Source organism: Tachypleus tridentatus, unplaced genomic scaffold (genome assembly GCF_004210375.1).
Source record: "Tachypleus tridentatus isolate NWPU-2018 unplaced genomic scaffold, ASM421037v1 Hic_cluster_2, whole genome shotgun sequence".
NCBI classification, from domain to species: Eukaryota; Metazoa; Arthropoda; class Merostomata; order Xiphosura; family Limulidae; genus Tachypleus; species Tachypleus tridentatus.
Genome location: NW_027467782.1, coordinates 2,221,383 through 2,293,471, shown reverse-complemented (window position 1 = coordinate 2,293,471; position 72,089 = coordinate 2,221,383). Strand labels below are relative to the sequence as shown.

Sequence of the window (72,089 nt, the reverse complement as noted above, 5' to 3'; positions counted from 1 at the left end):
TACAAAGATTTATTTTTATTATTCAGAAGGCCATGTGAAAACAATAATACTTAAGTTTACGATGTTTAAATGGATAATATTAAACCAAGTAGCCCAATAATTCCGTAAGCTAAAGAAAAACGTTTAAATGTATGAAGATTTTAAACGAAATACGAAAAATCATTTTTCATTAAAGGGGATAAATTGTACTCATTATTAGGTTTAATTCTTTCACTGAAATTTTAAATTTATTATTATCATATTTAAGTTATTTCTTCGAATAAACGGTACTGTTTGGCTTAGAGTTCCATAGCTAGAGTTTACATGATGCATCAGTTCCTAAAAGGCCTGGCATGGCCAAGCGCGTTAAGTCGTGCGCTTCGTAATCTGAGGGTCGCAGATTCGCATCCCGGTCGCGCCAAACATGCTCGCCCTTTCAGCTGTGGGGGCGTTATAATGTCACGGTCAATCACACTATTTGTTGGTAAAAGAGTAGCCCAAGAGTTGGCGGTGGGTAGTGATGACTAGCTGCCTTCCCTCTAGTCTTATACTGCTAAATTAGGGACGGCTAGCGCAGATAGCCCTCGAGCACCTTTGTGCGAAATTCCAAAAACAAACAATCATAATTATTTTATTTTATGTTACATTTACATAATGATATTGCGTCTGTTTTGGCACGGCATGGCCAAGCGTGTTTAGGCGTGCGACTCGTAATCTGAGGGTCGCGGATTTGCATCCCGGTCGCGCCAAACATGCTCGCCCTTTCAGCCGTGGGGGCGTTATAATGTCACGGTCAATCACACTATTTGTTGGTAAAAGAGTAGCCCAAGAGTTGGCGGTGGGTAGTGATGACTAGCTGCCTTCCCTCTAGTCTTATACTGCTAAATTAGAGACGGCTACCGCAGATAGCCCTCGAGCACCTTTGTGCGAAATTCCAAAAACAAACAATCATAATTATTTTATTTTATGTTACATTTACGTAATGATATTGCGTCTGTTTTGGCACGGCATGGCCAAGCGTGTTTAGGCGTGCGACTCGTAATCTGAGGGTCGCAGATTCGCATCCCGGTCGCGCCAAACATGCTCGCCCTTTCAGCCGTGGGGGCGTTATAATGTCACGGTCAATCACACTATTTGTTGGTAAAAGAGTAGCCCAAGAGTTGGCGGTGGGTAGTGATGACTAGCTGTCTTCCCTCTGGTCTTACATTGTTAAATTAGGGACGGCTAGCGCAGATAGCCCTCGAGCACCTTTGTGCGAAATTCCAAAAACAAACAATCATAATTATTTTATTTTATGTTACATTTACATAATGATATTGCGTCTGTTTTGGCACGGCATGGCCAAGCGTGTTTAGGCGTGCGACTCGTAATCTGAGGGTCGCAGATTCGCATCCCGGTCGCGCCAAACATGCTCGCCCTTTCAGCCGTGGGGCGTTATAATGTCACGGTCAATCACACTATTTGTTGGTAAAAGAGTAGCCCAAGAGTTGGCGGTGGGTAGTGATGACTAGCTGTCTTCCCTCTGGTCTTACACTGTTAAATTAGGGACGGCTAGCGCAGATAGCCCTCGAGCACCTTTGTGCGAAATTCCAAAAACAAACAATCATAATTATTTTATTTTATGTTACATTTACATAATGATATTGCGTCTGTTTTGGCACGGCATGGCCAAGCGTGTTTAGGCGTGCGACTCGTAATCTGAGGGTCGCGGATTTGCATCCCGGTCGCGCCAAACATGCTCGCCCTTTCAGCCGTGGGGCGTTATAATGTCACGGTCAATCACACTATTTGTTGGTAAAAGAGTAGCCCAAGAGTTGGCGGTGGGTAGTGATGACTAGCTGCCTTCCCTCTAGTCTTATACTGCTAAATTAGGGACGGCTAGCGCAGATAGCCCTCGAGCACCTTTGTGCGAAATTCCAAAAACAAACAATCATAATTATTTTATTTTATGTTACATTTACATAATGATATTGCGTCTGTTTTGGCACGGCATGGCCAAGCGTGTTTAGGCGTGCGACTCGTAATCTGAGGGTCGCAGATTTGCATCCCGGTCGCGCCAAACATGCTCGCCCTTTCAGCCGTGGGGGCGTTATAATGTCACGGTCAATCACACTATTTGTTGGTAAAAGAGTAGCCCAAGAGTTGGCGGTGGGTAGTGATGACTAGCTGCCTTCCCTCTAGTCTTATACTGCTAAATTAGGGACGGCTAGCGCAGATAGCCCTCGAGCACCTTTGTGCGAAATTCCAAAAACAAACAATCATAATTATTTTATTTTATGTTACATTTACATAATGATATTGCGTCTGTTTTGGCACGGCATGGCCAAGCGTGTTTAGGCGTGCGACTCGTAATCTGAGGGTCGCAGATTCGCATCCCGGTCGCGCCAAACATGCTCGCCCTTTCAGCCGTGGGGCGTTATAATGTCACGGTCAATCACACTATTTGTTGGTAAAAGAGTAGCCCAAGAGTTGGCGGTGGGTAGTGATGACTAGCTGCCTTCCCTCTAGTCTTATACTGCTAAATTAGGGACGGCTAGCGCAGATAGCCCTCGAGCACCTTTGTGCGAAATTCCAAAAACAAACAATCATAATTATTTTATTTTATGTTACATTTACATAATGATATTGCGTCTGTTTTGGCACGGCATGGCCAAGCGTGTTTAGGCGTGCGACTCGTAATCTGAGGGTCGCAGATTCGCATCCCGGTCGCGCCAAACATGCTCGCCCTTTCAGCCGTGGGGCGTTATAATGTCACGGTCAATCACACTATTTGTTGGTAAAAGAGTAGCCCAAGAGTTGGCGGTGGGTAGTGATGACTAGCTGCCTTCCCTCTAGTCTTATACTGCTAAATTAGGGACGGCTAGCGCAGATAGCCCTCGAGCACCTTTGTGCGAAATTCCAAAAACAAACAATCATAATTATTTTATTTTATGTTACATTTACATAATGATATTGCGTCTGTTTTGGCACGGCATGGCCAAGCGTGTTTAGGCGTGCGACTCGTAATCTGAGGGTCGCAGATTCGCATCCCGGTCGCGCCAAACATGCTCGCCCTTTCAGCCGTGGGGCGTTATAATGTCACGGTCAATCACACTATTTGTTGGTAAAAGAGTAGCCCAAGAGTTGGCGGTGGGTAGTGATGACTAGCTGCCTTCCCTCTAGTCTTATACTGCTAAATTAGGGACGGCTAGCGCAGATAGCCCTCGAGCACCTTTGTGCGAAATTCCAAAAACAAACAATCATAATTATTTTATTTTATGTTACATTTACATAATGATATTGCGTCTGTTTTGGCACGGCATGGCCAAGCGTGTTTAGGCGTGCGACTCGTAATCTGAGGGTCGCAGATTCGCATCCCGGTCGCGCCAAACATGCTCGCCCTTTCAGCCGTGGGGCGTTATAATGTCACGGTCAATCACACTATTTGTTGGTAAAAGAGTAGCCCAAGAGTTGGCGGTGGGTAGTGATGACTAGCTGCCTTCCCTCTAGTCTTATACTGCTAAATTAGGGACGGCTAGCGCAGATAGCCCTCGAGCACCTTTGTGCGAAATTCCAAAAACAAACAATCATAATTATTTTATTTTATGTTACATTTACATAATGATATTGCGTCTGTTTTGGCACGGCATGGCCAAGCGTGTTTAGGCGTGCGACTCGTAATCTGAGGGTCGCAGATTCGCATCCCGGTCGCGCCAAACATGCTCGCCCTTTCAGCCGTGGGGCGTTATAATGTCACGGTCAATCACACTATTTGTTGGTAAAAGAGTAGCCCAAGAGTTGGCGGTGGGTAGTGATGACTAGCTGCCTTCCCTCTAGTCTTATACTGCTAAATTAGGGACGGCTAGCGCAGATAGCCCTCGAGCACCTTTGTGCGAAATTCCAAAAACAAACAATCATAATTATTTTATTTTATGTTACATTTACATAATGATATTGCGTCTGTTTTGGCACGGCATGGCCAAGCGTGTTTAGGCGTGCGACTCGTAATCTGAGGGTCGCAGATTCGCATCCCGGTCGCGCCAAACATGCTCGCCCTTTCAGCCGTGGGGCGTTATAATGTCACGGTCAATCACACTATTTGTTGGTAAAAGAGTAGCCCAAGAGTTGGCGGTGGGTAGTGATGACTAGCTGCCTTCCCTCTAGTCTTATACTGCTAAATTAGGGACGGCTAGCGCAGATAGCCCTCGAGCACCTTTGTGCGAAATTCCAAAAACAAACAATCATAATTATTTTATTTTATGTTACATTTACATAATGATATTGCGTCTGTTTTGGCACGGCATGGCCAAGCGTGTTTAGGCGTGCGACTCGTAATCTGAGGGTCGCAGATTCGCATCCCGGTCGCGCCAAACATGCTCGCCCTTTCAGCCGTGGGGCGTTATAATGTCACGGTCAATCACACTATTTGTTGGTAAAAGAGTAGCCCAAGAGTTGGCGGTGGGTAGTGATGACTAGCTGCCTTCCCTCTAGTCTTATACTGCTAAATTAGGGACGGCTAGCGCAGATAGCCCTCGAGCACCTTTGTGCGAAATTCCAAAAACAAACAATCATAATTATTTTATTTTATGTTACATTTACATAATGATATTGCGTCTGTTTTGGCACGGCATGGCCAAGCGTGTTTAGGCGTGCGACTCGTAATCTGAGGGTCGCAGATTCGCATCCCGGTCGCGCCAAACATGCTCGCCCTTTCAGCCGTGGGGCGTTATAATGTCACGGTCAATCACACTATTTGTTGGTAAAAGAGTAGCCCAAGAGTTGGCGGTGGGTAGTGATGACTAGCTGCCTTCCCTCTAGTCTTATACTGCTAAATTAGGGACGGCTAGCGCAGATAGCCCTCGAGCACCTTTGTGCGAAATTCCAAAAACAAACAATCATAATTATTTTATTTTATGTTACATTTACATAATGATATTGCGTCTGTTTTGGCACGGCATGGCCAAGCGTGTTTAGGCGTGCGACTCGTAATCTGAGGGTCGCAGATTCGCATCCCGGTCGCGCCAAACATGCTCGCCCTTTCAGCCGTGGGGGCGTTATAATGGAACGGTCAATCACACTATTTGTTGGTAAAAGAGTAGCCCAAGAGTTGGCGGTGGGTAGTGATGACTAGCTGCCTTCCCTCTAGTCTTATACTGCTAAATTAGGGACGGCTAGCGCAGATAGCCCTCGAGCACCTTTGTGCGAAATTCCAAAAACAAACAATCGTAATTATTTTATTTTATGTTACATTTACATAATGATATTGCGTCTGTTTTGGCACGGCATGGCCAAGCGTGTTTAGGCGTGCGACTCGTAATCTGAGGGTCGCGGATTTGCATCCCGGTCGCGCCAAATATGCTCGCCCTTTCAGCCGTGGGGGCGTTATAATGTTTCGGTCAATCACACTATTTGTTGGTAAAAGAGTAGCCCAAGAGTTGGCGGTGGGTAGTGATGACTAGCTGCCTTCCCTCTAGTCTTATACTGCTAAATTAGGGACGGCTAGCGCAGATAGCCCTCGAGTAGCTTTGCGCGTAAATTCAAAACAGACAATTTGTTTCTGGAATTTCGCACAAAGCTACTGAGCTATTTTGCTTTGTAATTTCGCAGCTACTGTCCCCCTAATTTAGCAGTGTAAGACTAGAGGGAAGGCAGCTAGTCATCACCACCCACCGCCAACTCTTGGGCTACTCTTTACCAACGAAAAGTGGGATTGACCGTCACATTATACACCCCACGGCTGGGAGGGCGAGCATGTTTAAGGCGACGCGGGCGCGAACCCGCGACCCTCAGATTACAAGTCGCACGCCTTACGCGCTAGGCCATGCCGGGCCCAAAACAGACAAACTTGTCTTGATGAAATATTAATTATGGAATATTTATAACGAGTTACAGAATTCAGTGATGTTAAAATAAATTAGAATTACTATGATGTAGGTCCAGCTTATCTTTCAAAAGTATGGACTGAAGTGGACCTCTCTTGATTTTAAGCTTCTAAATTAAACAATTTTCGGAATACTAAGTTTATTCGTTATGAAATATGTCGTTATAATTTAGAGTTTATAAATGATCCATCATCATCAGAAACTCTAAAGTTAATGGGTGAGTTACGTGAGTCGCCTTCTTCACCTCATAATTGTATCTCTTTTTCAGATCCTGAGAGTAACTCGACCACTCTTCTACATGTCATCAACAACAACTATTTTACCCTTTATTGATTTCATGTTCATAGCTCCAGGCCGTTAGACTTGTAATTACAGTTATTACAGACGCAATACTGATGGACCTATTGACTTATTGTTGAGGCAAGTCCATTTATGAAAGCTCAATAGGAATTGATGCTATAAAAGGTGGTGATGGTTTCGTGGAAATCACAAGGGTCAGGAAGAGAGTCTCGAACACATAATAGTAAAAGATTGTATAACGTGATCTGAAACAAAATAAACAGTCAGTGTGTGTTTGTTATGATTACTTTTAAGTTGGTGAGGACATTCCAAAATCCTATGTCTCTTCGACTGCTTATAAGTCTTGCCTGAAATGCGTTACCATCAAACAGAATGCATATTTTGATACAGCACTCAGTTTCAGGGTTTCTTCCTTCTTTATTTGCTATCTCCTTAAACAGTAAGTACCACGCTTCTGGTTGAGGAAAGGGTTGTGTGTTTAATGCATTTCTAACGAGAGAGGCACTCACTATAGCCAATACTTCCGCAACGCAGAGTTGATCATATTCGACTCCAAATAGAAAATGTCTCCATGTGTCTGTCTTTATTAACCAGATAAGAACCATTTTGATATTACAATGAGGAATAATATTCTAAAAGTGCTCACCATTATTCATCAAAATGTGACTATTCTGACTCAGTCACAGAGCGAAAATAACGTGAAAAATCGATCTCCATGTTAATGTTTCTTTCTTTGTATTTTTGTGACCTTAACCCTACACAAACTAGTCAGTTAGATAACAGTCTAAATGTTTTCCAACCCTCGAAAAGTGCAATCGGCCGTTTTGAGAAATTTAACTGACAATCACACTCATACATACAGGACTGAAAACATGACCTCTGTCCATATGAAGTAGTTGTACTCACGGACTTTTCATTGTTTGGTTTTGCTTTTCTAGTTTCACAGAAAGCTACACAGGAGCTATTTGAGCTAGTCGTCCCTAATTTAGCAGTGAAAGACGAGAGTGAGCGCAGCTAGTTATCGCCAGTTCTTGGACAACTTTATTTTGGGGAATAGTTGGATTCACCGCAGCTGATAGAAAGAGCATGTTTAATGTGACGGGTATTCGAACTCAGGACCGTAAGGTTATGAATCGCGCGCAATAACTATTTGGGCATGCTGGGCCAACAGTTTATATATCATCGTTAAATCTATGATCTACATAATATGAAATTCTCAAGACAAAACTTTATAATTATAAAATGTAATAATAATACTGTAATTTAAAAGATAGATTCACGTTTTAATACGTAAATAGTAACACAATAGCAATTTATTTTGAAACTAAATCCAACAACACAAAACTTTTTGCAAATACTTTATTCTCATTCGATCAATAAAAATACGTTTCTGAGTTTGAAATTCGTTTTTCCAAACGTCTTCAGCTTTTAACCAGATCATCTTCGTGTTTCACTTTTATATCAAGAAGTTGAAAGGAAGGTTGAGATTTAGAAAATAGTTTGTGATAGAATTCTAGAATGTTTTATGTTTCTGGAATGTTTCATGAGATCCGAATTCATCAAAAGATAAATTTTCCTTTTACTTAGTTCTGAGACACTAACCTTGTCTGCATTATTACCATCCCGATTTCTTTATTTTTTACGACATTCGTCATTGATATGTTTGTTGTTGTTTTTTGAATTTCGTGCAAAACTGCTCGAGGGCTATCTGCGCTAGACATTCCTAATTTAGCAGTGTAAGATTAGAGGGAAGTCAGCTAGTCTAGTTATCACTACCCACCGCCAACTCTTTGGCTACTCTTTTACCAACGAATAGTGGGATTAACCGTATCATTATAACGTTCCCATGGCTGAAAGAGCGAGCATGTTTGTGGCGACGGGGATTCGAACCCGCGACCCTTGGATTACGAGTCGCACGCCTTAACCCACCTGGCCATGCCGGGCCTCGTCAGTGATATCTTAATACATTTAATCAGCGGGATTGCAGAACGTCATCTCTTCTGAACCTCTTGTTTGGTATAACAGCTTCTATTACTCGCAATGAAGAATTTTCCTTTTATCATTCTATTTTGAAGCTTCAGAATACTCCATCATTATAGGTTGACGGTTTAAAATAACAAATTATTTTAAACCTTTGTTACATACATGTCAGCAGGTTTGAATTACATTTAAGTGTGTGTGTGTTTTCTCTTACAGCAAAGCCACATTGGACTATCTGTTGAGTCCACCGAGGAGAATCGAACTCTGATATTAGCGTTGTAAATCCGAAGACTTACCGCTGTAACAGCTGATGGACTGCATTTAAGTTAACTTTCGCATAATTAAAACAAACTCAAATGAAACAGCATTAAATTATTTATATTTTTACATTTCATCCAAAGTGGCACACATACACACACATTTTAAGATACAGTTTTACAACTATACTTATTGTTCTTGTTATATTCTGCTGTTATCACTAAATATATTTCTAAGTGTTTTAATGTACAGTCAGCGGTGCACCAGTTGAGCTTTATTTAATCAGTTACATTTATTACAATATACTTTGTCGGTTACGTGTGTTTGTTTGTTTACTAAATGTCATTTAGATTATTTAGTGCAAATAAAGCTTTATCTTATCGTTCCATCGCTTTTGTACTTTAGCTAAAATACGACATGATACACAGGTTTTGTAGGACACTAACACATTTAAAATATTAATATGTAAACAATATTAGTATGTGTTTGTGGTCTGCCTTCCACAGGTATTGAAATCCGGTTTGTAGTAGTACTAGTCCGTAGACGTACCACTGTGCTACTAGAGGGTTAGTAGCTGGTTTCTCTAGTACCAACCTCTTTGTACAAATAATTTCGTTTCCTAATACGCTATTTGTACATATCAAGCATTGTTTTAAGCATTACGTTCCATTATCCTATCGACTTAATCCATCGGAGTTCTTCTGTTAAATCTCGAACTAATGTCATTAACTGTACTACCACTTTAACTGTGTAAAGGATAACAGAAACGTAAAATCAGTACTTATGTGTTGACTGTTTCTGTTGAAGTCCTTTGCTTAAATTGAGATGTATACGATTATATATGTCATTGAACGTTTGAAAGGTTAAAGTGTTTTTAGCCAAATGTACGTCTTGGACAATAAATTTAAAACATTTCGTGTGGTGATAAACAATAGTAGATTTTGAGAAAAAACCAAATACATAAGGATATATGTGACTGCGTAGGCAACAAAATATATGATTAGAGCGAATTATAAACATATACGTATATACTATACAAGCTATATAACAGGACGTTCTAAGAAGAAATTTTAATGAAAGGTCATGTGAATTTTGTTTAATAAAACTTAACAAGAAATATGAGGAAATAAAACTTTGCTTACAAAAGGCTTTAAGAACACTTAGAGAAGAACCGAACCGTGTTGCCCGACAAGTGGGTTAAGGCATGCGACGTAATCTGAGGGTCGCGGGTTCGAATCCCCGTCACACCAAATATGCTCACCCTTTCAGCCGTGGGGGGCGTTATAATGAGACGGTTAATCCCACTATTAGTTGGCAAAAGAGTAGCCCAAGAGTTGGCGGTGGGAGGTGATGACTAGCTGCCTTCCCTCTAGTCTTATACTGTTAAATTAGGGATGGCTAGCGCAGATAGCCCTCGTGTAGCTCTGCGTGAAATTAAAAAAAAGGAGAGAAGAACCGTATAATTTCTCGATGTTTCTTCCGATACAGAACTACGAGCTTCATATTATTATTCTTTATTATCTAAATATAATTGTAGAACATCAGCTACAAGCTCTGATGATGTACAATACATAAATATATATGTATATACAATATACAATAATCATTCAATGCAAGTTACTGAAAGTCACCAATAAAGGCTTGAATGGATAATATATAATAACTCTTTTTTGCACGTTTAACATAGTAACAATAACATAAAGGTTTTACGTTATATAAATTAAGCATGAAAAGTTATGTAATCTGAACTACAAAGGACTATAAAGAGGAAGAGTTTTCAAACTGTCTTATCATAGTTGTAACACTGTAGTAAATCACACAGTTTATATAGTACTTTAAAATATTCAATAATCTTAGTAAAGTCCAAAAGAAGACAGCTGGATATTTCACTAAATGTCTGTAAGACCAATGAAAGTTGGCTGACTATAAAAACAAACACTGATGCAAAATGTCTCAAAGTGTTATTAACAAGATATGGTGGAATCACGTGTAACAAAATGGTACAAATACACTGGTACTGGACTAAAAAGAATAAAGTCCACATTTAAGTAAGTTACCGTTATCTAACGATTCGCTGCAATTATGTGATAACTGTTAAAAACAGAATCTGATGTTCGTAGCTGCAACCGAACGTCATTTCAGTGTATGTACGGTTAAAAAAACAAGAGGTTTGGTAATACTACTGAGACAAGGTATATTTTAGTTATAGTAAGACACAAAATAACTCACTTTTATATCAGTGGTGGAAATATGTGTGATAATGAAAAATCACGAATGGACACTCTGACCTTTATGTTTTCCAGATGTCATTAAGACGATACATAATATGCTGTCATATATGTTTACGTTTGGTTCTGACTTCAGCTGAATGGATGATAATTGTCTTCCCACGTGTAATAATATTGAAGAAGAGATGATTGACCGGTTTAACTTGGGTACAGACTTATCAGACCTCGATAGTATCGAACATGTATCGGTCTCTTTTGGAAGAATTACATGTATTCAAATTACTCTGAACATTAAGGATTCTCTGAATGCATCTTTTTCAGTAGTTGTGGATGCCTCAGGATCTTAACAACACTGATTGTAAGCATGCAACATCGATATGATATTGGTCACACAGTTTGACACAGTATACATTACATTAAAGTGAAATGTTTTTAACTCTAAAATGTGAACTCACTTCTCCTAAATATTAATCGTAAACGTAAAATAAATGAGAAATTAATTGAATTTTGAACCGGATACAGATAATAAGATGTCAGATATTCACAGAAATTAAATATGAGAACGGTTCTAATTATTTTATAACAGTAATTTTGCATTAGCATTAATAATGTACTATTAATTCCATTATATTTCAGTTGCTCAGTGCAATATATATATATGTGTAGGTATAAATAAACTTGTAGGAAGTGAAAGTTTAATATAAAGAGCAGATTCTTGTTTTAATGGTTATATACTTATGGTGTATAATACTGAGTACTATAAAGTAAAAGAACTTTAAAAATACGAACCGTTGTCAGTAAATGAGAGTTTAATGTCTCTTTAGGTTTGTCATCATTCACGATTGTCTTAACGCGTTTCTTTGATTTAGTTTTATCAAAACCTGAAGCAGGCTTGCTCACGTTTTCCGCTCTTTCTGTTTTCCTTTCTATTGTGTACTTTCCATTTATTGTATGGGTGTTTGTGTTTTTCTTATAGCAAAGCCACATCAGGCTATCTGCTGAGCCCACCGAGGGGAATCGAACCCCTAATTTTACCTTTGTAAATCCGTAGAATTACCACTGTACTAGCGGGGTCATTTTTTGTCTGCAAGATGGTTGGTTGTGTCAGTTTTTGCTTTAACATCATATTATTTTCTCTTTTATTAAACTTATTTGTCGGGGCCTTCTCACATTCATGGATCATTGAAACAGCTTCTAAAATATCTAATTCAGTAGGGGTGAACTTTTCAGTTACAAGCGCCTGGTCTTCTAGCATTGTATAGGCAAAAACTCCACAAGACCCGAGGACGCGGTTTTTCAGGGCTTTCCATTCGCCCTGGCTTTTGCCGTTTGGCTTCGAGATGGCGCTGCAACATTTATCAACATCGAGAATATAGATTTGAATTAAAACGCAAGAGGAAGAAGAACACGACAATAATGAAGCTTCATAAAAAATGAAATTAAACATTTTTAAACTTTCTGTGGACCGTAAAAGAATCCAATACTTTCTAGCTAACATAAATGCAAATTCGTTAACCCAAAATAAACCAATATAAAGGAACGCCATTATACCTATATTAATATAATATAATAAAATTATATATTGAGACATATAACACCGTCCTCTACATTCCGACACTCAGTTGCACAACCCTTTCTAAACATGTGGTCAGCTTCCGGTCAGTTACCTCTTTCTTTGTGAACCTGACGATGACCGAAGAAGGTCGAAACGTTGTTCGCTCTTCTATGTAAAATATTTTCTCAACCCAAACGAGCCGTTTTGTGCATATATATATCTTTCCAAATGTTAAAACAGTAGAAAATGTGTAATTTTTCCACTTTTGTTGTCTATACATTTCATCATATACTTTCAGTTTACAGACAAACAACAATATCAGGTTATAACATTTGTTGTTAAGAGACATGACACAAAGTGATCGTTGTTATACAGGAAGCTGTACACCAAACTTTGTTAAGATTCATCCGTAGCTGTGTAACTTGTGCATTTACTGTGGAAACGCATGACGCATAAACAGGGTCAGGTGAGTTTACAAATTTCATGCATGTTTGGAAATGGCTGCAGAGATAAAGAAGAAACCTGTATTTTATATAGATATATACAACATTTCCAGAAGGTAGTTATCATTAGGTGTCCATTCAAACCGTCTACAATTTCCATCAAAAGTGATACCGTGCCATCAAATTGAAACTTTTATTTTAAGGTGGAAGATTAGAGAGTAAAGTTTATAACCTTAACACATTATATTTATAACGGAGTCTAACCTTCACGAAGAACACAAGCATAAAAATGTACAGAAAGTAAGTTAACATACATGATTGAAGATATATTACATTATTCTTATGTCTGTTTATTTGAAATTAAGCATAGTGATCTATCTGTGCTTTACCCACCACGGCTAACGACACCCGGTTTCTAGCTTTATAAGTCCTCAGACCTACCGCTTTACCACTACAAGGCTCTTGCTGGGAAGAGAATAATATGATGACATTTTCTATCATTACATTACTTACTTGAGGCAGTTGAACATACCGCACTTTCCTTGGTCTATTTTTCATAATATCGTGTGGTTTTCTATTGTATTTTAAATGTTTATTTGATTTTACTATTGAGTTTTGTGGTTTTAATGTATTTTTCTCGACGATCACCTCATCTTGTTTCCCCCTTTCTGACTGGCAGCACCATTTCAAACTTATAAGACTACGGAAGAAAACCACCAATAAATAACATAAGTGATTTAATTTAATTATAATTTATACATCAGTGTTATTTCAATTAAAAATAGAATCTAATTATAATCTAGAAATAATAATATTTAGCAACCAGAGGAACAAGGGCTTCCTCAACATGTTGAATGGCAGTAATTAAACAGAAATAAAATGTTATAACATAACAGGGATAATTTAATAAATATTATACTTGCTAATAAATTCCACTTTTAATTAAATATCGTATTAAAATAAATACGATAATCATTAATTAAAAATAACTTCTTTGAATGAAAATGCCTTTTGTATTTATCTCAAGTGTTTTCCAATTACTCTAATTGTAAAGTTTAGGTTTCCAAATTTTTAACACGTTTCAACTTCAAGTATTTGTAATAACACACAGTACCTTATTGTATTTACATATAAAACTGGTTAAACAATAACATACTTACAAGAACTTGTAATATTGAAAAAACTGCTCCACAATTTAAGTTTTAAATGATGATCCACACATAAATTACAGTTCATTATAAACTAATGATGCTAATTTCACCTTATTATTTCTTTTTTACTGCAAGTGTTTGTAACCATTATTTATTATTCCAGTTAATGAACATTTTGGATTTCTCAGCCACTTGAAATTTATCATCAAGAATGTACACAAATGGTTTAACTATTATTATCTTAGAAATTATATTAAGATCTATTCAACTAAACATAAGAAAATAATATTTTTCCTTGCCTTAAACAAGTTATCAAAGTATTATTCCTGCTGCACCAATCATGAGGGAATGGGATGATCTAATATTGATGTTACTGAAATGGAAAAATACAAGTTAAAAGAAAATGAATTTATAGCAGTTTGTTTTGTTCTGTGATAATATTGAAGGAGATTATGTTTCATACATTATACCTACGGTTAAGAGAACCATATGATGACAGCGTTCTGAGTTACTAGAATTAAATTTCCATTCAGTATTCAAACAGAGATACACATACACATCGATAAAACAGTACAGGTAACGAAGTGTGAAATATCAGTATGGCTTTACTTCTCCAGTGATAATACCAGTAAATATATTTATTTATCACATTTTAAAATTTATTTTATCTCTTGTTTTTGTACTTTATAATAACCAAATATACTGACTGTGTTTTCACATTAAAATAGTATGATAATTTTATGTAACATGTGACTAAACACCTTTATTTCAGATATATTTATAACAAGACAAAAGACAAGAGTAACGATTTCTCAGACTTTCAAAGATGCGTGATTGTCGATACTGACTTGCTTACAATTTGTAAACTGAATACTGTTTATCTGATAGACTACTCATAGAAATCTATAATTAGTGTTTACAAGAACTAAAAACCAAAGAGAACACCTTGAAAAACTATCGGAAACAATTCAAAGTGAATAAACGTTTTTTTTAAAGTTGCTACGAGCGGTGAAATGGTAAGAGATGTATTCTTCATGATAGAAAATAATGACCAGTAACATTTTCCGTCACGACATCTTGTCACCAGCCTTTCTAAACATACTGTCTCATGTTGAAAATATGCGTTGAATAACATCATTTGTATAGTAACTAACTTTTGTTTGGAGAAGGACTGAATGATGAGACATTCACTTCTGGTTCACATGGATCTAAAAAACGTCCGTATATGTAAATAGTGTTAACTTTGACAATTAATAATAAAATGCAGGATGAAATATATAATTAATAATTGACTGCTTAGTTTGTTCAAAACAGTGTTTCCTTTTTCGATTTATTTTAAAATTAGAAGTCACAAATACTGGTCACAACACAGATTAAATCTCATCGCGTATCCATCAGGACATTCGTCGAAGTCTTTGTCTGGTTGTTCGAATGCTAAAATAAAGAATAATATAATTCATAGTTCAAGTATTGTTGACATCAGGAAAACTACTTTGTACTGTTTGTTTGGAATTTAACATAAACCTAAACAATGAGCTATCTGTGCTCTGCCCACCACACATATTGAGACCCGGTTTTTAGCACTGGAAGTCTACCGACATATCGCTGTACCACGGGAGTATGTTTTGAACTGATATAACATTAATGTTATTATACCAAACTTCTACAAGTCGATAAACTACGTTTTATTAAATAGGTAAAGAGCAAGATAAACTATCAACTACATTTGTTAAACTTTGTTTATTCCTAACAGAATTTTCGATTTATGAGCTTTCCTGAAGAAAAGTAGTTAATAATTTATTATGGCCCTAAAATATATTTTGGTATTGTAAGTCACCATAGGTTTCAACTCAATATATTTTCATTATTAACGATATGTAAGGATTTACAGTGCTAAAATCTAGGGTTCGATCTCCCTAGGGGTAGACACGAGGATTTCTCGTTGTTGCTTTCCTATAAGAAAACACACATTTTCATAATAAGAAAAAACATAACGTGACTGCAAATCTTGGAAAGACGATATTCCAAAATATTAAAATTATTTACGAACTCCTGAGTTTATTATCTTTACAGAAGAGAGTAAACAGGTCCCGGCATGGCCAGGTGTTTAAACTTGTTTAGCAAAATTTTAAATGTTTTCACACTTGAGAAGGGTAAACAATCTTCTAGAAGTTTTCTTTTCTTTCTGTTTTCAGTCACTTCCTTATCAATTGATGTACATTGTAATATATACACAAATTTTGTTCAGTATTCTTTTTTTTTTTTTTTTTTGCAAATAGTTCAGGATAGCCAGGTGTTTGAGGCACTCGACTCGTAATCTGATGGTCACGGGTTCGATTCCTCGTCCCACCAAACATTCTCGCCCTTTCAGTCGTGGGGTCGTTATAATGTAAATGCGGTGGGTGATGATGACTACCTGCCTTCCTTCTAGCCTTACATTGCTAAATTAGGGACGGCTAGCGCAGATGGGCCACGTGTAGCTTTGTACGAAATTCAAAACAAACAAATGTAAGTGAACCAACTACAGAATACATTCAAAACATACAGATCCAGATATGAATGCTTATTTTACAACAAAGTAACAAATTATACACTAAACAACAAAGAACAATTAGGACCAATTGTCCCAACAAGTATATCTGAAACAAATACAAGACTCATCACAAATTACAAAGACACGATCCTAATGAAAGAAATATCCATACATGAACTTCTTGAAGCAATAAAAGCAAATCTCCGTGTGAAGATGAGATACAAGCCATCCTTCTAAAAAGGGCACTACAAAATTGTTTGACCACCTAAAAGCACTTTTAACTTATCACTATCCTCAGAACACATACCAGTTTCTCGGAAGCATGCTAATATATTGATGTTCCATAAGGAATAACAGCCAGCAAATAAACCTAATAAACCTTTAACAAAACCAGTGCACTGCTTTCTTGGCATTGAGAAAGCATGTGACACTGTATGGTACAATGGTCTACAGTTCCACATGAATGAACCGCGTGGAATTATTCGCTGTAATCTAACGTTTTCGAAACTAGAAAGTGTAGAATAAATGTAGAGGAACCTTTTCTGAGTACTTTACTCCAGAAGCTGGCGTCCCTCAGGAAGGGGTGGTTAGCCCTATACTCTTCACCATGTATGTAAACAATTTGCCATTGAAGGGTCCTAATCATATTTTCTCCTCACAGTTCAGTGATGATGTGGCCGTCTGGAAAAGTGCCACAACAACAACAATAGCAGTCACAAACATATAACCACAACTAAACAGAATAAGCGACTACTGTCAAAGATACAGAATAAAAATAAATACAGCAAAAACGCAACTTGTGTGTCTTTACAAAGTTGATAAAATACAAAAAACTACAGCCTGAAATATATATGAATGGAACACTACTTCCGCCTACCACATCGGCAAAATTTCTAGGTCTAACCTATGACTCAAAATTAATATGTATTAACCATGTAAATGAAATTAAAGTCTGGCAAAGAACCAACTATGCTCAGGTCTCATTCGCAAGAAAAGTAGAGCATCAACAGACAACTTACTAAATATTTACAAAACATACCTCAAACACGATGAAGATAGTCCTAAACATTTCTATCCGATCAGCATATATTTTAAACACAAAAATAAATAAATGAAAAAAATAACAAAATAATAATATATATATGTATTTTAAAAAGGGCCACCACCAAACTAGACTTCAAACTGATAGGGCAAAATAATATCAATATATGTACGGCCTGGCAAGGTAAAGCGCGTAAGGCGTGCGACTCGTAATCCGCGGGTTCGCGCCCGCGTCGCGCTAAACATGCTTGCCATCCCAGCCGTGGGGGCGTATAATGTGACGGTCAATCCCACTATTCGTTGGTAAAGAGTAGCCCAAGAGTTGGCGGTGGGTGGTGATTACTAGCTGCCTTCCCTCTAGTCTTACACTGCTAAATTAGGGACAGCTAGCACAGATAGCCCTCGAGTAGCTTTGTGCGAAATTCCAAAACAAACAATCTATATATGTATACCAGTACATGAGCATTGATGATAAAGGGTCGGAGTAAATTCATCCCATTCTGACCCTAAAGTAGTAACTAACACCAACCAACACTGCATGACCATATGATACCCAAATCCCAAGAGAGAGAACAATACGCAGTGCTGTATTTATTCTCGAATTTTGCCTTTTCATTGACACGTATAACACTAACTTCCGACAGCCGAAGATATCTACTTAGATCAAAATTAAAGATTTGTTTTTTGTAATTTCGCACAAACCTACACGAGGGCTACCTGCGCTAGCCGTCCTTAATTTAGCAGTGTAAGACAAGACGGAAGGCAGCTAGTCATCATCACCCACCGCCAACTCTTGAGCTACTCTTTACCAACGAATAGTGGGATTTAACGTAACATTATATAGCCACGACGGTTGAAAGGACGAGCATGTTTGGTGCGACGGAATTCAAACCCGCAACCATCAGGTTACGAGTCGAACGCCTTAAGCCACCTGGCCATGTCGGGCCCAAAATTAAAGATATACTCAGTAATAGATATTAACTACTTAATAAAATAAGCTGTTCAAGGCGTCGAGTTTAATACCTTCACGTGTATCTTTTGTGCGTGTGGGCATTGCGGTTAATACAGCACCTTGTACTATAAAAATAAATGCCTGTAAAAATAAGTTCATCTTCACTAGAATTTAATGTATGCTTGCAGTAAATGTAATCGTTTTATGTAACGAAGGTAATAAAATTTTCCTAATTTCTGTGTCGCTAAGAAACTAAATCATTGTTAATAATATTAATATTGTAACCACGTGTTTCTATAATCCTTAGAGGAACAAAGATACTAGACAAATAATGTATTATAAAATTTACATGTTAAACACCAAAACTGACAAAGTACAGAAAATAGAAGGTGGAGCATTTGTGGTAACACAACAGAACTACAATTCAGTTTGGAAACAGCTTTGATTTGAATTCAAAGTATACAAATTTAAAAGGAGATGGAAAAAATCTAAAGATTATGTCTGTGTTTGTTTTCTTACAGCAAAACCACATCGGGCTATCTGCTTAGCCCACAGAATGTTAAAGGTTACGCGATTTTATTACAAAATATTGTTGTTTGACAACAATACTTGTTAGATAATCACAATTATTGTTGTAAAAATTCTTTAAACAACTCGCCTGGCAGGTATATTATATAACTTAAGAGCAAACAAAAACAGGCTATGTCAGTTTATATATTTTAGGCAAAAGCCCTTGGTCTAATACAAATCTGTCAAAGTCCCATATACAAGAGTCGTTCAGTTTAACAGTAAAAGATTGGCTTAAATTATAGTGAATAAAATCATTAAACGCGTAATTTTCGCTTACTGTTAAAGTGTTATTATTGTAACAGTTACAAGACATCAAATATATGACATTACATGATTTATGGTATAATGAGTGATTAATCTTTAAAGCTATCCAAGTGTTGTGTGGTTACTTGCGATAGGGCAAATAGGACTTCATATTGTATCTACAGAAATATTGAATACAAGCTAACGAGGTCATAACTTCATTAAACATGTCACTGGTTAGACTTCATTTGGAATATTGTGTTCAGTTTTTGGTTTGAATTTCACGCAAAGCAGTACGAGGGCTATCTGTGCTAACCGTCCTTAATTTAGCAGTGTAAAACAAAAGGGAAAGCAGCTAGTCAACTCACCGTCAACTCTTGGGCTACTCTTTTTCCAACGAATAGTGGGATTAAGCGCTACATTATAAAACCCCACGGCTGAAAGAGCGAGCATATTGGGTGTGACAGATTCAAACCTGCGCCCCTCCGCTTACGAGTCGAGTGCCTTAACCACCCGGCCTATTTGTTACTACGGTACCTGGGTTAGAGGGGGTTGTCATATAAGGAGAGGCTGAAATCTAAAAGTTTGATTGATCTTTGGATGTTGTAGTGGCAGTAAATATAAGTGAGTTCAAAAGAAAGCTTGATTAGTATATGAATGATAAGGGTTGGTTTTAAATCTTTTTACTTATGGAACAGCCGAGGTGGACCAACAGGTTACATGTTTTCCCAAAACGTTGTGTTAATAGTCATGTCGTTTATGTATCAAATTCCAAAATCTTTACAGTAAGAAAAGTAATAAATTGTTTAAAAAGAAATATTATAATCATGTTATTAAAATTATTAGTCGCTAGATTTATAATTAAAGAGTCAAACTGTAAGTTTATTTAAACTAACTGTATTAGTTATACTCATACTGACCAAATTTATGCTAGTCCTACTTTGTGGAACTATAACGTCAATATATATTTAAAAGTGGCTGCTGTGGGTAGAGAAGGCATCACGGATTATAACGTCGTGACACAACTCATGGCGCTCGAGAAACCAGCCTCTGGTGACACTTTCTGGAACAACGACGCCATACTGAGCAATGAGCGCGCCATTTGGTGACAAATTTTGGAAATATGTCGTCATTGTTTTCAATTAAGCACAAAGCTACACAATGGTCTATCTGTGCTCTGCCCACCACGGATATCGAAACCTGGTTTTTAGCGTTGCAAGTTCGCAGACATGCAGCTGAACCACTGGAGTGCAATATATTGTCATTATCTTTGATGATAACATTTCTTTCCCGCTTCAGACCGGCATATATGTAGCGACATCTAACGGCCTGATGCAAAAGACCTGGGATAACTATTTACGCTTATTGATTTTTTGTAACTCATATACAAAGTTGCATGATGTATAGTAAAAGCAATTTGTATACTTCAAAATATACCTGACATGTAACATTTAAAATATTGTGTACCTGATTACGTTTTACCTATTTTTTTTTATTTACAAATGTATCAGAGTTTAAATACCTTATAGTTTTACCAGCAACATTTCTATATTATTGTACACGTACAATTTGAAATTTATGCAGTAAGTTGGGTACAAAATATATGCTAACAATATTCTCTATTACAATCTTTTCAGGATAATGACGAAATTTACGTATCTAGAAAATACCTTTCCTGTAATCTATTCAGTCTTCACTGTTTTCGTTTATTTCCAACAGTGGCTTCTACTCAAAGTACTGTCAGCCATTAAAGTGTGCTGCAAAATTTTATCAGTACAATTCTCTCATTATGATCATAACGCACGTTCGTTTGCTATGAATGGAACTTAAATATTCAGGTCTCCAAAATAACAAAGGCCTACGACAATTCCAAGAAGCGTTCAGCCGTTTTTCAGGTATAACGGCCAAGTCGATAATACAGTTCGTTTTCGTCCCGTTACCTTTAATGTTAGAAAGAATAGAAATAGAATTAAATATGAGAACATAAAATGTGGAATATAAATGTGTCAGAGAGGAAATGGTATAAACGATACAAATGTATTCTAGTGACACTTGAACCAGGTATCTAAAGACAAGTAGTGTTTATTATAATAGCGCATTATTCAGTTTAATGATAAAAAGAGAATTGTTTAGTTTTAAATCACCAACAGATAGCGGGTCAACAATGATCGACGTACTTTTATTTCCAATTGTATTTACGGTGGTGAAGCATACTTTTTGTTTTTTATTTCTAAGTCGTTTACTTCTCTTATGTGTTTCTGTTTAACATTAATTCCATCAACTTTTAAACTTTGTTCACCGACTTCCATCATCCAAGTGAGCACATTCAGCGTTTTATTATCTCATCCGGGTTACGAACTGTACAGTTACGTGTCATTTATCAGCCAGTAGACACTAAAATGATGTCATACAATGGACGCTTAATACTTCAATTTGTACTGTTGTGAAGTCAGTAAAACGTGTGATTGTCATAAGTCACGAAAAAATCAGGCATTCTGTAGACTAGAACACGATGTGACATGTAACCTAAAAATAAGATAAAAATATTTGTTACTCCTTAATTTGGATTTATTTTACTCTTGAAACAGAATATTTTCGTAGACTTGTTTCAGTGTTTAAAAGTAGGTTTACTATATTTTAGGTTTGTTTTCGAATTTCGCGCAAACCTATACGAGGGCTATTTGCGCTAGTCATCCCTAATTTAGCAGTGTAAGATTTGGGGGAAAGCAGCCAATCATCACCAAGTCTCGGGCTACTCTTTTACCAACGAATAGTGGGATTAACCGTCACATTCTAACGCTCATACGGCTGAAAGAGCGAGCATGTTTGATGCGACGGGGATTCGAACGCCTTAACCGCTTGGGCATGCCGGGCCTATTTTTTAGGTCCAGTGTCTTTCACACGTTAATATATTTTTAAATCCAGGTTTTATTTAAATATATTTCAACGCTTTCCGAACATTATTTCACCCTAAAACTAAAACGGTGCTTTTGTTTACATCACATTAAATATTAATATGAATAATTTTAAAACACAGGATTTTTAGAATAACAAAAGTTTCTAATTGCACATACCTAAATAAGCATGTCTACTTGTGTTCGGTCTAACAGGAGTTAAGCCTTTATTTAATAAGTACAGCCTGTATTCATTAAATAAGTAAACACTAACTTTTGTAAGTTTTTTGCTTTCCTTTACTAAGGAAAAAGTTCACTGTACGTAATACTATCAACGGGTAAACTTATACTATATTACGTTAGACATTAAAAAAAATTAATATATCGTACAAAATGTATGCTAAATTATATTTACACTCGCCTTTTGCTTACATCAGTTATTATAAAATTATAAAATTTAACATATACTTAAACATATATGTTTAATTGGTCCTTTGTTTTCTCCAAAACTAGTGAAACATAAATGTTACTTCCACAAGTGAGACATCAAAATTAAGAACCTACAAAATTCCCCAAATAAAGAAAAGTTTTAAATGTGAGAGACCCGAAGTACTACTGTAACATCCTCACAAATTTACATTGTGTTTACGCAATTCACTCAGCAAATTCAATATGGTCTAAAAACTACAAGAATTGTAAAATTAAAAACATTAAATCCATTTGTGTCAATTAGATAATCCGTTGTTAATGAATATTGTTCTAAAGATAAATTATTTTTTGCATAGTAGAGACAACATTTTCAATTCTGTGAGAATTTTGTAGGTAGAAGTAAAACGTGGCTTCATTTCCCCATTCTAAGTGTATGGATTTACATGAAAACTTGACATTCCAAATTTCATAAAGTACAAATTCACAAAAAAGCAATCTTTTCAAAATCTTAATTAATTAATTTACAGGTACATATAAGAATCATATTAACAGAATCAACTTGGTTACAAATTTTCATCAGTACAAGTGTCCCTTACTGAAAATATAATTTAATATCATAATATCACCATAAATAATTCTAATTCAAAAATTTTATTATAGCAGTTGTTTCACTAGTTTGAATATTTATATGCAATTCCATTAATGTCCAAGAAAAGTCAGTTTTATCACACCAAAATAATGAAAATGATTCTAGAAGCATAACGTATTTGTCAATCAGTCAGTAACACATTTAATTAAAGATGTTCAAAGTGTTTGTCTGTGTTGGAAACCACTATAGTAATCAAAACAACAGCAAAAGTTTAATATCAAAAGTAAGAGACATCCTACTTATTATTCTTTGTATGATTGTTATTAACCTACAACTGACAAGAGTTCTTTGTTTTCTGACTGGATTCCACCACCCTACTCTAACAATCTAACTGCAGGTTGCCACTGTACTGGTAAATTAACAAATACCATTAAAGTATACACATTTTGGTTAGTTGTTCATTATGTGATCATTTGAAATATCTGATGGAAGGAATTCGAGCTCTGTTTTCAAATCACTGGACATAATATTTGAAGAATGTTAATTACCTCTGTTTGAATGCAAACAGAATATGCATTCCTTTTTCTATGAGTCTGTCAGATGTTTCTAAGTGAAAGTTAATACAGCCTTATATTATTTACTTTAATTGAATCATAAATAGAAAAAGAAATATTACTATTCACACTTAAAATATAATTTCTTTCACACCTTATACTGCATATTACTGCATTTTTTGTCATACTTCACATGTGACATAATTAGTGTAACACACTGTGACATGAACAGAGAAAATAATTTTTTTTTTTTTTTTTTACATTTAAGAGCATTTTGGAACAGTTCTATACACTTAACTTGCTTTGTTCAGAAGTTTGTTATTACAATGGTACTGCATTATTCTTCATGTAATTCCTTTATGCACTGTAAAATAAATAATTAAAAAGGCAGATGAAATAAGTTAAGTGTATGTAAATGCATCATAAAGATTAAACCTGTTAAAGGAGACAGTAAACAATTATTCAATGGATCAATATTTGATTGAATTTATTTGAATACAAGAATGTATATGATAATAATAAAGTACAATGTACTGGAAAATATAATATACTGAACTTGTATCGACCAGATACTGGAATGTGCATGATATGGAATTCACCTGTTAACTTTGTGAGGTTCACATGTTTCTCTTAATACTTAAACCTATGCAATAAGAAATGGCTTGAGAAAATATATAAATAGATTATAACTTATATGTATGAAAGAATATTATTGTATACTTAAACAATTTAGCATGTAACGTAATTATTAATTTACAAACAGCTTAAAACTGTCAACAAAACCTTTTTTGTGACATTTGCAATAGAAGATATGATCTACATGTATGCCACCTTTAATAAACCAATAATAGCAATAATAAAAGTTATTTGACTAAGTCTTCAAATATAAATTTTAAGAAAAATACATTTCCTCATTACCATACATTTCTTACATTTTCTAGGACCCAATGAATAACTAAAACTTAACATAATATTAAAGACATTTCAATTTCATTTAGATGTGTACTCATGTTGAATTACCTTTATGTATTACTATTTTAAAATATTCGAATGATATTCAATAGGCTTAAACCACTACTTGTAAATAGATGTGCAAAAATGTTAGGCATAAATATCATTACACAACAAGCAATGCTTAAGAGGAATACATGTCAAAACTGTTACATAACAAACAACCTTTTTGGGTCACATTTTAAAGTTTTTCTCTCAATTAAAAAATAACATAAACCTTTTATTTACACCTAGTAATATAGCAGGACTTTTAAATGTGATGTAATAAGTGATAACTAAGATTTATTAATCTATTAGAGTACTTTGTTTTAAATAAGGCACCATTTTTTATTATTACACAAAATGACTTTAAAATTACTTGTCAACTAGTATATACAAAGTATACTTAGTTTTGTTTCTTCCTGCCCAAAAAGGATAAAATCAAACACTGTAAATGTCTGGAATTGTTCAATACTTTGTGAAGTGTACAGACAATGGATATGTAATACCAACAATTAATACAAAGTTATTAATGTTGGTTCACTGAACAAAGCTACTGTTAACCTTCTGTTTACATGTAGATACTACAGAAGTAAAATGTAGTTCATCTTGGTGCTACAGCTGTTTCTGTTTGTGCAACTGTCATTCCAACAGTTACTGTAAACAGATAACCTTCTTTTATACTAATTATTTCATCATTATGTTTAAAACTGACAACTATGAATAACTTCTGAATTCTTATATATATATTGGAAACATGCAGCATTTGAAGATCTGTTCATGCAGACACAGCTTAACATTCACTTTTGAAATGGCAGTAGAACAAGTATGAATAATGTTAATACCAAACTTTATTTCACAAGTAAGATATTCTATATTTATCAGACTATCATTAACATTTCAAAATATGACATACTATAAGAAATACAAATGTACATTTACCATGTGTTACTGTTGAGCAGCTCCTAGCACAACTGAAGTGATTAATTATTTTATGGTGTGAAGTATAAAAAGCTCAGAGCTTTGGCTCTAAGTGAAACCAAGAAGGCAAAAAAGTTAACATTTTAAAAGTTCATGAAATAATTTATATTGGTAGATTAACCTAAACAGTAACTGTCATTGGGGACAGGTACTTTTGCTAGACTTAACTTAAACACCAACCATCAATATAAATGGGTAATTTTGCTTGTTACATTCTATTTTAAATCTATACATCATCACCAACAATTAATTTTGAACAATTATAATGATCAGAAGTGATAACTGTAACAGTTTTAACAAGACTCAATGTTAGACAAATGTAACATCCTTAATAAGCATGAACCAAAGTGATGACAGTAAAACCAACTACAGTAGTTTCACAACTGCATATTTACTTTCTTCCAAAGCTCTGAATTCATATTCGTAAAGTGACAAAAGTGGCACACAGAATATTATACAACATTTTAGTTTATACCTGACAACATGTTCATATTTGATTGTTTCTGCACTAAATGAACAGTGCATATTTCAGCTCTGACTTGTAAAAATTAATATTTCCAAGATAAGGTGTAACAGATACAACAGTAGAGAACTTGGATTACTGTAACAATTGAAATATTTACATATTTATATTTAAAGAAAAATAATACAGTCACTGTATTAAATTTAAAATGCCAAAAATTATTCTTAGCTCAAAATCACAGTTATGAAAACATCTTGTCAACAACAAAGAATAAAAACCACAAGGAACATAATTTTAACTCTGCTGGTATAGTGGTAATGGAAACCATCTGTTAAATAAACAGTCAAAGTAACATATGTTACTGTGTTTTGGTAAGATGTTTTATGAAGTTCTAAAAACAAGTAAAAGAAAAGAAGGACACTGGTAAGTAATCCATAACATGAAAAATCTTCAAACCTGCTATCAAAGTATGTTCTAAAGCTAAGAAAAATATGGACCTCGTAACTCAATAGTACTACCTCAGATCCAACGAAATAATAGACATAATGAATTTCAAAATTTTCATTACATAAATAATTATTATTTTATACTGGGTTTGGTTAACTTACTGTCTTACCAAGAAAAAAGTTATTTTATACTACTATATTTGAATAAAATAGAAGCTTTTATGAGAGATTTTGAATACTTGTCCAAAAAATGATACTTTACTTTGTACACTTATCTTTCTATATACGTTTCAACAACTATCATCCAGCTACTTCTAAACTTAATCTTCCATTATATTTCTCCTTCTATTCATTTCTACCAATCACTTAAACTGCTGTCAAATTGTTCTGTTTCTTTTAAGTTTGAATGGCACATGAAGGAAACTCAAAAGACAAACACACTGAGAAGTTGGGTCCTCTCAAAAGTGATTACTTGTTGTGCTTCAATTCTTTGAACCTGTAATTTGTTGCACATTTTGCTGGAATGGTTTTCATGATTCCTTAAAAACTGTTACCATGCTTTATAAAATTTCAATTTTCTTAATTTCACAGACGATAACATGGTTAGGGTTAGTTTTCAGTCAAAGAGACGTCAGATGCTGTCACTCTTCGGTGGATAAAATCAGGATTTTGGCTGGATGCTGGCAGCATCCACTCTGGTTTAAGGAATTTATTACGAAGGAGAATTTTATCAAAAGAAAGTTTCTAAAAGAAATGAACCATCATAAAACTCACACTTTGAATCCAAGTCTACCTTTTGTTTTACAAATAACCTATTACCAGTTACACATAAAACTACCCGATAGAAGTCCGGATGTAGTCCGTTTTATTAAAGGAGATCACATTTAGTTAACTAAATACTCCAACAATTTCACAGCACGGTATTTTGAAAGAATATTACACACAGTAAAAGCTGTGCTTTGACAGATTCGTGGAACATATCACAAGTTTGTTTCTTCCAACAACTCTGAAAATTTCCATTCTTATACAAAATAGACAGAATAATAAAAATCCTCAGACTAAACATACTCAAGAAATCTAACTGTAAACATTATATAAACAAAATAATGACTAAAATGGTTTGTAGATATCAGATATTTAGACTAGTTAGAACAGTTTATCAGTAGATTCTTTGTATGATGTGGTCATACTGACACAGATATGTATTTTAATTGCTCCATTATAAATTCCTACTAAGTTTCGCATTGCCTCGGGATTATCTTGTTACTTTTGTTACGATTCAGCCTCTTGAACTTAATCTGAGACAGCACTTCAGAAGCTTTTTGGATCTCATTGAATTTCTCTTGTGCTACCTCCTTCTCCACAGGGTATTTATGCTGATCAGGATGCCACTGTCTGGAGAGTATCCAGTAACGACCCGTGATCTCTTCCTGCGTAGCACTGGGCTACAGATTGAAAACCTAAAATGAAAGGAAAATATTAGTCTTATTACTTTCAATGCAAACTCATTTTTCTTTAGTTTGAGCATTTAAAACAATATCTTACCATGCATCTCTGTACCATAGGTAGTAAGAAGTAAGTTTCTCGTGATGACAAGAAACCCACTTGAAATAAAATGGATCTTAGGATGGCTGGTATGGGTATTAACTCTTTCACTAATAAAGCAGAGAAGAATGTTTTGAACTTCTTAGGTTAACTTGAAGATGATTTAAGGTCAAAATGTTGCTCTCCACTTTATTAGTAAAAGTGTTAATACCCATACTAGCCATTCTGAGATACAAGAAGTAAGTTTGTCCAGGACAGAAACTTGAAGGGGCACTAATTACCAATTTGACTGACAAAGTGAACTCTTGGGTCTGGTTTAAAGGGTAATGGATTTATATGTCTCACAGAGCATCACAACAGACATCTGTATGATTTACAAGAAACAAATCTGTTTTTATAATGTGGCCTGAGATGTATGTGGAGATTATGATAATATACAGGACCAAAACCTGGCTTTCTGTACCAGCAGAAATCAAGCTTCCAAGACACAACTGAAAGCAGTTATAGAGGATGTCACTATTGACCTCTAATCAGATGTTCTTTATGTTTCTCATTTATTATGACAACAGTATACAACCAATGCAACATGTGGCATGCTGAATCACACCGGCTTGAAAATTTTCTTTTATGGTTCATTACGTTACCACAAATGTTAGTTATAAATTCCACCAACACAACAGGTTGTTTCTTTAGCACCCACCTTATTAATATATATTTGTTTTCTCTTTGCAGTATCACGACTTGTTGAAGGATTGAATCAAGGCATCTAGCTTCCCAACACAAACTTGTGTGTCGATGTCCTGATTCTTCTGTAGCTGTAACTGAAAAGTGAGAAAGTGCACGAAGTTGCCTGATGCCGCTTGCTGCTGGAACAACTGCAACTTTGTCCTGAAAGCTGAGACGTGATTTGCAGGCTGACAGACAAGCTGATTTTGCCTTGCAACTACAAATTAAGATAATTCAAGTGTTGTGTCATGTCGACCAGAAAGGTCAAATCAGCTTGCCATACTGGTTCAGTCATGGAAATCACTTCTGTGTCTTTGTTCTTGCTTTTGAGGAATTCTATCACCTCATCAATCAACTCCCAGAATCTTCTGGGCATCTTCCCTCGACTCAGCTAACGTACTTCACAGTGATACACAAGGTCACCATAGTCTGAATCAATTTCTTCAAGAAGACCTGATGGTGATTGAGCCCTCATGATTTGATGAAATTAATGGTTTTGATCACAAATACCATCACTGCCTGGAAACCAAGTTCTTTATTGCACAGGTTCTGTTGGTGAATAATACAGTGCAACTTCACCAACTGTTTGTTCAGCTTTCCTCGATGCTTCATCAACAGTGCTAATAGCCCGCTACTTTCTCCTGTCATAATTGGTACACCATCAGTTGTCACACTTACCAGTTTCATGAAATCCAATGAAACACTACTACACAGTCGTACTGTCTCCTCGAATAGTGCAGACCCAGTTGTCTGACCATTCATGGAACCCATGCCGATTAGTTCCTCTGTGATATCAAACGATGACGACACACTACAAAAAAAAAAAAAAAAACTCGTTGCTGTGCTGTCGACTCGTCTGCTGCCAAAGAGAAGTAGACAAAGTTGGCTGCTTTATTTGTAAGCTGCCTTGTCACGTCTGCTGAGAGGTGTGGAATTCTTCGTTGAACTGTCATACGATTCAAAGCCACCGTCTGTAGCTTGCGAACTGCTTCCGGACATAATTTTTCCGATGCAGTAATCATACATCATCAGTGAACGGTCGGCCAGATTTCGCTGTCATCGACGAAATATCGTAACTGACCTCACATGCTGCACCTAAATCTGCTGACTGCGGTCACCAGTTCTAAACTTATTGAACCATCTTTGACACTTCCCTACATTCAGAATGTCATTGTTGTACACATCTTGAATACTTCTTCAGTAACACTCTTTCATTTTTATGAAGTTGTAAAACATTATATTCTTTATGTGCTCCTCTGACACTTCCATGATAATTGGGACTTCTAAAATAAATAAAAAAATTTAGTAAAGAAACAAACTGGTTTACTCTGAATGTTATCAAGTCATCCCATATAACTTGTGACTTTGAGAATAACTTCATTTAGCCAAGAAATATGCATTTACATTTATTTTATCCCAAAAATAACATTACTTATGGGATGACCTAATATTTACAGAAAAAACAAACTATTCCATGCAAAAGAATACTAATAACTTGTACACACACACATATAAAAGTTAGTGTATGCTTTTGCTAGTAGGAATTACTACCTGTTTGCTCTATTTCTATACATTTTTCAATAGCAGATGTATTTATCATAGTATGTTATTGTTAAATACCTGATATATATATATATAATAAAATTATTATGAGTTGCACATCTTTCATATCAAACTTGCCAATTTATGTTGCTATGAATGAAATTTACTATATAATGCCTTGAGGAGGAAGTTACACTAGAACCTTACCAATTAGTTCTTCAGGTAAAAAAGAGAAAATGACAGAGGTACAATGTCGTTCATTATGAAAATAATGATATAAATTATGTTAGTGGGTTATGTCAATTTTCGTAAAGAAAGACCATTTATGGATATTTATGGAAATATGATTATAATGAAGATGTCATTCTATCTTTTTTTAATACTTTTTAGATCCATGAGTGAAAGAAAAATACAAAAATCCACTAAAAAAACGTACATTCTAAATGTAAATGATATTATTATCAGTACTGGTAACTTGTAATAGAAAACAAATATTTTAAAAATGGTGATGATGAAGTTTAAATTCTTTGTAATAATTAATGGAGAATTTTATTAATTGTTTGAGAAACAACTGGAAAATCTTTTAATTTTTTGTTTTTCAAATTTTATTCTGAAGTAAAGAACATTCTGTAATATCTTGTATCACTAATAAAATTGGGAATTCTTCAAGAAATTGCGGTAAGTCTCATGTAGGACTGTTAATGAGTTGAGAGTTAATGTTTTGTAATCTTCTTTTCTGATGCTTTTATGATAAAGTATATGGAATATTTTTGGCAGTAGAAATTTCAAGTTTGAAAACGTTTTCTTACAGAGGAATGGTTAAGTATGAATCACTAGAGATTCTTTCACAATGCAAGTCAAATTTATAATACACTTTGCACTTGTTTATACAAATTGTGTTGGTCAATAGTTGTAGTTTAATGTGAGGAGTTATGTACTCTTCATTTATCAGCTTATCTTTATAATGTTGTACCCTGTAACATATGTTAAACTTGTAACACAGAAGTGTGGAAACATGTTAGGACAAAGTCAAAAATAGATTTCAGGCTGCCTCAAAAGAACAATAGAAGGTGAATACCATATTAAACATCAATATTTTATTATTATTCTAACTTAGTACAACTGAAACATGGTTAGAGTGATTGATTAAGGAAACAGTTAATATTTTGTTGTCTCTTTTTCACTTTAATAACTGCAGATGGTTGTTCTGGTATTATTGTAAGATATTTAATGAAAGTGTCCTTTGCTATTTTACTTCAAGTGTTCCTGACATTCACTCACATAAAGCTTCTTTGCAAGTAACTTTTGATTTGTCAAGTTTTTAGTCATTCATATCTCAAATCTGCTCAATTGGGTTGAGATTGGGGATCTTTGGGAGGTAATTGCATTATTTGAATGATTTCAGCAGCTTAATTTATAGCTAAGTAATTTCATCGTAGGTTGTATGAGCATTTCAGGTCATTATAATCTTGCTAATAGAATGCTTTGCCAGTAACATGCAAACTACAGGGTATTCCCTACTGGATCAATACATCATTGTACTTGTGCTGGTATTTTATTCCATATCTTTTGCAGATATTTTCTATCACTTCAGCAGAAAAATATCCCTAAATTATCACACTGCTTCTACCATACTTTGTGGCAGGTACTATGCATTGAGATAAGTATCTTTCTACTGTCTTCAGCCAGATGTGTTACCTACACTTTGACCCAAATATTTCAAAGTTGGACTCATCCATCCGTAACATCTTTTCCAATTATTATCAGTCCAATTTTTGTATTTTTCAGCAAAATTAAATCTTCCCAATATTTGGATATCAAAGTAAATGTTTTTTAACTGATACACAACCAAATATTCCATTATCAGTGAGTCTTCTAGATTCTGTAGACCTGGACACCTTTCTGTCATTAAATATATGTTCATTTATATCATGTCTGACATCATTGACAGTCTTCACTTTGTACTGAAGGCAGAGTAAACAAAGATACTTAACATCAATATCATTGAGTTTATGTTTTCTACCTCTTCCATTCTTATGTTCAGATATTCCTGTCTTGGCCTCAAGGGTGTTCTTGACAGTGTTTTGGGAACAATTCAAGTCTGCAGCAATTTGTTGGAGAGCCCAAAGAGAATCACGTAAAGATCTTATACAAATTCTCTGATCTTTTTTTTTAGTGGCTGTGGTATGACAACAAAACTTAATATATACTGTTAAACCCTGTTTATTGTTTCTGATGTCCAGGACTTGTTTACTTATTCCATCTGATACTGTTGCTGTCAACGTCTCTTTTAATTTGTGATTTTAAACATTTTACAAACTTTCTGTAGATGTAGAAAGCATTTTTTATCACTATTTGCATTAGTATTTTGGATATTTAAAGTTGTTAATTCAAGAATGCTGAACAGTTGAGACCTTATTTAAATTAGATATAATTAAGCTATAACATGTTATTCCTGAAGTGTGTGACTTATCCACATTATAACAAATACATCAAATATAAGTAAATAAATTTGGAACTAATTATCCTTTATTATTTTTATGTGGAAAATAGTATTTTACATAATTTATAATATTTTTATTTGAATGTGATATTAAGTATACAAAACTAATATTCAAACACTAAAATAAATACTATATGTGGAATACGTAATAGCCTATGAGTTACACTGCTAACTGATATACAATTTTGCTTTTCAAATCAGTTTAATGTTCTCATGCTATTGCCACTTGATAGCACTATGTGGCCCACCAGTGGTATGTCTACAGACATGCCACTAGAAACCTGGTTTCACTACCAGTGATGGGCAGAGTGCAGTTAGCATCGTATATCATAAGATTACATTGTGACAATGCAGATAAAATGTAAAATTATTATGTGTTAACTGCTAAATGCCAAAATGTTATGGAGTAAGGTTATTACTAAGCATATGCTATGTATTATTTTCAAACAACTCCCATATTACTAAGTAGTGTTTATGCTGGGAAGCTACTGGAAATATTTTTTTTATTGATGTGTGCCATAGTTCTTCACCAGAGCCTAAACCAGTTCCACATAATTTTCGGCCTTGCGATTGCCCAAGATGCCCTAAACCACTGTGACAAAGCTACCCCAATATTTCTTTTCCTTCCTACTGAGCTTCTTGGGGAATTCTATGCACTCCAGAATCTTCTTCATTTGTGGTCCAACAAAGACACCAGCTTTGACCTTTGCCTCAGACAGCTTAGGGAAGATGTCTGGGAGGTATTTGAAAACTGCAGACTCTTTATCAAGAGCTGTGACAAATTGTTTCATAAGACCCAATTTTATGTACAATGGTAGAAACAACACCTTCTGGACTTGGCCTTATGCCTGCCATCAGAGAACTTGATCTGTTGTGGCCAGTGCTTTCTGTTGTAGTGCACTATGGTGTCACTGCTGTCCCAAAGGCATAGATAACAGAGAAACTTGGTAAAGCCTCCTTGGAGACCCATCAGAAATGCCACCATTTTGAAGTCTCCAATAACATTCCAGCCATACTCATCATACTTCAAGGCTTCTAGCTAAGTTTTGATGCTGATGTATTCCTCTTTGAGGAGCACTGAATTTTAAAAGGTCTAAAATTTGTATAATATAAAGTCTTAATATTCAAGCAAGCAAAAATTGTCTTACTTTCTAGAGTTTTTTGCAGTGCTCAAAATGAGGTGCCCAGGGTTTGTCTTGATCTCCAACAAGCATGCCAAAATATGCCTTATAGGTTTTACACATTTTAGCAGATGCTGTCACAGAGTACTTTTCTGCTCTTGTCTTGAAAAATCAGCCACATACAGGTCTATGTGTTCACTTAGACAGCTAGAACTAAACTGAAGTGGTGAGTGGTGAGCCCCTGTATATATATTATTATGAAAAGTTCTAGAAAATTCTACAAGGTTCTTGAAAATTCTTGTAGGTTGGAGAAAATTCTCTATCAGTTATTCAGCACTGAATCTACCTAGAATGTTCTAGAAAATGGGTAAATTTGAAAATTTCATTACCCAGTTCACAAACCAAAGTTTGAAGAAAAAAATATGTATTTTCCATTTATTTTAGGCATAAGAAATTAGGAAATAACACTTTCTGCCCAGGAACATGAAAAAATAAAAATTTTGTTATATAGTGTTAACTGTGAAATTTTTTATTGAGATTGGTGCACTAACTAAATGTCAGAATTATTTGTGTTGACTTTTTTAATTTTGTAATTATTAAATGGATTGATGTTTTACCAACAGCAAAGAATAATGCAAGAGGTGTTATTTATAATAAAACATGAGACATTGATCCTTTGTCTGGGTAAGAGATTTAACTTTGTTCACAAGTTCAATGGTGCAATGTCAAATGTTTTGTACAGCAATCATTAAAAGTAATCTTTGTTGATTAACACGTGTGTGTGGCGTACTAATTGTTGTTTTATAATACTTTGTTAAAGAGAAAAAAAATGAAATGAGGAACTTATGAAAAAGTTAAAAAGTATTGTTTTAATGAATGATCCCTATGAAAAATATGATGATAAAACAAACTGGCCAAGAGTAAGTTTAAAAGTAACATGTACCTCAAGAGCATTTTTCAAAAGAACGATAAAGTGATTTAAAGGTAAACTTTTGCTTAATAGTTAAATACCGGAGATAAAAAGCTCAGTTTTGGAACACAGCACTAATTAATTAGCAATTATTATTTTATTTTAACTGTATCACTTCAGTAGTTACTTGGTTTTTGTATTTTGGAATTTTGTGTAATTTTTTGTACATTCATTAGTTTTTGTTGTTTTTTGAATTTCAGTTGAGTGAGTATGTGATATTTATTTTGTATCACAATTTCTTTATTTCTCCTTCAAATTCCTTTATAGAAAAGGAAACTAAGTTAGGTGTCATTATTCTGCTGAATTTCCATACAAGTGTTAATTAAATTTTATGTACTACCTACTGAAATGAGAAACAAGATGTGTTGACAATTTCTGCATATTACTTCCAGCTTTGTCAATATTTTGCTTCTTCCTTGTGTAAAAGAAAACAAAAAAAATTGTAAAGACGTTACTAGGCATGATGAATATAATAGACCAAACCGAAAACTACCAGTTTATTAATTTTATTAGCATGACTTAATTATTGCAATTGTGAATGTTTACATATTTTATTAATTGCAATGACTTACTTCCATATGCTACATTATCTTCTTTCATCCTTGGCCCGGCATGGCCAAGCGTGTTAAGGCGTGCGACTCATAATCTGAGGGTCGTGGGTTCACATCCTGGTCGCGCCAAACATGCTCGCCCTTTCAGCCGTGGGGGCGTTATAATGTGATGGTCATTCCTACTATTCATTGGTAAAAGAGTAGCCCAAGAGTTGGTGATGACTAGCTGCCTTCTCTCTCGCCTTACGCTGCTGAATTCGGGACGGCTAGCATAAATTTCAAGGTTAATGGTTTAACTTTGAGTACCACACCTCTTACAAAACACTTTCTTGTTGGTGACACGTTGGATCAATTGTAGTTGGGTTTATCTGTGTTTGTTTGCCAAGATATTGATGACTATACAGATCAAGCACATCCTCCGTAACTTAGCCCAAGAACATGTTAAACCTATTCAGTTTAACGAAGATTTTGATAGCCTTCTTTTTAACCCCCAGATTGTGCTGTATTTCATTTGCCCCATCTGCTGAATCAGTTTGGCCTAAAAATGTGTTTAGACATAATTTCTTAGGTTGTGATGTGTTCTCCATCTTTGCTATTCCATAGATCCCTGTCTTGCTTTGTTGCATGATAGTTCTTCTTATTTAGTCTTCCCATCTCTGAATATTGGATATCTTGTGGAGCATCTTACTTCCCAGTTGGGTGAGGATGACAACATCTCTTTCCCCTCAAGGAGTTACCAATCACTTTGTTTTGATATATCATCAAAACTTGTTCTTAGCAGCTGAAGTTATTTTGTCAACTTAGGGGCATACTATGATTTCGTGCAATGTTTTATTCATACCCAGTTTTCACACATACATCTAAACCTCATTTCATTCTGTGGTGTTTATCTACAATACATCATCTATCCCAGACTATGCATAAAAATCTTGAAGGTTTATATTTATCATCTCTTGACTGACTTATGTGATTTCTCTGTTGTTGGGATTTTGTGGGTTTCAATATGGTCCTAACCTACATTTATTTGCCACCCATTTATCTGAAAAAATTACATGATGCCCTCTCTCTTTAGTAGCATGTATCAACCATGTTCCTGACACTTTGAAATCATGTGAGGAATCTTCTACCATTTCTTCCTTGGTAAATTGTTTGTCACAGTCAAAACCTCAAAGCACCTATTTCCATTTCCGTTTAATATTCGTCAGTGCTTACCTGTTCTTTCATTTAGGAGTTCTGTATTTCATCATTTTCTTTAATGTAAATTGACACAATGCCAACAGTATTGGTGACTACCTAGTGAATTCTGGTTTAGTAGGAACTCGATTGTGAGAATTTGTTCCCCTTTAGTGATTTTTGTTACAGATAAGTGGGTTATTTGGGTTCTATCAGATGGACTTTTACTGCAATCTCTTTCTCCACTTCTTTTGTCACAGGTACCCATTTCCTTCTCTCAGCCACAGGAACCCAACATTGACCAGCCATTTAACCTGTGAGTTAACTCAGATTTTATTCCAGGCGGTTTGTTGACTTCAAGAAAACTGAAGACTGACAGTCTGTTATATATTTGTTCCACCTTACTCAATTTGTCATTTCATCTCGTTTCATAATGAAATTGTTTCTCACCCTCAGGTGAGTTTTACTTGAGGTATGTGGATGACCAAGATGGATGTCATGAATGCTTTCTTACATGTTCCAATAGCCTTGCAGTCATCACTATATCTTTGTTTTTTCCAACAAGGGGTAAGTTATCAGTTTTAAAAATTTTCATTCAAGCTTAGTTTGGATTCTATATATTTTATTTTATTTGAATATTTCGAGCTTTTTCTCATCAGTTGCTTTAGGAGATAATTTGAGTGGGCTGGTTAATCATATTGGAACTCTTGATGTGCTGTTTCTTTTGAGGCTGTGTTCTTCTGTGACTGCCACAATCCCCTTTATTCAGTCTCATATGTAAGCTCATGAATGGGCTTTTTATGATTAGTGGACCCTTGCATAGGATCTTCTTCATGGTCTTTGGTGATTGGTCAGAATCCACACATCGACAGGTGTTCCACTTTCTCATCCTCACCTAAATTTACATCTCAAATCTAGAGATGGAGGGCATGGGCTGATCTACTGGAGTCTTTAGAGTGTTGGTTTACAGCTGAGGAGTGTTATTATATTAAAACAGGAGCATTTAGCTGTATGTCAGGCTTTGGATCATTTCTTTCATCTGGCCAGACATTGTCTGGTCATGATTCATTCAACAATTCCACAGTGGGTACTTATCTCAGTTACCAAGATGGCATTCATTCTGGATCCCTACATTGTTATATGTTGTATCTTTTTTTCTGGACTGATATGCAAGATATCCATATCATTGTATGTCATATTCCAGGTGCTTCAATATTGTCACAGATCATATTTTCCATTCAGACAAAATCTATCAAATGAAATGATCTCTCAATTCTCTTGTCTTCCATGATTTTGATAGGTACTTACCTCCTTTCACACATCCCACTTTTCTTTCTTGTTTAAAGCAGAATCTTCCAATTTCTGGCAAAATTTGTAGTGAGAGTCTGGTAGTCTGATAGTTCGATACCCGTGGTGAGCAGAACAGATGGTCCATTGTGTGGCTTAATTACAAAATAAATAGGCAAAAGTAATCGGAAATCGAAGGTAATTATGCTTCAACAGCTTTTGTAAATTGAATATTTTTTCACTCAAATGAAACTGCTCGATTGTTTGTCTTTTTTGTTGTTGTCTTTTAACTGCAAATTCACACAATTGGCTATCTGTGTTATGCCCACCACGGGTATCGAAACCCAGTTTCTAGTGTTGTAAGTCTGCAGATATATCGCTCTGCCACTGAGTCAGTGAGGGCAATCGGGTGGAAACGGTACGATTGAAAGCTTACAGTGAAAAGTTCAGAGTTCGATCCCCACGGTGGGTGAATAAAGCTCCCGTGGTTCACTGTGTAGCCTTGGAAGTAACAACAAAACACACAAATGTCCAGTCTTCATTTGTGTGGGGCCCGACATGGCAAGGTGGTTAAGGCACACGACTCGTAATATGCGGGTCACGGGTTCGAAACCCCGTCACACCAAACATGCTTGCTCTTTAAGCCGTGGGGGCATTATAAGCTGACGGTCTATCCCACTATTTATTGGTAAGAGAATAGCTCAAGAATTGACGGTGGATGGAAATGACTAGCTGCCTTACCTCTAGTCTTACATTACTGAATTAGGGACGGCTAGCGCAAATAGCCCTCCTGTAGCTTTGCCCGAAATTCAAAACAAACCAAAACTAAATTATTTGTGTGGAAGAAATTGTGAATGATTAAAATATTGCAAAAATTGAAGAATTTTAATTAAGATTTTCATTTTAAAAACCATCTTATTAAACTAAAGCTATCCTGAATTAAATAACCTCATACCCCTGCCGATAGCCCCCCGCTAGTACAGCGGTATGTTCCGGATTTACAACGCTAAAATCAGGGATTCGATTCCCCTCGGTGGGCTGAGCAGATAGCCCTTTGTGGCTTTGCTATACGAAAAATACACACACACACATCACTGCCGATTTGTGTTAATAAAACGTGCAGAAAACACGTGGTTACCTGAAAGGATATCCACCATTGAAGACAAGACTGCTTCATGACCGAAAGAAAACGAAAATCGAATTTTAAAAGCTGTTCTCCCAAGGGGTTCGTTATTGTTTGTTATTAAGCACAAGGCTACACAAAGCGCTATCTCTACTTTACTCACCACAATTATGGAAACCCTGTTTCTAGTGGTATAACTTGCAGTGGTGGGATTCAAAAATTTTAAGAAGGGGTTCTCTCAAGGGAAGGCCTCAATAATAACGGGTTCTCTTACTTTTCCGGAAGTCTATACTGATACATCATTTGAAAAGGAAAATAATGGAAAAAGTGCTTTAAAATCTTTTATTTATTTCATTTTAAAAATTTCCAAATAGTCAATTGATTGTCATCATATTTGTCCGTTTTTTTCTGTTTCACTCTATTATCATCTGCACTGTGATTATTGCGAAGCCATGTTTTAACAAAAGGAGTAGCATCCCATAAATCGAAAGGAAGGCCAATAAGATTAATCGTCAATAGGTTTCTGACATTTTCTACTGTGAGGCGGCTTCTTTTATCTGAGTATATAATATTCATTCTTGAAAACCCTCTTTCTGCCTCTGCAGAACTGATGGCAATCGTATTCATAATGGTTTTCGCCTTTTGTATACTCTCAGGAATTACAGGATTATTAAAATCTTTCAGGACATTTTCCACATAATCACGAAAATCATTAATGGGAATGTTGTGATGAAATATTTTACAGAAGCCATTCAACTTTTCTTCCGCAGCTTTCCATGGGACAACAATTTCCTGAATATTCCAAGTATTTGGTTCCAGCAAGTTCAGCAATTCATGAAGTTTGTTGTCAGCTTCCCGGTCATTGTTCTTGGATATTAAATGATCGCAGTCCATCAGCCTTTTTTTCATATTTTCGATTATTACATCAAGTAAATTGTTACGAGGAAGTCTAACAAATCTATTATTTTTGATAAAATGGATATCCTTAAATTCATCAGAAGAAATTCTATCGTCGATTTCTTTTCAAATCTTCCAATACCTTCTTTCAGTATTTCAAAAGCCTTAATAGATCTCTTTATCAGTTTCTCAGCTCTTGACAAGGTTAAACATCTAGCTTGAAGGGCATCAGAAAGTAAAGAAATTTCTGTCAGTATATCTATCATCAGTGCCAAGTCATGAAAGAAATATGTATTGCCAAGACGCGCAGCCATTCCTGAAAATTTCGTGTCACTAGAGAAATATCTGTACAATGCTGGATAAACACGCCATACAGCAAGTGCAGATCTCAAACTGCAAGCAGCCCATCTTGGTCCCAAAACTCTTCCTATCTTCAGAATTTGATGGCCAAGTTCTTCTGAAATTTTGAAAAGGTCCATTTGGTTTTTGTTTGATTGGTGAAAGATTGTGTAGATTTTATCCATGAATATTTTGAAGTGATTCACTTGTTCTACTTCTCTGACAGAATCATCCAAAATAAGTTGTAATCGATGATTTAGGCAATGCCAAATGATAATATTGGGGAAATTGCTTTTAAATCGAGCGCCCACTCAGAATTACGGCCAAGCATTACGCTTGCCCCATCTGAACAGAAAGCAATCAAATTAGTTTTCAAATATTCATTATCGAATCCGGCACGGTGCAAACTGTTCAACAATGACGTGTATATTGTTTCTGCTCCTCGTCCATTCAATTCGACCAAATCCAAAAAAATAGTTGGAGATATATAGCAGTCTTCAATCTTTAAGAAAGTAACGAGTACGGGCTTACTGGATATGGTTGAACTTTCATCAATGATGACACAGATCTTTAATTTCTGTTCAATAATTTTTGTGAATACCTCTTTCCTTATCTCATTTGCAATGTGATCTGTTATTTTCACAGCAGTTTTTCGAGAATGGAGTCCAATACCCAAATCTACTCCATTTTTCATTTGAAGCTGAATCTCATCTTTGACATCAGAAAAGGGACGATTTCTTTTTGCTAGACTGTAGATTGTATTAAAAACTCTATTAGTAGAATCCACATACTTGCTGTTCAATTTGTCAATGCATTTCTCAATCGAATTATTAGCACGATCTTTTCGGTGCGTAATACAAATGCTGTGAGCTTTTGATGAAAAGTGTTTATTCATCTTCTTTCTTAGGGAAGCTTGTTGAATTTTTTATCTCTTCCAGAAGGTTGAACACTGCAAGTGACCCATTCTTGTGACATGTGAATTCCTTTCATGGTCACTAATTTAAAATAAAATTTGGAACATATATCACATCCAACATTTTTACTACGAACAATCAACCCATCGTACTTTTCCTTGAAGTTCATATACTGTTCTATACTCCAGCAATCTGGAAGATCGAGTGTTTCAACTTCTTCACATTTACCTTCAGCGACATTCGCAGTACAACTTTCATTAGAATAATGCCGTAAAATTAACTTTGTTTCATCGTCATTTGCATCTTGCTTTAAAGGTTCGGTTCTAGGAACTTTACGAAAAAAGCTATCCATATCCTTTTGTCTCTTCATTTTAGGGTCCGACGTCCGAGCACTGAAATGAAAAGTATTTTTAAGACCTTCACTATAAAACTTATGTAAGGTCTTTATGTTAAATTACTTTCTTTTACAGAGTGAGGCGTAAATATTGAAACATAATTTAAAACTAAATTAGACTGATAGTTAAACAATACAGTTATAAATGGAATTAGACACAGAAAAGTTGAAAAGAAAATAATAAATTACCTTTCTTTGTTCCGAAATAAAAGATGTGCTACAGCTGAGTGAAACTGTAGTTTATAATTCCCGCCTTAGGACAATTTAATTGAACTTAATTGGGTTGAACTAATTAATTGAACTTTACGTATGGATTGAAAACACAATTTAAATAGAAATTCACTTACTTTATGATGCTTCCACGAAAAGTATTCGAGAATAAATGAGTCAAATTTCAAGGGACTTGATTATATACAAATGAAACGAGAAATCAATCATAGTTAGACCCTTCGTCCGTTAAAGTAAATACTGTTTCAAAGATGGCTAAAGACACGTCGAACATCGACTAACAACAGAAGCATTCTATTCGATGCCACGTCACACTAGCTGAATTGTGATTTGCCAGCCATCAGTCAGACAGCTAGCTGCGCGCATTCCGAAAAAGCATTATGACGAGATGAATAAGCTGACAAAGTTGAGTGCTGAGCATAGATAATAGATAATGTAGATAGCCAGACTGACTTCCGCGTTGTGACCAAAATTCTATTGAGAAAGTTGATGATGGGGAAAATCGATAGAGTAAGTAACGCTTGCCACAAGCGGCTGCAACCGACATGTGTCTGCCCATGTGTTTCCTTCGTACTTACAAGTAAATCACTTGAATGTAGAATTCATTCTGTGGTCTTCACGTCATTCGTGCATCATCTGCGTCGTCTCCACTCTTATTTTTTATTGATTGAATAGAATGGCTAATGTAAATTCTGAACGAACCTCGAGGACAAATCGAAGAACGTGCAATGCGTTTAACTGCCGAAATTATCGTGTGAAGGGATCAGAAATTTCTTTTCACCGGTTTCCATCAGATCATGAATTACGTACAAAATGGATTTTAGCCACACGGCGGGAAAATTTTAATCCTTCCAAATCGGCTGTCCTCTGTTCGAAATATTTTGAGTTTGACTGCTTTATCGATTCAGATTGTTCTTTTTCTATATTATCGCGAAAAAGACTGCATGGAAACACCGTTCCCAGCATTTTTGACTTCCCTGACCGTCTTCAGCAACCGCCTATCAAGAAAAGGTGCACCTCAACTTCAGCTGTAGGGATTAAGTCGTATTGGAAATTGCCTCTTGCGTATTTTCTTGTTAACGGAGTTTCTGGTAAATTTTTACATGAAGTTTTGCGAGAAGCAATAAACAAACTTTTTGAGGCTAGAGTGACCTGACCATTGTTTCAATCACACTTGTGACGTTCCCTCCTCAGATTCCCTGCCGGACGTGACTCTTTATTGTTCTCAAGGTCTCTGCGGAGAGCACACTCCTGTTCGCCGGTCAGTGCACAAGGACAAAAGCCTACGTCACCTCCGCAGTTTTGGGGGTGTTGCGTAGCCCGCGCGCGGTTCACAGTGACCTTGTTCTTTGCCACTCTTTGGTATTCTTCGGTCTTCAGGCCCTTTCAGTGCCTTAATATAGTACGTCTTAATTTATTCAAACTAAGTGCTCTATTTCAGCTCTAAGTATGGAAATGATTAAATCTATTTATTACGTTGATGTGAAGACATGTAGGCCTACTATACGATCTTCTTTAACTTATGAATGGGGCTTAAACGAATGCACGCTTATGATGACTCGTGCATAAGCCGACATGACTGCAGCGCAAGCAAGCGAGTTACTTACTCTATCGATTTTCCCCCGTAGCGGGAATGGTAATAGGAAAACGGTCACACGCGCCGACATGCAAATGGGAGAAGTGTGGCTATCTACTTTATCTATTATCTGTGGTGCTGAGCTCCGGAGACAGTTTCCAGATAAGCCTTCTGTCACCCCACAACATCTGGGGAAAATTTGTCATGGAATGCTTTTCACTCTGAAGAAACTGCAAGCCGCCCCAGCCGACAGAAATCGGCCTGACGTGAAGGCTGAAAGGAAAGACTATGCCCTGTGGTTCATGGAGACGGCACTTCGCGCACCCCGTGTCATCTACATCGACGAGATGGGGTTCAACGTATGGACAATTAAGAAACTGACTGCATTCACTTGACGAACTTTGTCAATAATACGGTCTGTGATTTTCTCATTAAATCTTTCTTGTCGAAATGTGTGATGAAGTGTGACGCAATCAGTTTCCACGACATCAACAATTCGACGGTATAATTGAAGCCATCAACGGGTTCGCTAAGCTCAAAAATTTTTAAGAACGGGTTCGCGCGAACCCCTGCGAACCCCCTGAATCCCACCACTGCTCGCATCTAATCCAGTATGTTAAAACTGCATACATGAAAACACGTGAAATTCTCTTCCAACGGTAGGAGCTACTCGTGTGTTTTATTGCAAGCATAAAAAAATACATTTTGTTTGATAGAATGTACAAATCCTTACATATTTTTATGTGAAGTCAATAGAATCCAGAAGTGTAAAAGGATTGAATCCTATATTTGAAAAGAGTAGAAAGAACATAAAAGTGTAACCAACTTGTATCTTTATGACTTTTGATAGAAAGTTATTAGAATACCTTGAATACGACTTGATTTCTTTGTTTGTGACCTGTACTTACTTCCAGTTTTTTAACTATAACTGCACCACAACAGACAGGTTATATAAAGGTCAGGTACTCTCTGAAAACCTGACAGACACGAATGGTAATCATATTATCTAGAGAAATGTTACACAGAGATAAACTGAGTTTCTAACTTAATTAGATTAAATGAAAAGAGCGGATACAGCTTGATAGTGAAGAAAAGAAAATATTTTTACTAACCAGAGGACAAGCACATACACTTTATTCAGTGGCGTTTACATAAAAATACAGATATATATATATATATACACCACCGGATTTGTTGCATAGCTTGTATATAGCAAACTAAACTATGTTATTGAATCGGTGAATTCAAAAGAGGCCCAAATCCAAGAAATGTTTTTGCAAGAAATCAACTTACCGTATTTTCTGGTTAATAAGCCGAGGCCAATTTTCAGCTCTGAAAATGAGGGTTTTTTGCTTATTACCGCCCAATAAGCTGAAGCCATTTTTAAGAAGTGACAAGTTTCTTCAAAATGATTTCTTAGTCTCGTTTCAGCGTCAGCATGCATGTTGTGTGTGATCATTGGCGTTCTGTAGTAAAGCAAAACATGTCGTATTGAGACAGAGATGGAATCAATATGTCATTCGTTATTGGTTCCACTCACTGTAATTAGGTAACCAATGAAATTCCAGAAACAACGTTTCACTGTAGTCTTAACGTGCTTTGCTGATGGGACAAAATTACCGCCTATGGTAATTTTCAAAAGAAAAACATTTCCTAAGAAGAAGACATTTCCGAAAGGAGTGATCGGCCAATAAGCCGACCCCCAAAAATCAGGTCCAAAATTTAGGGCCAGAAATTTGGCTTATTAGGCGGAAAATACGGTATTTGCATATCTTAAAGGGAGGCTATGCCAAATGATTCATACTTTACCCAGATATAGCACCAGTTCATAGCTTACAAATGCTATAATATGAAGCACTTCACTCTTTTAATTTCAGAGGGTTGGCAAACTAAAGTCTCTGGACTTGGGTCCTTCTTGAATTAAACAATAGTAAAATCTGAAAATAATGGACATACCACATATTTCTCATCTGAGAATATCTTTATTTCTTATTCTGTCATATTTTAACACTGCTTGAGATCAGTTTATATCCAAACTATTGTTCTGATACATAACTTCCAGTAAAATGAGTTTTCATTCTGAAATGGGACAGGTTATTAATGAGGTGCATCATTCCAATGGTATTTAATCTTCAAAGTCAAACTCTTCTTCACCCATAGTATCACAAACTGTTAATTTATTGAAGAACTGCTGAGCCTCTGGTGAAAGATATTTTGCCAATATTTGAACATCCTTTACTTTTGCTGCCTGTACACCAAGTTGCCCACTGCAGAGTGGCTCCTCTGGGTATGTGACAACCCTGACCGAGGGCTTTAGAAGGCGGAATCTGGTTGTGACCTGAGAAGGCATATTTTCGGAAACCTCTATGTAATTTCTGAAATCTGCACTGAATCTGAACACCTTGTATTTGCTGACTGTGTGCTTTTCTCCATCCTTTCTGACTGACGTTTTATAAAACTGACCAAGGTGGGATTTGAAATCAAGCATATCATTCTTTGCTTTCAGCACGTAATCCTTTTAGCTTGTTTCTTACCCATTCTTGTTCATTACGCTTTCTTTTCGGCCTAATCTCTTCATAACCTGAATCAAACTCATGCTGCATGGGCGCTGCCATCCTGGATTACCAGTGCTGCCACCTACGACATTAAAGCTAAATCCATGCAAGAGAGGCCCAAGTCCCGGAGTTGGGCCCCTCTTGCACTCAATACATTTTAAATGCTCTTAATGGTCAATACATTATTGTGAACTTGGGACCTTTATGCACACAATCAGATAGCTTGTCTCTTGAAGATCATTAAACATAAAATATCTAACTTTTGAAAAATTGTCGACTTAGGCCCCTTTTAAATTCACCGATTCAATTCTGTAATGACAATTACGAACCAAAAGAAAAACCCCAAGGCAGTGTGTACTAAGACAGCAGTAAACTTGTCATGTCCCAGAAATAGTTTCTTTTCTTAAAATCTATAGCTGACTCCAGACATGTGAAAAGTGTTAAGTATTAGGTGAATATGAAATGTTTAACTGTGTACCTGGTTCAGACCCCATTTCTTGACAGATTATAATGTTTTTCAATTTATTAAACTGAACTGTAAAATTAAGCACAACAACTTGAAATAAACTATTTAAACATTAACATACTGAAACTGTACTTTTGGGTTAATAGCATCTTCCACAGTTAAGTCTAACATTTAAAGATAAAATATGAAATTTGTTTTGATGTAGTTTTCAAATATGCCAATAAAAAATCTGCACGCTTGAAAACGACAAAAGAAAGAACACAGTAAATTTGCATACGTAAAATAAGTCATATCTCTGTAAGCAGTAAAGTTATGGTTAAAATGTTTTGGTATTTAATTGGAGACAGATGACCTGGTTCTTAAGGCGCTCGATTCGCAGTCTGAGGGTCTTTGTTTGAATTCTGTTACAGAATAAGCTCACTCTTTCCCATGTTGGAATTTTGTAATATGAAAATCAATCCACATTTTAGTGGTAAAAAAGATAGTCTACGTTTTAAGGGGTGTTTACTCTTTACTTTCTATGTAGTATATGAATATTAAGTTAGGAAGGGCTGAAGCAGAGAGCTTTCAAATAGTTTTGCGTAAATTTCACCAATACAAATATAAACGCATACTTTGACAAAAATAAAAAACAATGTAGTTTTTCATGTAGCTTCAGAAAAACAAACGTAATACAACCGCTCATAAATATTTTAAAATAAAATGTTATTTGCCTAAGCGTTTGACTAAACACAACAAATTACTCATTTTTTTCTGTTGGTGAATTTCCATATTTATTGCAGAGATTGCACGATATAAACTTTCTAATATTAATAAAGATAAAAAGTCGTTATATCAAAATATTTAAAGTGCTTGACTCCTAATTTGAGCGTCGCAGGTTCAAATCCCCCGTCACTCCAAACATGCTCGCTCATTCAGCCGTGGGGGAGTTAAAATGTGACGATTAGTTAGGTAAAGAATAGCTCAAAGTGTTAACTTTTTTCTAATAATCCAGTGCAATGAAATTATAACCTCTTTAGGCTTATATTTGGTATTTCTATAGATAGAACGTAAATTCCCATTTGTCCGAATACTTGAAACAGCTTGGATGGGTTAAACCAAGGTCTATTTTCTTTCATGATACTGTTAAGGTTATTCCCATCCAAATTATACTCATAATTCAAGTTATGATAACACACGTACAATACCTTATACTTATAGTTAGTTAGTTATCACCATTAGATTCCAACTTGGAACATAGGGGCGCAATCGCTTGCGGATTTTTCAACAAGTATTTGAGTGAGAAGGTTGTAAGCCCACTGCACCGAGCCGTCCCTAAGTTAGCAGTGTAAGACTAGAGGGAAGGCAGCTAGTCATCACCACCCACCGCCAACTCTTGGGCTACTCTTTTACCAACGAATAGTGGGATAGACCGTAACATTATAACGCCCCCACGACTAGGAGGCGAGCATGTTTTGGCGCGACGCGGGCGCGAACCCGCGACCCTCGGATTACGAGTCGCACGCCTTACGCGCTTGCCCATGCCAGGCCACCTTATACTTATAATACTTAAACTCTGTCTGCCATTTGTTTATCCAACTCAATAACTTGTCTAAATCCTTTTGTAAAGCAGCAGCGTCCTCTTCGTAGCTAGGAACACCAAATAATCTTTATCAACAGCAAATTTAAATAATTTATTGATTATTCCTTCGCCTATATCAGGGGTTCCCAACCTTTTGGCACTCGTGACCCCTTACCTAAAAGTTTGAAACCCATGTGACCCCCTACTTAGGGCTTATTATCAGCAGCTTAATTTTTCTTTTATTTTCTGTGAAGGAGAGGGAAAGAAACATCTAAAAAATATTTAGTAATTCTGTAATTATTTATTAGCAAACTAAATCACACTGGTCCAACCTGAATTCACAAAAAGAACATATATTTCTTAAAATAATATGAACATAGGTTTGAACAGCTATCCAACCCAGCTAGTGAGATGCCTGATATTGCATTTCAGCAGCAAGCTTTGAAATTCGTGGCCGAGCGTTTGTTAGAGCCAGTCTTATGTCATCTCCAACATCCAATCTGTTCCTATTCTTTGTTTTTATATTGACAAGAGTAGAAAATCCTGCCTCACACAAGTAGGTAGAAGCAAATGGAACAAGGACACATAAAGCTATCATGCTGACTTTGGAGTATGACTGATACATAGCGCACCAGAACTGAGTCACGTGATCTCTTGAAGAGATCACGAGCTGAAGAGTCGTTCCTTAGATCCAGAAATTCATCTTGGATATCATCTGGGATGCTGGATACATTAAGTTCAGTACAAAATGGGTTCCTTACCAGGGCCTCCTGTTCCTGTGATAGCACAGGGAAGTAACGCTCGACTTCCTTTCTAGAGACTGAAGATGTTCGGTAATCTTATCCTTGAGGAACTGATCCAGTTGGATCTGAGACTCATCCGTCACTCCACAAAGTTTTTCAAACATAGCGATGCTTCCAAGATTGGTTTTCCGATGCCAGTTCTGCAGTTTGGAAACAAAGGCCCGAAGACTATCTTGAAAAAGGAGAACATGTGTTTCCCTTCCTTGAAGCTTCAAATTGAGCTTGTTCAGCTGGTCAAAATGTCGGCTAGGTACGCAACCCTTTTATTCCATGCTTCATCTTTGAAGTGAGCTACAAGATCTTTCCTTTCTTGAGTCTCCAGGAACAGCTTTATTTCATCTTTCATTTCAAAGACACGATTAATAACGTTTTCTTTCGACAACCAACGTACTGCTGTGTAGAAGAGAAGGACTTCGTGGTCAGCATTCATGTCTTTGCATAGTTCTTTGAATAGGTGAGTGTTGAGTGCTTGAGTCTTCACATAATTTACAATTTTGATTACAGATTCAAGCACTTCCTGCAGAGAGGCAGGGAGAGTCTTACTGGCGAGAGCATATCGGTGAATCATGCAGTGGATGCACTTTCCTTGAGGTGCTAGCTTCTTCAGTCTCGACTGGAATCCTGATTTCGATTCCAGCATAGCCGGTGCCCCATCCGTACAAACCCCACACACGTTTTCCCATTGAAGATCTTCGTCTTGAAAAAAAGTTAACTTTTTCCATGACATTATCAGCTTTTGTTGTGGTTTCAAGTGCACTGCAGAATAAGAATTCGTCTTTGATGTCACCTAAATTAATGTATCTCACGAAGACAAGCAACTGAGAACATGAACTTACATCTGTTGACTCGTCGAGCTGAAAGGAGAACAAAGGGGAACCCTTGATTTCAGTCAAAACCTGTTCCTTCACATCCATAGACATTTTAGAAATGCGCCTCTGTATAGTATTATTTGACAGGGATACTTGCTGCATCTTCTTTGCACTGGATTTTCCAAGAATAAGATTTACTGCTTTCATCATGCAGGGTTTAAGAAGTGTTTCTCCAATCGTGTGAGGCTTTTTTTGTTCAGCAATTTCGAATGCAATCTCATATGAAGCTTCCACTACGGCTGCACTCTGCTGCTGAAACGACCCACTTCTATCGATTCTTTGGCCTTTAAGACACCGTTCATGCCGTTTGAAGAAATCCAAATCCTTCTTTGCGTGTTCTGGATGTTTCGTCTCGAGATGACGCTTGAGTTTTGATGGTTTCATTGACTCTGCACTCAGGACAGCATGGCACAAAACACACTGTGGTTTCTCGATGCCGTCGTTGGCGAGCACAGTGATGAAGCCAATGTTGAGGTACGATTCTGAGTATCTGCGCCGTTTAGCCATGGACACAACTCACCTCTACTGCTTACTTATCTCCTTGTTAAAATAAAATAAAAATGTTGAATAATGAATGCTTTGGCAACTGTAGATCTTACACTGACTACTTGTGGGGGGTGCAGGTAGAGTAATGATGGGATAAGTATTGGGAGGGAAGAGAGCGTGGTTAGTCGCGCGATTCGTCATCCACCAATCAGCAACGGACATGTGACTCACGTGTCGACAGCGAGCACACACACACTTAATCACAGCTAAACAGACACACAAGCATACGTACATGCTCGTGCACTCACATAATCGCTACTCACTAGTACACACATACATACAGTTGCAGACACATGCACATTCACATTCACTCACAGGCACGCATACATACACCCATAATATCACCTAATGACATTGAACTAACGTAGCACACCCACCGATTTGGAACTCCTGGTCTATATCATTAGCGTTAATCAAAAGAGACAAAGCTAAAAGCCGTTCAGTGTAAGACTCAGGATGAGCCTCGAGGCACACCACTTATCACGTTAATCTTGTTTGACTGAACACCATTTATAACAACTCTCTGTTTTCTTCCATCAAGCTAAATTTCCAGTTAGTTAACTTATGTCTCACAGCGATAGAGATAAGTTTCTTTACAGCCTTTTATGTGGCACGTTGTCAAATGATTTATCATAATCCATATACACCAAATCTACGCCTTTATATGTATCAACATACGCAGTAGCATTTTCAAAGCAAAAGATTTGTCAAAAAATGTCAAAGATTTGTAAAACAAGATTTTCCCTTTGTGAAAACATGTTGACTATCCAATAAAAGTTTAAACTTTATTAAATTACTTTATAAAGTATTTTTATCAGACTTTCTAAAACTTTTCCCACAACTGATATAAGGCTAATAGGCCTATAATTACTGGGAAAACATCTATTATCTCCCTTAAAGATAGGAGTGGCATTAGGTAATTTTCAATCTGTTGATATTTGTCAATTATTCAAGAACTTACAAAATTATGGCAAGTGGCTCACCTATCCACTCCTTCACCTCCTTCAAAACCCTCAAGGAAATATTATTTGGCCCATGCGTTTTATTATTCATTAAACTTCTCAATTTTATTTTAGTAAGCTCAAAATTTATGCAATTATCTTGTTCAACTTATAATTGTTCCAATTATCTTGGAATCTATCATTCCAATTAATTCATATTTCTTAAATTTTTGATGTATTTATTTAATTTTATCTCTTATACCATTTGTAACATGGTCACGGACTGACATGCAGGCAGACTGAATGGATTCTTTCGTTGTAGCCATTGGAGTTCGACTACTACTACCTCGTGTTACATGAAATTTTATTTGAAGTGAGGATGTAGTGGACGAATAGAGCACACAGGCACTAACTTGAGGGTTTATAGTTAAAACAAAGAGATACGAGACTAAGACTTCCAATAATACTTTTATCTAAGCCTTCAAACACTTAGTATTTACCCATACACATACAGTTTTTTTATTATATTTATCACAGATAATTCTTTTACTTTTATTATCATGGTGGCTGATGATACGGAATAATAGCATTAGAATTACTTAGAAAGAGCTTGGGCGTGAAATGGCCTGGTTTTACTTTTGTAAGAGACATTTTTCTATAGTTGTTCCTCGATTCCTTCTTGACTTCTTTTCCTTCTTCTTTTGAAGAAGACGAGATCTGAGCTCTCTAGATGATGATCTCAGTCATGTCGGATTGCGTGCTAGATTTTGAATATTTTGGTGTCTGTACTAGGACCTTTTATATCAGCTGAGTGGGGGAGGATTGTCGGCCTATTCATATTACCATGGTGTCAGCTGACTTCCTCTTTGTGATTTCTTCAGCTCAGTTCGTAATAATAACTTATACTAACGCGACGTCAAGCGGATAGGGTTTCTTCTTGTTTATGAACTCCAGAACTTGTGAGTTACATAGGTTAGTCGATCATCATAGCACATACTGTCACGTCGTCCCGCTATGCAAGGATTTTATTGGTTTCAACGTCCAAGTTTGCTTAACCTCGATTGCGTCAATTCACTTCTACTCAAACATACAGTGGATAGTCTGCCATCTTTAGTTTAAAGCTTAAATAGCCCACTTTAATCTTGACAGTGTCTATCTGTACCAATATAAACAAAAAAGCGGATGTTTTTCAGTGACTTTCTCTGAATCTCTGTTTTAAATAACTCCTCTTGTCCTTTATAGCGTCAGTTCTTCAAAAGAAGCAATAAATCAAGCAGATGGCAACAAGTTTCTCGACATGTTTCCTTGAGCTGTCGTTATTCTATAAACATCATTGCCTTGAATATGTTTTTTTATACTTCACAATTTTCTGTTGACTATTACAGTTACTTATGAAGCATCCAAATACCTAAAGATGCCTCACCTTCGTGAGCCAGTTTGGTTTTTAATGCACCTTACTGTCTCTTAATGTACGAATATATTGATTTTGAATTTTGAAAACTTTTTCTTTAAACATTTTCCATATTTCCTCAGTGTCTACAAATAACTCAGTTTTCAATAGACAGTTCTTGATGCATTCCTTTAAATTTTGCTTTTTTGAAATTTGGAATAAAAATATCACTATTCCTGATTTCCATATGCAGCACCTATGTATTCCCAAATTTTCACCCTCTCAGTGAAGAGAGGTGAAAGCTCTCTTTCACAAGCTAACAATAAATTTAAAAGAGCATTATTTCTTGTAGGTTCTTGTACAGTTTCCATAAAATGCTAGAATCATGGTTTGACTCTAGCATTTCCCAATAAATATGCCTGAAATTAAAGTGACCCATAGTTATGGTTTCAATAGCAGATTAAATTTTAATCTCACTGTAAAGTTGCTCACTAAATTCGTTAGTTTCATTTAATGGTTTGTAACAAATTCATACTAAGAACGTTTTCCCTTTAATTCAGTAACAAAAAACCAAATTGAATTCGGTCTCCTTGCTATTATCATCGATATTTTCAACTTTATCAGGAGGTAAATCATACTTTATACATGGAGCCACTCCACCCCTTTTTTACTATTCTATCTTTATTAAATAACATATAACCATGTATTTCAAAAACATTTTATGATCAAAATCATCTACATTTAACCGTATTTCAATTATTCCCATGATATCAAAATGTATATTCATACCAGTTCCCTAAATCATTTTTTTATTTCTTATAGCTCTAGCATTATACTAGTAACAGTTAAGCCTATTATTATAACTGTCTTTATACTGATTTCCTGTGCTAAACTTTTCTGTAAATTTCAATTTTGTTTCATTTAATTTATCTTTGCCCTAACCAGTATCTAGTCCTCTTTTAAAACTTCCTTTACTTCTGAGTTACTAGCCCTTGCATATATGCTAGATCCTTTCCAACTTAAGTATAAACATCCATTCCATAAAGTACTCTTCTCTCACTGTACTGATCCCACAAGCTCAACCAGCGAACCTGCTCATCCTTGCATATTAATTTCAACCTGGCATTAAGCCCTGGTGATCTACTCAAAATTTCATTTGCACAATTAACTCTTAGAAGTATCCCTAATACTATCATTTAATGCCTTTATCTTTAAATGTTTTTATCAACCTCTTTTCGTTATTAATTAACTCCTCAGACTTATCATTCCCTATATCATTAGCCCCTATGTTCATAACAACACAGCATTGTGACCAGTCCCTTTCATTACATCCCTTGCTCTGTCAGTTGTGTCTTTTTCCTATGTCTCAAGGTACCAAAATCTAACTCTTTTTTTTTTCTCACTATTTACGCCATATGCTTTGACAAGGAATCGCTCACAACGATGACCTCTTTAAATTTATAATCCATTTCCTCCACTATTGTTTTACTTTCCTTCCCTCCAGTGGTTCAGCTGTTCAGCTGCCGTGAACGTGATCATTATGGACCCTTTGACAGCCTTTGTTGAGGTAAATACATTTATATATCCCCAAGATGATGTGACGGCACTCAAAGGACAATGAAATTCTAGCAGCTTTTCATTAGATCAAAAGATCAGTAAATAATATTCAACCTCGAAAATACAATAAATAAAAGCCATAGTTATAATTCTCGATAATAAAATAAAATTTGTTACACCTGCTTTTGAACATGAGGACATAATTGCACTTTTCGATGAAATAATAAAGATCATTACACAATGCGATTTTATAGAAGGACAATGTTTCAGTTGTCAAGAATATAACAAAGATTGTTTTACATGATAAGTTAATATTATTGCACCATGCAATTATATATATATATAAGGTTAATGTTTCACTTCTCAATAAGATAATAAGGATTATACCACCATACAATTATACGACAATGTTACACTTTCTAATAACATAATAATGATTGTTATACCGTACAATTATTCCAAAGAACAATGTTAATTTTGACGATAAGATAATAAACAACGTCATACCTTACAACTGTACAAAAGGAAAATATGACAAAGGTTGTTAACATCATAAAATTATATAGAACAATAATGCACTTATCAAAGAGAATAACGTTTGGCATCCAGTTGCATGTTGTAAAAGAATAAAATAATATAATACAGATTATTACATCACCCAGTTTTCTGAAGAATTATGAAACGTCTGTCGATAAAATAATAATTATTGTTTCACTACACCATAAAAATGTACAGGTCGAAAATATTACGCTTGTGTGTGTTTTCTTATAGCAAAGCCACGCGGGCTATCTGCTGAGCCCACCGCGGGGAATCGAATCCGTGATTTTGCGTTGTAAATCCGAAGACATATCGCTGTACTAGGGGGTGGCATTACGCTTGTTAATAATATAATAATGATTGTCACTCTCTAGAATTTTATAGAAGTGGAATGTTATGTTTGTGTGTAAGATAATAAAGATAGAATTTTATTAAAGAACTTAATTACAATATTCGACAAAATAATACAAATTTATCCCAGTCGAGTTTCCTATTTATTATGCCAGATATTACGATATCAAGTAGCCTGGAATCTAAATTCACATTTGGAAGTAAATTGAATGTCGATATGTATCAAATTAATATTATTTGTCAACAAGGTTTACAAACAGTTTTCTTTCTTAACACAAATATATTTTAATGTACAAAGAACAACACAACTTATAATAACGTTTGGTACAAATAATTAGAAAAAAATACAAACTTGTTAACAATACTGAGTTTTCTATCTGGACGAAAATTAAAAATTTTATCGACGGTTCGCAATGAGCAACTTTTTTCCTTCCTCATATGATGCAGCTTACTTAAGAACTGTCTAGCTGACTGCTGCTGCGAGCACGCCTAATGTCCTCGTACACATATTAACGCCCGAAGTTAATACTGTTAAATTTCATCAGTTTTTGCAGCTCCTATGTACCAAGCCGTCTTGGGTGAATCTGCTCATATATCTTGTAATATCAGTCTTCCTTCAGAAGACGACTCCGTATCTCTGGTGCTATGGTACAAGAGAGGAATCAATGCTCCTATTATAAGTATGGATTCCAGAAGAGGGCCCTTGAAGAACGCCAAATATTTCACTGGTGAGTTACTTGGACAAAGGGCCTACTTCAACGTGAGCGAACAACAGTCTGTATTAATCATCAACCGTGTAGAGAAAGATGATGAAGGAGATTATAGTTGCAGGGTTGATTTTCGGTACGGACGAACCCTGAACGACTTTATGACGCTGGATGTTATTGGTAAGTGTATAGTTTAATACTGCAGGGAATTATACGAACACTTCATTTGAAATCGAATAAAACAAAGAGCTCTGTGGAGGAAATGTTACGTAACATGAAAATATAGATTTTGTAGAATTGCTAGGTTTACTAAATATGTAGAATTTTGTAGAAAATATGTTAAGTAAAGAAAGACATAACTTTTCCTTTATACCGCATTCACTCTTGTGTATTCGTAGCTCGTATTTGAAGACTAGGAAAAAAGTTTTCTATTTAGAACTGCTTATCAGACTTACAACTTAAGCAATGAATCCAACATTCTTTTATAAGTACATCAATATCTTGCTTTAAATATGTGAGTGTCATAGCTCTAAAAGAAAAGAACCAATAAATTAAAATTAGGTTCGTATATATATATACTCTATTAATCACTACTGTTTCAGCAAATTTGTTTTGGCCTTCTTTAGAACCGGTGTTCGTTAGACCTTCGGCAAAAATACAAAATAAACGGTTTTAGTTTTATCACGTTACCTAGTTTCATTACAATTCTCCCATCCACTCCCAGGGGCCAGTTATACGTTTGAAGGCGTTTTTGTAGCTGTGTTAAGGAAGATGAAATAAACTAATTATTTTCTCTACTTTAGAAGTGTCAGAATTTCCATGAAATTCTTGTTAAGTCTTTACAAACAAATCTTATTGTCATTAAACCTTTTCCGTCCCCAATCCAAACCTTGATATAATTTATTATCAAGACGCAATCAGTTCGTGAAGGTGTAAAGTTATAACTGATATGACTATATGCTGTTGTTTTTTATCAGAAATATTTTGCCACAATTAAACGATAGCTCATATTTCTCGTACTACCTTTTCTTAACCTTATAACTTTGACTATTTTCACGTTTAAAATATCATTTTTGGCCCGGCATGGCCAAGCGCGTTAAGGCGTTCGACTCGTAAACCGATTGTCACGGGTTCGAATTCTGGTCGCACCGAACATGCTCGCCCTTTCAGCCGCGAGGGCGTTATAATGTGACGATCAATCCCACTATTCGTTGGTAAAAGAGTAGTTTAAGAGTTTGCTGCCTTCCCTTTAGTCTTACACTTCTAAATTAGGAACAGCTTGCACAGATAGCCCTCGAGTAGCTTTGCGCGAAATTCGAAATCAAACAAACGTTTAAAATATCATTAGAAATTAAAAGCTTTTATTAACGTTTGATGGATTTCATTGAAAGTTTAATCTGTATGAGAAACATCTTATTATGCAGTTGCGTCAAAGGATGTTACTATTCTCGGTAATACCAATACACCTGTATACGGGAAAATTGGGCCGTATAACGAAGGTTCCAGACTGTTTCTCACTTGTATCTCTGGTACTGGTAAGTTCTAAAAGCAAATAGAATTATTTGTTCTTATTAATTTGGTACATATAAATTATTGGGAATAAATAAGTTGTTTAAATTCCATAATTTTAAAAGTAGTTTGAAATTTCTAACATTTGAAAATGTTAAATAAATTTTTGATGTTTAAGGACAATAGATTTGTTAAAACTACTTTCCTTCAAATATGTTAAGACAACGAATTACATGTAAAATGTGATCAGTTTTAAACCTATAAGCCATTATTGTTACGGCAATGGCCTCAATTTTACAACAGTAAAGTTGTGTTTACTTTTACACTTAAAATGATGGTTATTTTATTCTGCTTGATAAATAAGCTAAAAGTGAGTAAACTAAGTTATTACTTGGTTTCAAATTACAAAATACTATATCTTGACCCCAGTTTTCGAAATTACAAAGAGCACAAATTTCGAGGGCACAAATAATAAGCAGAAAATACTTGACGTGAGAAAAGTATTTGACGGTACTGAGCTCATTATGAAAACAAACACGTTTTCAGAGTATTATACTTATTAGAACTACCCAAACTTTCTGTCAAACTAATGACGGCTGCGTGTTAAAACGATGTAAACAATAAATGACAACAACTTGAAGTCACTAGTATTGTCAATGATAAATAATAAAACAACAGGGAATTTCAAAACTAATTAGGCACATGTTTAAGACTTATTTTTATAAACAATCGGAGAGCATAACAGACTAAAACTGGCACCGTTAACATCTATTTTCATATCGACTTGTTTTTCTGCAAATAGTCGGAGGATAGGCCATGCTGAGCCCGGCATGGCCAGGTGGTTACAGTAATGGAGTCGTAATCCGAGGGTCGTGGGTTCGAATCCCAAGTACAACAAACATGCCTTCCCTTTCAGGCCCGGCGTGGCCAAGCGCGTAAGGCGTGCGACTCGTAATCCGAGGGTCGCGGGTTCGTGCCCGCGTCGCGCCAAACATGCTCACCCTCCTAACCGTGGGAGCGTTATAATGTTACAGTCAATCCCACTATTCGTTGGTAAAAGAGTAGTTCAAGAGTTGGTGGTGGGTAGTGATGACTAGCTGCCTTCCGTCTAATCTTACACTGCTATATTAGGGACGGCTAGCACAGATAGCCCTCGAGTAGCTTTGTGCGAAATTCCAAAAAACAAACAAACAAGCCATGCTAAAAAACAATACAGTTTGTACGTGTATTATCATATGAACTGGTATTCCTAGAAACAGTTGAAAGTATGTATTACCAATACTGACACAGGGACATGTATAATCATATCGAGTTGTTTTATTTTTCTAGTTGGAGAACAAGATAAAAATGTCAACCACTTTTTACTGATGGTTTTACTACTTCTTTTGTTTGTTTTTTTTGTATTCATGAGCTTAAAACAGTTTCAAATTATGATTTCACCTTATTGCATATATCAATTAAACAGTTTTTTTTTACAGAGTTATGAATAATATTACATGTAAATTGAAACAATATCATTATTATCAACATGTTCGGAAAAGATTGTATACAACTAGGTAACGTTTCATTTTTCAGTGATGTCGAGAAAACCCACTTGTAGAGAAAAATAAACATGTAAAAACGGCTTGTTCGGGTTGAGAAAATATTTTACGTAGAGGTTTGTTTGTTTTTTGGAATTTCGCACAAAGCTACTCGAGGGCTATCTGTGCTAGCCGTCCCTAATTTAGCAGTGTAAGACTAGAGGGAAGGCAGCTAGTCATCACCACCCACCGCCAACTCTTGGGGTATTCTTTACCAACGAATAGTGGGATTGACCACACAATTTTTACGTCCCCACGGCTGGGAGGGCGAGCATGTTTGGCGCGACGTGAGCGTGAACCCGCGACCCTCGGATTATGAGTCGCACGCCTTAACGCGCTTGGCCATGCCGGGCCTTTTTAAATAGAGGAGCGAACAACGTTTCTACCTTCTTCGGTCATCGTCAGGTTCACAAAGAAAGAGGTAACTGACCGGAAGCTGACCATATGTTTGAAGGGGGTTATGTAACTGAGTGTCGGAATGTAGAGGGCGTGCTAGGTGTTTCAATATATAATTTTATAATATTTATTTTATTATTTATTATATTATTCTTGATATAGGTATAAAGGTGTTCCTTTGTATTTGTTTAATTTGGGCTTAATTTGTTGAATAAATAAGGCTTCTTTAATTTTGCGTTTGTTTGTGTTTGTTTCTTTATTTAGTATTTGGGTGTTTTCTATGGTTATGTTGTGTTTATTTGACTTGCAGTGTTCAAAAACGTGTAAAGGAGACTTTTTATGTTCTTTGAATCTGATTTCCATTTTCTACTTGTTTGTCAGTGCAGTTTTACACAGTATAGACCTCAGTGTTCTGCCTGGTTTTTGAATAAATTTGGTATTAACTGGAATGCCATATTTTCTCACTAGTTTTAGCCAAATGTCAGGAATATATGGTATGCAGCAGAACACCTTGTTTTCCACTGTCATACAGTTTATAAGAGTATAAATGTGGAAAATATTTCCAAATGTCTTATGTTGCTCTCCCAAATCTAGCCACTTGCTTGGTTGCCTGCCTACAAAGAATAATTGCACAAGAACTTTTACAGGCAAGGTCGTGGTTTTGTCTCATTCTTTGTAGCATCACTTCAAAAACACCACAATTTGAAATTTTCATATACTCACTGCCATCTCAGAACTTAGAAGGTGTATATTAATGAAGTTATTGATCCACATTAAGAAATATGTGGCAGTAATGCTAGAGATAAGTAATTTCAATACAATAAAACTGAGAAAACCATGGGACTAGAGATACATCTCACTCATTATTTGCGAATTATGGACAATAATTGTTAGATCGTTAAAACAGTCATTGGTTGAAGAAATTTTTCTTTCTGCATTACAAAATCTTTTCTTTCACATTTCATCTTATGTACAATATATTTATGAATTTTGTGTGACTTTTCATATTGTTTTCAAACCTTGGTTTGGTTTATTGCTTATGGTGGTTGTGAAGATTTGTTTTGGTCTCCTGTTGGGTTTTCCTGCCTTTTACATAGAGGTCTATTGCAGGGTGAAGATCAAACTGGCTTACCAGAGGCCATCAATAAAATGACCATCAGGACTGACAGTGTGTATCCCATCGGCCTTGTCTTGTTGTCACTTTTGATTCTCTTCATAACTGAAAAATCCCTTTTAACATACTGCTGTATTTATAGACAGAAAGAGTGCTGTTAGGACTAATTTGCCTAAGTGGAGAATATGGTGAAACTCTTCACCAAGAAGTTTCTTTAACATGGGAAAAATAAACTTTTATTTGCAGGGACAGGTTTTGATACATTTTTTTTTAATGTGTTCATATTCTTGCATCACAGTCTGCTTGGGTGGCTCACTTGAATGTTGGCCTCTCTCCTCTGAATCATGACCACCAGACGTACTGGAAAATAAACATTCAGTGTGGTAAATGATCAGATTCTTAAGCTAGTCTTTGCTATAGTTTGGCAGCTTGTTAGATCCTGTTGCCCAGCACTTTGGATCTAAATTTTAGAATAATTATATACTTGCCAACATCTGATTGAAATCTAATTCGCATACCTACTCAAATACAAAATATTTACTCATTTCCATAATTTGATGTACATCTTGTGTATTCATTTGATTTAACTTTTGTAGGGTGGTTATGATCTCATTCATAGTGTCAGCAAAGATTAAATTATCTGACTAGGAAGAAGTTAACTGGTACATAATTTTTAATGAAAGGTGCTGCATTGTGAGAGAAAGTAAAATAAACTGATTTGATCATCCTTAAGTGCCCCTTGGTAACAGAAGCTTCATCAGAGTTTGATCTAGAAGCAATATATATAAGGGGACAAACTGTGGTTTTCTAGTTTTCATATAACTCGTGAACCTGTGCTTTATAGCAGCCTATCAAATGATAATCCACTTCCCAAATTTTTTGGTCACTTTATTCAACAAATCAGCAGTCTTCATTTCTTGCAAATGTATCAAAGTGTTTGAACAAAAAATTGATTATGCTGCTCATTTTGGTTTGAAACTCGATTACATGCTTTATCCCTTTACATGTATCCAAAATAGTGAGCTCTAATTAGTGTGATATATAGTGAATTCCTACAAGATGCATCATGTTTTTACAGGAAGATTACTATGCTACCATTTGAACCATAGTTGATACTTTCTCCATCTGACCTAAATCCAACAAGCTTTTTCTGCCATGCATTGCTAACATTTACAATCCTAAGCAAAAACTTTTGGTGTTCATTATCAGTGAAAACATGACCTTGCACTATTTCTTGCCAGATACAGACATGTCATATTTTGCAATGCAATATCCTGTTGAGTAAAGCTTTATAAACTTCTCATTTTGCTCACTAGACAAGTAATTTAAGAGAAAATGGATTTCTTAAGGCCATGTTAAAAACTGCTTTGCAATTAAGTTAAATTAGACTTGATTTTGAATAAGGGTAATGCTACTAGTCCTAAGGTTTTTTTGTATGTTTTACAAAATTACTGCTAGGATATTTCATTTTCCTAAAGACGTTTGTTTAAACTTAGTGAAATGAAAGTAATTGTAAGCCAATTGGAAAGATGGAATCTATCAAGTTGATTTCATTTCCTTGTTTGACTCTACCTGAAGTGGAATGTACTAATATTTACACCTACTTTTTCATTCAAAATATTGTATTAGGGTTACACTATGTTTCACTTTGGAGAAAGGTACCTTGTGACATTCAGAGTATGATAACTTTTAAGTGCATTGTGAAACTATGCTGTGAGTGTAATCAGGAAATTGCTAGTTTTTTGTGTAATATATGCATGTTGTGTTTTTATTGTCAATACAGACAAATATTTAGAAATTACAGTGAACTCACCTTTACAGATGTTTATGGTTTCCTATGCTTTCTACATTTGTTCACGTTTGAGGTCTCCAACATTTTCTCCATGTTTTTGAAGAGTTCTTTGAAGGCATATAACTTACAAGACCCCACAAGCAACTGGAAATGGCTATCAGAGAAATTTGACCACTTTCTAAAAATCCACAGAATATAACTCCTAATCTACATTGAATTGCAACTAAGACCACTCATTCTTCCATGAATAGTCAAATTTTCTCTTTTTTTTTGAGAAGTGCGTATGTGAACACTTGCTTATTTGGGGAATCAAAGGCATGGGTGAGAATAAGTCTTTGTGGCTATTAATATCAGGTATGGGTTTAGAACAAGTACTGGAGAGTTTCTATATTTTTTCCTTTGAATCAGTCTCAGAATCACAAAGTTCATTCACATTTTGATTTTTTTCACCAGCCACGTTACTTTTCTTTAACCCAGTATGCTCCATTTTTGTTTCATTTTCTCAGAAGAAGGCTTGGGTTACTGAATTACCATGAAGCCAAAATTGTAAGAGCAGCCCACATGTATTAACACTTGAGGAAATGCAAGTGTTATAATATTCCTGATGAAATTTTCATAAGTTTAGCAAAAGAGTTAGCTGTTTTAGCCAATTGTGATTCAGCATTCAACCCAACTTGAAACAATGAACTAGTAGTTTTACCATATCTGTCCACTGTGTTAGCTATGTACTGTGTCTGTTTGGAGAGTGATTGTTTTTCTTTGTGGTAATAGGGTTTCCTTTATCACCATTCTGTGGCCTGTGTAATATTTCACATTTGAATGCTTAGTGCATGCATTGTGTTATGATATGCTGGTAACACAGATTTGTGTGTTTGCAATGGCAGAAAGATAATTGATAAAACTGCGAGTAAAAAAGGTGCCTCTTCTGTTTTTCAGTGCAAATTTAGGACGTTTTGTGGTATTTGGATGATCAATTGATTCTCATTTGTGTCAATATTTTATGCTATTGTGAAGGACTACATATGTCATTTCCCAGATATTCAGACTGGTATACTACCTAATGGATTTCTGTAGTGCCAAGAATTATGGGGTGCACTGTTTTGATACAGCTGCAGTTTTGTTTGGTTCATTAGTGTATAGCAAAATTTGTACCTTGGTTGGATGAGATGCAGCTTTCCACTTGTATTGATTCCCCACCATGCTTCACTGTAGATGTCATACATTGATATGATACCATACTTCTCTCTGTTGTCATTGTTGAATAAACTATTGTTGATTGTACTAAACAATTATAACTTGTATTCATCTGTAAAAAGCATTCAGCTTTATCTTTGTTTGTTCCACTGTTGTGGTCAAATGCTTGTTTTAACCTTTCAGCTGCCTTTTCTCAGCAGCTGTTTGCAAACAACTTCACCTCATCTCTGACCACTTTATGCCATTGTGTATCTTACTGTTCTAAAGGTAACATTCACACCTTAAGGTTATTGGCCAGATCTACACTTAATTATCTACCTCATACTTATGTATCCTGTGATACATAGCACAAGTTATGGAGAGTCTGGGGTTTCTATCTCAACCACTTTTATTATTAGAATGTCAGTTTCATGTATTGCATACAAATGCCACTAAAATGTGGAGTCTTGCCACTTCTTTTGCAAAGAGTATTCTAGACTTGCCAAAATTAATTTCTACCTACTTGTCATCAGTATTTCGGTCCTAAAAATTATGATTGAATTCATACTACTACTGGGCATAGTATAACTGCTTGTACTTCATTTCATTTTCACATTATAAACGAGTGGCATTCTCATAGTATTTGTCTTTTATATATTCTTTCTTAGTAACTGTTTCCACTGTTACTTCTAGTACTGTATTTATATTTGTTTTAATATAATAATGCCTATAATTCTTTATCTGTAAACAAATCACAATAAAAAAATATAGTAAAACCACAAATATTTGTTATTTCTTGGAAATATTCATTACATGTCCTCTCAGTGTGGATGCTTGTATGTAGTGAGGGGGCCTCCCAGACAAAGTTCTGTCTTTCCAGTTTACCTCCTCAGTGACCTAAACTCACCCACATGTTTGCTGTGCAGGGTGATCAATGAAGGTGAGAAGAGGATCCTGGTGGTTGAGGGGTCCAACCCCACTACATCACTTTGACCTTGAATTCACATGAATTGGTGATTTTGGGTCCTCCACCTCCAAGGGTCAGTTGGCTAGTTCTGTTGGTCTAGGGTCAGGTGAGTATCAGTTTTGGGCATTTTCAACAGTTTTTTGTAAATTTTATCTGATGCTGGTGTTTAGGTATACCTCCCACAAAACCTTGGTGTTGCTTCAGTGTCCTTATTTATCATCGTAGTGCATTCCTTGAATCCATGGTTGACGGGCTCAATGGGCACTGAACCTTTCTCATTGTACTATGGATCTCCCAAATCTCAATGAAAATGAAATAGTAAAAAACAGCTCATTGGTAAATGACCACATCTTGAAGACTTTGAACAACAGTCTCCAAGTCACTCGATATCTGTACCTAATTTTCTTAAACTTCATTCTTTGTCTGACCACACTTTAAAGTGGTTTACTGACTCTTCACAGTCTGGCAACATCTTGGTGGAAACACCTGTGCTGAAACACACTAAACTCCTCCTCAGTTGTAAGTCTATTGGGGGTATACTCATTATGTACACCCCATGATACATTGAATTTCTCATGAGGAGTTATTATTGAGAGGGATTTGAAGAACATCCCTGAGTTGGAGATCCTCGCTGGTTTCTTCAGCCAAGGCATTTCAACTGTGCTCCATATCTCCACTTGCTAGGACTGAATTACCTTGACATTTACAGTACCATATCCACATGCTTTTCTAAAGGCAAGTTACCTAATATATAAGGTACAGTCATATGTTTCTAACTCTCTCTAATGTTTCCAGTGTCAGTGGTTCAGATATTCAATGCATAAACAGGTGAAAAACATCTAAAGATATGTTATCAACTGAAATTTTTATGAATTGGTAAACCCTGTGCAAGTTAGAAAATTTGCTAAAAAAATTATAATACATTAAATAATTCATTGGTTGCCAAACAAAAGTTTCAAATCTTTCTCGTGACAAGTGCAGCAATAAATAATATTGAAAAAATGGATGATAATCTGTTGTAAGCATGTAATAATAAAATTTCTTCACTAAAGTGAAATTTAAATTTACAAAGATATCATCATTTCTGTATTTTTACATTAAAATGAATTATCGACAAATGTCTTTTAATCTTTTGTTTCTAACAAATTGTATTCACAGGGCCGAGAAATGGACACAAGGACAACAGTGTACAAGAAGACAGATGAAATTTATCAACTAAAGATGAAAGCATCTGTAGGTCAGTACACCTTTATTAAATGTAAGTAATGAAAAAACTATAACCCTAATATGCATCTTTTCATTAAATAAGGGTTGCTAGAATCTCTGTATAACTCACTCCTGTTTTCATTGAAAGTAGTTAATGGGGTCTGATCCCCAGTCCATCATACTAGTTTGTGATGATTGATATTAATGTTTTAAACTTCTTTAATACAATAGTGTGCCTGAAATACATCAGGAATTATTGAAGCTACAGTGAACTCAATATTTCTCTTGTTGTTTTATCAAAACCTCATAAATTTCCTTTTCTTCAAAATTGTCAGCAAAAGATTTTATCAAGACACTGAGAAAGCAAACTATTTTAACTTTTTTGCGTTATGAATTGACACTTTTATTCTTCATGTGGGACAGACGCTATGTCAGCCATATTTACACAGTGAACAACAATGCTGACTTTTTAGCTTGGATATGCAGTTATACCATTATGAAGAAATGTTTTACACATGACGATATAGAGTTATTAATTAGATAAATATATGAGTCAATGTTTCCAATACTGTTTCCATTTAATACAAGAGGTGTCAAAATATATTCATAAATCAGTCCAAACATGATTCAGTAATATTGAACATGGTGGAATTTAGCTTGTTTTTTGATAAAGGTTGGGAATATTATTGTTGTATGTTCTGACTTCCTTGAGACTTGTACAACCTATACTTTAATGTATTTCATATTTGCTTACTCACATTAATTTATCAAGTGTTTTAGGAAAACAAAAATTGAATATTTTTCCAGAGTAATATGTAAGGTTTCTCATTTTGATGTGAGGAAACATTTAAAGCAGGATCTGTATAATACACCTCTCAGACTTTCTTTATATAAAAATGAGATGTAATACAATAAATTAAAATTTTGGCAAGTTTTACATAACCTTACATTTTGAGCTTCTAGTTTTCTTTTGTAATATATACACTCAGTGGCTACTTCATTAGGTACATCTGCAAATAACCAAACAGTGAATAATGTGGCTGTGACTCGCTATATAAAGCATGTGGACACGGTCAAATAGTTCAGTTGTTGTTCGACCAAACATTAGAATGGGGAAGATGCAACTTTGACCATGGAATGATTGTTGGTGTCAGGTGTGATGGTTCCAGCATCTCAGAAACTGAGATTTTTATGTACTACAATCTCTAGAGTTTATAGAGAATGGTGCAAAAAAGAAAACATCCAGTGAGCAGCAGTTATGTGGGTGAAAACACTTTGTTAATGAGAGAGGTCAGAAGAGAATGGTCAGACTCGTTCAAGCTAAGAGAAATGCCACAAATATTAAAATAACCACTCTTTACAACATTGAGTTTCAGAGGGGCATCACTGAATGCACAACACATTGAAAGTTGAAGCAGTTTGGCTACATCAGCAGAAGATCTTACCAGCTTCCACTTCTGTCATCTAAGAACAGGACGACGAAGCTACAGTAGGCATGGGATCACCAAAACTGGAAGATTAAAAATTGAAAAAACATTGCCTGTTCTGAAAAAATTCGATTTCTTCTGCAACATGCAGATGGTATGGTCAGAATGTGGCATAACCAGCATGGAGCCAGAATTGAATTATGATATTGAGTCAGTATGGACCAAAATCCCTAAGGAATGTTTTTAGCACCTTGTTGAATCCACATTGTGAAGAATTCGGGTTGTTCTAGAGGCAGAAGGAGGTCCTATCTAGTAGTAGATAGGTGTACCTAATAAAGTGGCCACTGGGTGTTAGGTAATAGTGTAAAATTGTTTTTAATTTAGCATTAGGTACAAGCAATAGTTTATTCATTAAGACACCTTTACGTCTTGTTAGATTTATAGAGACTTAAGTGTAGAAGAGAAACACGAGAAGAGTCTCTCAAAAGTATAGCTTTAATTTTTCATTAATTTGTTATTAGTAATCTGAACACAGTGTTAAAATAAAAATTAAGAAGAAATCACTGTAGGCTTACAGTAGTTGGCTGCAATTAGAATAATTCATATTGATTTTTTAAAAAATTCATAAAACGTCAGGTTTTTCTAACAAGGCATCTGAAACATGACTTCTGTAACTGTATTTTCTTCAAGAAATGTATCTACTGATTTCATATGTAGGTGTGTATGGATGATTTTATATATATATATATAGATCAACTTGTTTACCCTTGTGTTTTTGGTAGAGGCATTTTACTTTGTTAGTATATTGTCTTGGAAGAGAACTCTGTTTAAAAATATTGTATAAACAATAAGTATCTTGGAAATGCAACAGATTATGTAGACAAATAAATTAAACGTTAATAAAAACGTTAAGAATATTTGTACTAATACTTGTCTTGAGCAAGTTTTGTTGTGCATAATTCTACTTGGTATCACTCACACATACATGTATGAAAAATAAAATTCTACAGAAATGTAAACCTTTAGTGATTTAGAAGTTTCTTTGGGTAAATGGGAATATATTATGTTGGTTTTCTTTTGCAGCATTTTTCAGTGAAGTGGAAAAGAAGTTTGGAAACATGCCTTTCACTTTGAGGTATTTGTCAAGATTTTTTATTTATGCATGTCTAATGTCAAATATAATACTTAAAACATAAGGTAATAGATTTGAAAGTTCATACAAATTATTTAGTTGCTCTGTTGTACTTAAGAAACTTAAAACTTTTTATTGTAGGTTACATTGCTTAAATGATTAATCATTGTTAATGAAATGTTTCTTTTATACACACGAAAAATATGCAACTATCACATACAAAGAATGATTTATTAAATATTTTATTTTCATATATTAATTATAAATGTGAAATATTTTTTGTGTGTATGTGCTTTAATATTTGTTATGCTCAGGAGTTTGCAAGGTAAATGTCGAAACGTTTTTCATTTTGTAACTAGTGTTATGTTTACCTTTTAAAATTTAGATTCTGTGGTCTGTTCTACACCAAGTGTTTGAGATGGGAATGATTTTAGTGTAAAATTTATCTTAAGACGGCTGGTATGGTTGTTAGAACTTTTATTAAAATAAAGTAGAGAACAACGTTTCCACCTTCTTAGGTCATCTTCAGGTTACCAAAGAGGGAGTTTGCAACTGACTGTTGCCAAACACGTCTTAGGAACGAGAGTGTAAACATGTAAGGGATTGTAGGTGGTGTTGCACTTAACATACCAATATCTAGGTGGCTTTTTTTTTAATATTTCTGTTAAATTGAGAAATTAACTAACATACAATACTAAAATTTGGATTACATTTTAATTATTCATATTAATCTTATTAACATTAGTTCATAAAATAGTAGTTGAATAACATTTTGAATGGAGTCAAGAAATACAAAAATGTAGCTTTTGACCCACGTCAAAAGGGAAATATAAATGTATTCTTAAAACAGTGTGTATGAATATTGAAACTTTAATTAAAATAATATACATAATGGTGTTTTGACCTTTTTAGGTCGTCTTTCGGACAACAAAGTTTGTAATTGACCATTGCTGGGTACATATCTTGGCAACAAGAGTGAAAAGGGGCACAGAATTGTGGGGGATGTTGCAGTTAGATGTCAGGTTAGTAATTAGAATAGGCATAAAGGTGTTCCTTTATATTGGTTTAACTATGGTTTTTGTTTTATAAGTAGGGATTCTTTATTTTTATATATTTGTATCTCTACTTAGTATCTTGGTATTTTCATGGTTGTGTTGTGTTTATTTAATTTGCAATGTTCGAAAATGTGTGAAGGTGTTTTTTTTTGGTGTTCATTGAAACTAGTTTCCATTTTTCTGCTTGTTTCTCCATTATAAAAGTTGTGGCATTTACACTGTATTTCATAAATAATGTTGGTGTTGTGTTTGTCAGTGTAGTTTTTACATAGTATGGACTTTAGTTTTGTACCTGGTTTATTAATAAATTTGATGTATACTAAAATGTTGTGTTTTGTTATAGTCCAGTATTGGTATTTTTCTGTGGATTTCTGTTTTGAATTGTGTGTCAGTTCTTGCAATATTGAGGTTGAGAAATGTTATTTGGTTAGTGTATGGAGTTAATGTGGTTGAAAAAAAAAATAAGTGTGTGTCCAGCTGTTATATTGACACAATATCTGTACCATTATAGTGGTGGGTGTAAGGCTGAATTGATCACTTGAGATTCGATCTGTATCATGAAAATGTTGGCTAGAACTAGATAATGTGTTATAAGTATATGAACATGTTTTAGTAAAAGTAAAGGAATTTATTTTTCACTGATTCATTGAATATGTATATCAAATCCAGGTAATATTATTTATAATAATTAAACTATTTGTTTTGCTATTGCACATATACATACTTTTCTGTTCTATCTTTAGGGCCTTGGAAGATGAAAAGAAGGCCAGGATGGGTGTGGTAGAATGTGTTAATCATAAACTAATAGAACCTTTCACAGTTTTATATGAAAAGGAAGGTTTGTTGATTGCTGTATACTATTTTTTTTAATTTATTGATTGTGGAAATTTAGCATAATCATATTTGTTATTTTTATAAAAGATATTTAAGAATAAAAATCATTATTATAAGATAACTACATGAACAAAATGCTGTAATTGTGTCAAAATTTTGAGAAAAAGAATTTTTGGAATTATGTAAGTTGCCCCCCCTCTCTCTCTAATCATCTTGTTTATTTTAACTTTTGAAGTTTTGCCAGCATATAACCATTTCAACACATTTCGATTACTTTTAAATTAGTAAACACATGTTCACAAAATTTAGCAGATTATCAGTAAACATTTCAAGGCTTCCATATGCAAATTGTCAGATTTTTTTATCAACTCTTGATTATTGTTAAGTAATGTTTTTCTTGTCGCTTTTTATTTTTACGTGTTGCCAATCTAACATGTAAAGTAGGTTTTATTTTAAGATTAAACTTTCTTTTCAGATTTCACATGCAATGTCCCTATAAAGTTCAGATAGTTTTATCAAGTATTTTTTAAGAAAAAGTTTATATTTTTTTATTTTTGTGAATGAAGCTCTGTAGGGGTTCATTCGATTTGACCAATCTTTTGATCACCATGTCAATATATTTAGGAAATGAATATTAATTATGCCTTTTTCATTCTACAATGACTATGGAATATAAAACAAAAATGTAAGTGTTTAGACCAAATAGCTTAGATTTATTATTTTTATTATATTCACCTTTACGGCCTGGCATGGCCAGGTGGTTAAGACACTCAACCCATTATCTGAGTATCGTGGGTTCAAATCTCCGTCACATAAAACATGCTCACCCTTTCAACCATGGAAGTGTTATAATGTTATGGTCAATTCCACTGTTGATAAAAAATTGGCAGTGTGTGGTGATGACTAGCTGCCTTCTCTCTAGTTTCACACTGCTAAATTAAGGATGGCTAGTGCAGATTGCCCTCATGTAGCTTTGCACAAACTTTAAAATAAACCAAACCATATTAAACTTTAAGCCATGTCTGAATAACAATGCAGAAGTTACAATGACACAGCACATGCACTCGTGTTACCATATCCAATAACATAAAACTGTTATTTGTTTTCACAAAGTGACCTATCTGGGCTTTGTTTTATTGGACTAGTATTTGGTAAATTACAGTCATGTTTGAATAATTATAAATATATGTATTATTACTATTTACTTACAACTTCTTAAACATATTTTTCTTAAAACATAGAACAGTAAATAAAGAAGTGAAGCAAACAATTATCTCTTCTAGTTATAACCTTTCAATTTTGTTTCTGCTGCTTATAGCTTGCTACACCTTAAGAAATTTAACATGTAGAGAATGTGAAGGAAAATTATTTGTTTTTGTTTTCAGATATATTTACAGTTAAATAACCAAAAAATCATACATTTCTTCATTTGTACCATAGAATTCCATTATTTATCTAGTTAATTACTTAGCTGCTTTTGTTTCCAAACAATAACAAAATCTTGAACTGGCTGAAGACTGTACTTACCAGCACAAAGGTTTGTTTCGAAAAAAAATGAAAGAAAACTGTTTTCTATGAAAATGGCTGAGAAAATCACTAAGGGAAATTTTGAGCTTCCATTGGCTTACTGACATGGCATATTAGAAGTAAATGTATATAAGGGACCATTTCAGAACTGAAAGAGGTGAGCTAGGACCACTGTGTTTGTTGCACTGCATGAATACAGTGATAGCTCAGCAAATAAAGATCAAAAGATTCTGTTTTACGTTCTAGTTTGTCAATATTTATAATTTGAGTTCCTAATTCAAACGGAACTATAGACTTTGTATTTTGGCGTCACAAACATCTAATTTGAACCAGTACTGAGTTTAACATACCATGTGACATACACAAATCAACGTTTAGATGCATTTGTTTGATATTTACTTTTACATTACAAAAAATTTAATAATGTTTAATATGAAGATGTGAATTATTGTGTACAGTTTGAACCCAAACTTAGGGAGATAAGTTCATAGAGTAATAGTTCAATAAAACTTTAAGAGCAAGTCAACAAATGCAATGACATGGCCTATGACCCATTAGCTGTTGAGATAGGGTTACTAATTTATTGTGCTATTAATATGCATATGAATAACTAGAACAACGAATATTAAAGGATGTTTCACCAAATTTCTGTGAAAGTATGTTATTTGTTAAAAATATGTAGTAGTCAGTCAACACAACATGCAGGAGTACAATCATTGAAATCTGCTGGGATGTAGTACAGGAATATTCAAAGAAACTACACTT

General features: G+C 35.2%; 1 protein-coding gene and 1 long non-coding RNA gene across 2 annotated transcripts; one reads left to right on the top strand and one right to left on the bottom strand.

Moving 5' to 3' along the window:
- Window positions 1-41,277: 41,277 nt before the first annotated feature.
- Window positions 41,278-42,623, bottom strand: LOC143242661 (uncharacterized). Its single transcript, XR_013023046.1, has 2 exons — window positions 41,873-42,623; window positions 41,278-41,523 (listed from the first exon to the last, which is right to left on the bottom strand). It is a non-coding gene; the product is annotated as an uncharacterized LOC143242661 (long non-coding RNA).
- A 13,030-nt stretch (window positions 42,624-55,653) lies between these two features.
- Window positions 55,654-69,833, top strand: LOC143243267 (proliferation-associated protein 2G4-like). The gene is made up of 5 exons (XM_076487115.1): window positions 55,654-55,792; window positions 57,037-57,147; window positions 65,302-65,380; window positions 67,860-67,911; window positions 69,707-69,833. Exons 1-5 carry the CDS (start codon window positions 55,784-55,786, stop codon window positions 69,831-69,833), a joined length of 378 nt encoding a protein of 125 aa, XP_076343230.1. The 5' UTR covers window positions 55,654-55,783.
- The last annotated feature ends 2,256 nt before the right edge of the window (window positions 69,834-72,089 follow it).

Coding starts and splice junctions, on each gene's coding strand:
- LOC143243267 (XM_076487115.1), top strand. Junction 65,381..67,859: donor AAAGATGAAAGCATCTGTAG/GTCAGTACACCT, acceptor TTTCTTTTGCAG/CATTTTTCAGTGAAGTGGAA. Junction 67,912..69,706: donor AACATGCCTTTCACTTTGAG/GTATTTGTCAAG, acceptor TTCTATCTTTAG/GGCCTTGGAAGATGAAAAGA.